This window comes from Oncorhynchus mykiss, chromosome 3, assembly GCF_057628025.1.
Source record: "Oncorhynchus mykiss isolate SJ-2025 chromosome 3, ASM5762802v1, whole genome shotgun sequence".
NCBI classification, from domain to species: domain Eukaryota; kingdom Metazoa; phylum Chordata; class Actinopteri; order Salmoniformes; family Salmonidae; genus Oncorhynchus; species Oncorhynchus mykiss.
In genome coordinates this window covers 55,927,829-55,999,917 of record NC_143024.1, presented here as the reverse complement: position 1 = coordinate 55,999,917, position 72,089 = coordinate 55,927,829, and the positions used below count along the sequence as shown (strand labels likewise).

The following is a 72,089-nucleotide window of genomic DNA, read 5'->3' as shown; positions in this document are numbered from 1 at the left end:
GGAGATTTATCGCACAATCCCCTCGTCGATGAGGTGGTAATTGGGTCGCCTTCTTTTTACAGAAGGCGATAGCCAAATCGGCATATTCTGAGGGAATGTGCACGGTGGAGACTTGGTCTGGACTCTCCACCGTTGTAGCACCGATGGAAACTCCTACACACCTGCCTGAGCACTCCTCCGACCACCCCTGTAGAGCCCTCTGTTGCCACGAAATCCTGGGGTTGTGACGGGCCAACCAGGGGATCCCCAACACCACCGGAAACGCAGGAGAATCAATGAGGAAGAGACTAATTCTCTCCTCATGACCCTCCTGCGTAACCATATCCAGTGGAGCCGTGGCCTCCCTGACTAGCCCTGACCCTAATGGTTGGCTATCTAAGGCGTGCACTGGGAAGGGTTTATCCAGCTGAACAAGGGGAATCCCTAACCTGTTCGCTAAACCGCGGTCAATAAAATTCCCCGCCGCGCCTGAATCTACTACCGCCTTATGCCGGGAAAGAGGGGAAAATTTAGGAAAAACAATCCATACATACACGTGACCAACAGGGGGCTCTGGGTGAGCCTGGTGCCGACTCACCTGAGGTGTCCGGGCAGTGCTCGGCCTGGCGTCTCGACTCCCGGGGGGACCCCCCCAGCACCGGTCAGCAGTGTGCCCTCTGCGACCACAGCTGGCACAGGAAAGGCCCCCTCCTCCGGTCGCCCTCGCTGAAGCACCTCCTAGCTCCATGGGTGTTGGAGTGGTGGAGCTGGGAGATGGAACTGACAGAGCCCGATCTGGACGTCCGCGGGTCGCCAGCAAGTTGTCCAACCGAATGGACATGTCGATCAATTGGTCCAAGGACAGGGTGGTGTCTCTACAGGCCAGCTCCCTACGGACGTCCTCACGCAAACTACACCTATAGTGATCGATCAAGGCCCTGTCGTTCCATCCCGCGCCAGCGGCCAAGGTCCGGAACTCTAGAGCAAAGTCCTGAGCACTCCTCCTCTCCTGCCTCAGATGGAACAGCCGTTCACCCGCCTCTGGGTAACTCTGGGTAGTGGTCCCTCGCCGAGTCAGGATCGTTCCACACCGCGTTGGCCCACTCCAGGGCTTTACCTGCGAGGCAGGAGACGAGGGCGTTCACGCTCTCACCCCCCGAAGGAGCCGGACGAACAGTCGCCAGGTATAGGTCCATCTGGAGTAAGAAGCCCTGGCACCCGGCCGCCGTCCCATCATACTCCCTCGGGAGGGCGAGTCGAATTCCACTGTGCTCAGGCAATGAAGGAGAGGGTAGTGGTACTGGTTGGGGTGTAGCTGATAACGGTGTGGGAAGGCCACCTCTCTCCCATCTCTCCATCGTCGCCATCACCTGATCCATGGCGGTCCCCAGTCGGTGTAACACTGCCGTGTGGTGTTGAACTCGCTCCTCCACGGACCCTGGAAGTGCGTCCGCTCCTGCTGACTCCATAATTATATTGGTGCAGGATTCTGTGATAACATGCGTCTTGGTGAGAGGTGTAGGAGTCAGGCGCAGGAGAGCAGGGATGTCTGAGGAGCGTGTTTAATAATAGTCCAGCAATGCAAATGGCACAGAACAAAAATCCCAAAACTACGCAGTCGAATAATCGTGCAAACACACGGAGGAACTAACACAGTTCCGACACTTTACATACACGTGCGTAAATGCGAAAAAAACAACAAACATCAAATACCATCGAACGCAATACACACAAGTCTAATCCTGCACGAATTACGGCAGGTAACAGCTGCCCTATATACCCACAGAAATCAAAGCAATTGAAAACCAGGTGTGAAAAGGAACACAGACAAAACAACCAGAAAAAGAAAAAGGGATCGGTAGTGGCTAGTAGACCGGCGACGCCGAGCGCCGAGCGCCGCCCGAACAGGGAGAGAAGTTACCCTCGGTAGAAGTCGTGACAACTGGGATATGTTTCGTATTGTGTCAGATTAAAACATTGCGAGTTCATTAGAACATGCTTTGAAGATGTCGTTCCCATAGCAACGATTAAAACATTCCCTAACCAGAAACCGTGGATTGATGGCAGCATTCGCGTGAAACTGAAAGCGCGAACCACTGCTTTTAATCAGGGCAAGGTGACTGGTAACATGACCGAATACAAACAGTGCAGCTATTCCCGCCGCAAGGCTATCAAACAAGCTAAGCGTCAGTATAGAGACAAAGTAGAATCTCAATTCAATGGCTCAGACACAAGAGGTATGTGGCAGGGTCTACAGTCAATCACGGACTACAAGATGAAAACCAGCCCAGTCACGGACCAGGATGTCTTGCTCCCGGCAGACTAAATAACTTTTTTGCCCGCTTTGAGGACAATACAGTGCCACTGACACGGCCTGCAACGAAAACATGCGGACTCTCCTTCACTGCAGCCGAGGTGAGTAAAACATTTAAGCGTGTTAACCCTCGCAAGGCTGCAGGCCCAGACGGCATCCCCAGCCACGCCCTCAGAGCATGCGCAGACCAGCTGACCGGTGTGTTTACGGACATATTCAATCAATCCCTATACCAGTCTGCTGTTCCCACATGCTTCAAGAGGGCCACCATTGTTCCTGTTCCCAAGAAAGCTAAGGTAACTGAGCTAAACGACTACCGCCCCGTAGCACTCACTTCCGTCATCATGAAGTGCTTTGAGAGACTAGTCAAGGACCATATCACCTCCACCCTACCTGACACCCTAGACCCACTCCAATTTGCTTACCGCCCAAATAAGTCCACAGACGATGCAATCTCAACCACACTGCACACTGCCCTAACCCATCTGGACAAGAGGAATACCTATGTGAGAATGCTGTTCATCGACTACAGCTCGGCATTCAACACCATAGTACCCTCCAAGCTCGTCATCAAGCTCGAGACCCTGGGTCTCGACCCCGCCCTGTGCAACTGGGTACTGGACTTCCTGATGGGCCGCCCCCAGGTGGTGAGGGTAGGCAAAAACATCTCCACCCCGCTGATCCTCAACACTGAGGCCCCAAAAGGGTGCGTTCTGAGCCCTCTCCTGTACTCCCTGTTCACCCACGACTGCGTGGCCACGCACGCCTCCAACTCAATCATCAAGTTTGCGGACGACACAACAGTGGTAGGCTTGATTACCAACAACGACGAGACGGCCTACAGGGAGGAGGTGAGGGCCCTCGGAGTGTGGTGTCAGGAAAATAACCTCACACTCAACGTCAACAAAACTAAGGAGATGATTGTGGACTTCAGGAAACAGCAGAGGGAACACCCCCTTATCCACATCGATGGAACAGTAGTGGAGAGGGTAGTAAGTTTTAAGTTCCTCGGCATACACATCACAGACAAACTGAATTGGTCCACTCACACAGACAACATCGTGAAGAAGGCGCAGCAGCGCCTCTTCAACCTCAGGAGGCTGAAGAAATTTGGCTTGTCACCAAAAGCACTCACAAACTTCTACAGATGCACAATCGAGAGCATCCTGGCGGGCTGTATCACCGCCTGGTACGGCAACTGCTCCGCCCACAACTGTAAGGCTCTCCAGAGGGTAGTGAGGTCTGCACAACGCATCACCGGGGGCAAACTACCTGCCCTCCAGGACACCAACACCACCCGATGTTACTGTAAGGCCATAAAGATCATCAAGGACAACAACCACCCGAGCCACTGCCTGTTCACCCCGCTATCATCCAGAAGGCGAGGTCAGTACAGGTGCATCAAAGCTGGGACCGAGAGACTGAAAAACAGCTTCTATCTCAAGGCCATCAGACTGTTAAACAGCCACCACTAACATTGAGTGGCTGCTGCCAACACACTGACTCAACTCCAGCCACTTTAATAATGGGAATTGATGGGAAATGATGTAAAATATATCACTAGCCACTTTAAACAATGCTACCTAATATAATGTTTACATACCCTACATTATTCATCTCATATGTATATGTATATACTGTACTCTATATCATCTACTGCATCCTTATGTAATGCATGTATCACTAGCCACTTTAACTATGCCACTTTGTTTACATACTCATCTCATATGTATATACTGTACTCGATACCATCTACTGTATCTTGCCTATGCTGCTCTGTACCATCACTCATTCATATATATTTATGTACATATTCTTTATACCCTTACACTGTGTATAAGACAGTAGTTTTGGAATTGTTAGTTAGATTACTTGTTGGTTATTACTGCATTGTCGGAACTAGAAGCACAAGCATTTCGCTACACTCGCATTAACATCTGCTAACCATGTGTATGTGACAAATAAAATTTGATTTGATTTGATTTGATTTTATCATAAGTCCATTTGTCTTGTCTTGTTCCATACACACCTGGTTTTCATTTCCCCAATCAATCTACTTGTATTTAACCCTCTGTTTCCCATCATGACTTTGTGTGTAATTATTCATGTTATGTGGTGTTTGATTTATGCGCTTGACTTTTATTTATGTTCCGTGTTTTGAGCGCGTTTGTTTACAGTAGTGCTCTCATTTTGGAACGGAAAATAAATGTGCGCCTGTTAACTATACTCTGCTCTCCTGCACCCGTCTTCGCCTCCAGTACGCCATAACAGCAGCTTACACAGTCACTTCAAACTGGAAAGACAAAAAACGAGTTGCATTTCATTTCGTTTGACATTTGTATATATCCATAAAATGTATGCTGATTCATGATTTCGTCTGGCTGAGAAAATGTCTCTCATTCTGACACATTAATCCTCAATGAGACAGGGGACACCAAGGTTGATACAAATATCCGCTGTTGAAAACCAAATGCTCATCTAAAAGACAAGGGAGATCATGTCTAGATGCTTTTTCACAGTGGAGATCAAGTTTATAAAGTGTCTGGATAGGTTGATGAGACAGTGGATTGCGCAGTGAGATGGAACAGTAAATAGGCATAGGTTTTAACCAATCCGCATCCAGGATTAGGTCTACTCGTTGTATAATGCGATCTAAGGGCTTAGACCTGCAGGTGCATAAGAGTGTCAGGTGTGTGTGTATGTCACATGTGGATCCATCCCCACCCAGAATCCAGACTGACCATATCACAGAGCCACAAGAGATCAGTGTGCTGTGTTATGTATCAGTGTCCCTGTGACAGAATGAATTACAATGAGAAAATAGTACATAGACAGTGCAGATGCTGCCTTTACTTCTCTTTTCTCTATAGCCTACTGTGCACCTGTTTTACTTGACTGGGGATGTAAATAAGTGATTTACACCATGGACTGTGAAAATACTTTATACAGTTGTTTACTCAATTTAAATTGAGCACCACTAATCTCGATATCAACATTAATTCATATATTTTTTATTTCACAATTTTGAAAAGTAATATTTTGGGATGTCTAATGATCTTGGAGGTATGCTATAATAAATGACCTTTCTGGCACCTTTGACTGAAATGGTATGTGACCACTACCTCCCTCTAGTGGAAACTATTGGATAAGCTTTTGACTGATCATTTGTCCATGGTAGGCATGTCAAATTAGTGAGTGGTGGGGACATGCGGGAAGTTTGCAGTAAGGGATGATTTTATCGATCAATGCTGAAAATAAAATTCACACAAACAAACAAGCCTTTTTCTTGGAGATCTATAACATCCAACTGGGATTTTATTAAATTTTTAAAGTACCACAGTACCAGTCAAAAGTTTGGACACATGCTCAGTCAAGGATAGTGAAGACATGAAAACTATGAAATAACACATGGAGTCATGTAGTCACCAATTTTTTTTTAAACATCTCCTATTTATAATTGAGATTTTTCAAAGTTGCCACCCTTTGCCTTGATGACAGCTTTGCACACTCTTGGAATTCTCTCAACCAGCTTCACCTGGAAGCTGGGTGATTGTGGAGACCAGGTCATCTGATGCAACACTCACTCAATTTCCTTCTTGGTCAAATAGCCCTTACACAGCCTGGAGGTGTGTTGGGTCATAGTCCCGGTAAGTCCCACAAACCAGATGGGATGGCGTATCACTACAGAATGTTGTGGTAGCCATTCTGGTTAAGTGTGCCTTGAATTCTAAATAAATCACAGACAGTGTCACCAGCAAAGCACCCCCACACCATCACACCTCCTCCTCCATGCTTCATGATGGGAACCACACATGTGGAGATCACAAAGACACAGTGGTTGGAACCAAAAATCTCAAATTTGGACTCATCAGACCTACAGACAGATTTCCACCAGTCTAATGTCTACTGCTTGTGTTTCTTGGCCCAAGCAGGTATCTTCTTCTTATTGGTGTCCTTTAGTAGTGGTTTTGTTGAAGCAATTTGATCATGAAGGCCTGATTCAAATAGTCTCCACTGAACAGTTGATGTTGAGACGTGTCTGTTATTTGAACTCTGTGAAGCATTTATTTGGCTGCAATTTCCAAGGCTGGTAACTCCAATGAACTTAACCACTGCAGCAGAGGTAACTCTGGTTCTTACTTTCCTGTGACGGTCCTCATGAGAGCCAGTTACATCATTGAGCTTGATGGTTTTTGCGACTGCACTTGAACTTTCAAAGTTCTTGAAATTTTCAAGATTGACTGACCTTCATATCTTAAAGTAACTGTAATTTATTTTTGCTTATTTGAGCTGTTCTTGCCATAATGTGACCCGATTCAGGTAAATAGGCATATGTCGCAAGTCACAGCTTCACAGGAGAGCCATTTGAACGTAAAAAATATTTGTTTTTATCAAAATTAGTTTTTTGGCAGAAATATCTTCTCGAACAAGTGAACTTTCATGTGCCTTAATAACAAACTTATATTCCATCTGTAAATACGAATACAATTGTTAAATTACAAGCCTTGTTGGTTAAGCCACAGAAAAAGTAAGCAACCTTCCCACTAGCCATGATTGGCTGAGATAATGAGTGGGCTGGACATGCCATATAGAAGGCTTCGGTCTATTTGAGCTGGTCAGTCTGTGTTGGTAATCTGGTCAAACACAGGTTTTTTTTAAATGTACAGTGACTTGCAAAAGTATTCACCCTCGGCATTTTTCCTATTTTGTTGCCTTACAACCTGGAATTGAAATTGCTTTTTTGGGGGGGTTTGTATCATTTGAAAAACACTACATGCATACCACTTTGAAGATGCAAAATATTTTTTATTGTGAAACAAACAAGAAATAAGAAAAAAAATAAGAAAACTTGAGCGTGCATAACTTTCTAACTATCTATTCACCCCCCCAAAGTTAATACTTTGTAGAGCCACCTTTTGCAGCAATTACAGCTGCAAATCTCTTGGGGTATGTCTCTATAAGCTTGGCACATCTAGCCACTGGGATTTTTGCCCATTCTTCAAGGCAAAACTGCTCCAGCTCCTTCAAGTTGGATGGGTTCCACTTATGTACAGCAATCTTTAAGTCATACCACAGATTCTCAGTTGGATTGAGGTCTGGGCTTTGACTAGGCCATTCCAAGGCATTTAAATGTTTCCCCTTAAACCACTTGAGTGTTGCTTTAGCAGTATGCTTAGGGTCATTGTCCTGCTGGAAGGTGAACCTCCGTCCCAGTCTCAAATCGCTGAAAGACTGAAACAGGTTTCCCTCAAGAATGTCCCTGTATTTAGCGCCATCCATCATTCCTTCAATTCTGACCAGTTTCCCAGTCCCCGCCAATGAAAAATATCCCCAGAGCATCATGCTGCCACCACCATGCTTCACTGTGGGGAAATGTGGGGATGGTGTGCTCGGGGTGATAAGAGGTGTTGGGTTTGCACCAGACATAGCATTTTCCTTGATGGCCATTTTCCTTTGTTGCCCGCGGCCCTCTCTTGGCAGGTTTGTTGTGGTGCCATATTTTTTCTTTTCTTTATTTGTTTATAACCCAACCCTGATCTGTACTTCTCCACAATTTTGTCCCTGACCTGTTTGGAAAGCTTTTTGTCTTCATGGTGCCGCTTGCTTGGTGATGCCCCTTGCTTAGTGGTGTTGTCGACTCTGGGGCCTTTCAGAACAGGTGTATATATACTGAGATCATGTGCCAGATCTGGTGACACTTAGATTGCACACAGGTGGACTTTATTTAAATAATTATGTCATTTCTTAAGGTAATTGGTTGCACCAGATCATATTTAGGGGCTTCATGGCAAAGGGGGTGAATACATACGCACGCACCACTTTCACATTTTTTTTTTAACATGTTATTTTTTGCATTTCACTTCAGCAATTTGAACTTTTACATGAAATCATGAATAAAAATCAATTTAAATTACAGATTGTATTCCACAAAATAGGAAAAACGCCAAGGAGGATAAATACTTTGCAAGGCATGGTATTGTGAGTGGAGCTGCATAAGTGTTGCTCTCCACTTTCTGGAGGATCAAGTTTTGAAACCAGTGAAATTAGAGTATGATAGCTAAAGAGATGGAAAAAACACCTGTCTCTGGATTACATCTTCAAACTAAGGGCAACTGTGACAGGGAGATGCGTCAATCATGCATCATGATTTATACAGGTAAGATAGCTAGCTACATTTTCAGATATTACACATTTCTAATTTTGACAGAAAATGGTTTGATTTCAAGCTAAAGTGTACTGTTAGCTAGCTACCTAACTGACGTCATTATTCGCATACAAGAGCCGTTTGCTTTTCTAGTTAGAGCCTAATGTTTGCTAGCTATTGAACCTGGTTGGTTAGCTCCCTGCATTTTAAATGCAGGGTAGTAATGACATGATTTGTCACTGTGTTCATTGTTGTTTAACTAGCTAACGTTAGCTGGCTGGCTGATTAGCTAACGTTATGTGACATTTGTGATCTTACACGTTGTTTACCTAGCTAGGTTCATTGTTTACCTAGCTAGCTAGCTACATGTATTAAGCTAAAGTGTACACCACCTGTTGAATATGGCCGGTGTCAGTAAAAGTCTGCAAAAAAGCGCAATGAAATTGTTGCCAGCTGGGCTGGTTCGGCTGTTTTCATGTTATCCATAGGTAAACAAATCATCGGCCAGAGCACCAAGTGTGCGCTCTGAACGCTCCTAGAGAGAAACGAGATGGGTGGGGCTAAAGCAGGTGTGAACGATGCTGAATGGGTGTAGACAAAGAAGAGCTCTACACTAGATACCAAAACATTCAAAGGCCATTTTCTTAAGCTGAGTTTACAAGTTTATCAACTTTCAAAGCATAATTACTTTCCCATTGTTCCACAAAAATGCAGTGTATGATATACCATTTTGTAGCTCCGAGTTTCTACTTTTATCCAATGTCAACATTTTAAAAATTCAGGTGGTGAGTCACATATGAACTTGGTCTTTTTTATCTTCTCTATACCACCCCTACATTGACACAACACAACTGATTAGCTCAAAAACATTAAGATGGAAAGAAAATCCACAAATGAACTTTTTCTGGGCCCGCCGGGAAAGCTGAGATTTTACCTCCAGACACACGAAATGGTTAAAAAATGGCAACATTTCGCCTATCCGAGAGGAATACAATATAAAAGGAACACAAGGCTTCATCGTTTGTTTTTACTTAAATGTTTGGTGATCAACTAGGAATTCCTTGGAGATCAACTGGTTGGTGACAACTGCTCTATGAAGTTGAGTGAAGTTCAATCTCTTGCTTCTCTCTCTGGGCTGATATATTTGCGCGTCAGTCTCTGGGCTATGCGCAGTTTAGAGGGAACATTGCATAGGACTATATATATATATATATATATATATATATATATATCCTTTAAGCAGGGCTTGTACAAACATTGGCAAGTCAAATTCAATGACATTCAGGCACTTTTTCAAAGTATTAAACATTCTAAAATGTATGAGAATAATGTGGACATCGCCTGACTAAATAGATTCGATGCATACATGGCGATTTTTTTGTAGCCTATGTGGCCAACGCAGGCACACATAATACCTTCTTATGGCTGGGGGGGCAGTATTGAGTAGCTTGGATGAATAAGGTGCCCAGAGTAAACTGCATGTCCCAGTTGCTAATATATGCATAGTATTAGTATATCTGAATAGAAAACACTCTGAAGTTTCTAAAACTGTTTGAATTATGTCTGTGAGTATATCAGAACACATATGGTACGCAAAAACCTGAGAAAACATCCAACCAGGAAGTGGGAAATCTGAGGTTGGTCGATTTTCAACTCAGCCCCTATTGAAGTTACAGTGGGATATTGGTCATGTTGCACTTCCTAAGGCTTCCACTAGATGTCAACCGTCTTTAGAAACTTGTTTGATGTTTCTACTATGAAGGGGGCTGAATGAGAGGGGAATGAATCAGAGGTCTGCCAGCAGTCACGCGCTGGTCACGCGCATTTCACATGAGAGGTATCTCCCATTCCTTTGCTTTTCTGAAGACAAAGCAATTATCCGGTTGGAATATAAGATTTACGTTAAAAACATGCTAAAGATTGATTCCATACATTGTCTGACAAGTTTCTACGGTCTGTAACGGAACTTTTTGACATTTCGTCTGCAACTAGTGAACGCGCTTCGTGAGTTTTGATTTGTTTACCAAACACGCTAACAAAAGTAGCTATTTGGACATAAATGATGGACATTATCGAACAAATCAAACATTTATTGAGGAATTGGGATTCCTGGGAGTGCATTCTGATGAAGATCATCAAAGGTTAGTGAATATTTAGAATGTTATTTCTGACTTCTTTTGACTCCAACATGGCGGATATATGTATTTGTTCTCTGAGCTCCGTACTCAGATTATTGCATGGTTTGCTTTTTCCGTAAAGCTTTTTTGAAATCAGACACAGCGGTTGCATTAAGGAGAAGTGTATCTAAAGTTCCTTGCATAACACTTGTATTTTCATCAACATTTATAATGAGTATTTCTGTAATTTGATGTGGCTCTCTGCAAAATCACCAGATGTTTTGGAAGCAAAACATTACTGAACATAACGTGCCCATGTATACTGAGATTTTTTTATATAAATATGAACTTTATCAAACAAAACATACATGTATTGTGTAACATGAAGTCCTATGAGTGTCATCTGATGAATATCATCAAAGGTGAGCGATTAATTTTATCTCTATTTCTGCTTTTTGTGTATCCTCTCTTTGGCTGGAAAAATGGCTGTGTTTTTCTGTGGCTTGGATCTGACCTAACATAATCGTATGTGGTACTTTCGCTGTAAAGCCTATTTGAAATCGGACACTGTGGAGGGATTAACAACAAGATTACCTTTACAATGGTATAAAATACTTGTATGTTTGAGGAATTTTACTTATGAGATTTCTGTTGTTTTGAATTTGGCGCCCTGCACTTTCACTGGTTGTTGTCATATCGATCCCGTTGACGGGATTTCAGCCCTAAGAAGATAAAGCGATGAATAGAGGTTGCATTAATCTCACCATCTCCGTTTTTATCATGAGAAAGTGACCAACAATTAGGTTCCTTGTTTATTGGAAGGATTTGTATGGAAAGCCAACATTAGATGTTGCCATCCTCAAGATCCGCACATGTTTTTACTATAACAGAGCAGCTGCAACACCCTTCAATTGAAGCAGCAGGATACAAAAACAGATCAAAAATTAAATCACAGATAATTCAAATGAAGCAGGAGGATTTATAAATTGGCTACAGTTATTATAATAAATTTTCAAGCACCAAATTAAGTTTCAGGTATGTGTCAGATGTTGACGTGTCGAAGAAACAAAAGTGTATGTACAATACAGGGGCATCCAAACGACAGGTCAAAGACGGGCAGTGGTCAGTAATCCAGAGAAGGTGCAAAGGGTCCAGAACGGCAGGCAGTCTCAGGGTCAGGGCAGACAGGAGTCAATAATCCAGTGAGGTGGGGCAAGGTATAGAATGGCAGGCAGCGTCAGGGCGGGCAGAAAGGTCAAAACCGGGAAGGACTAGGAAACAGGAGCAAGAAACAGACAGAAGCAGGGGTACAAACACTGGTAGGTTTCACAAACAAAATGAACAGGCAACAGACAAACAGAGAACACAGGCATAAATACACAAGGGATAATAGGCAAGATGGGTGACACAAGCACAAAGACAGGTGAAACAGATCAGGGTTAAGGACATTTTCAAGGTAGGCCTATGCCAGCTCCAAATCCAAGTTCAAGTAGGCTACTTCAAGCCCATTATATTGTTTCAAATTGCAGGTCTAACATGGAAAACTAAATTATTGTCATGTTGTTTCATTACCAGATCATATTGTGAATAAGCCCACTATGCTATGTAATGTGTCATTATATCTAGAATAATTAATAGGGATTGGTGTTGCACAATAATCCTACAAAATTGCACACAGAAGACTTGGTGACCAATCCGAGGCACAAAAACAAATGAAAACATTAACTCATTACCTTGATACTTCCTCTGTTAAATCAAGCAAGACCCTGTTGTAAATCAAGCAGACAGCAACAGATGATCAACATTGCTAAGGATATTATATTCAATGTGGATCCAGGCACAACTGTCTTCGCCGGCATAATGAATGAGACATCGAAATATGTGGACATTCCTCCCAAACATATTTTTTCCCCCAACACTTGGGCTGTTGATGCATCGCATGTGCTATCACAACAGCTGTTTGTCACTTGACTGTCATTTGGAAAATTCCTTCCTGGATCAGATGATGATGTGTGAAGATATCAAGGCATAACTAATCAGCTGGACACCAAATACCATCCACCAAGTATTATGGATAATTATTGAAGAACCACATTAATTAATGAAGCATTGTTTTAGGTTTTAAGTAGCAAGGTAAGTTGACTTTCAGTTAGACGCATTCGATTGTGCAATGCAAACATTATTTTGAATGTGTGTGCCCCCATGGAAACTGTTTTCACCCCCTAACATAAGGAGACACGAAATGTTACAGTTTTTATTTGAACCTTTATTTAACGAGGCAAGTCAGTTAAGAACAAATTCGTATTTACAGTGACAGCCTACCGGGGAACAGTGGGTTAATTGTCTTATTCAGCAGCATAACTTGTCAGCTCGGGGATTCGATCCAGCAACCTTTCGTTGCTGGCCCAACGCTCTAACCACTAGGTTAGTGGTTAGAGCGTTGCACTGCATTTCTGAATGCTCTACTGAAAAAACAGTCTAATAGCTAGATCCAGGATTCTGAAAGGGTCAAAATTAGATGTCTAATTTAACTGATTGATGCTTGATATATGATATAATGACAATTTACACTGCCATAAATGCAAGGACAGAAAAGTCATGTTTTATGTCACATGATTTTGGGGCAAATTGTTCAAGACACCAAGTATGACAAAAGGTTTTAAATCAACTCGTGAGTTTTATTGAATGTAGCTATGATCCCCTACTTATATGTTAAAGTAATGACATGAAAACAATTGGCATATTATTATCAATGATTTATCAACAGCTCTAACAAGTTGTCCAGTGCAGGAACTCCTCACTGGTACACTAGTTTATAGAAAGACCCATACATATTTTACATTCACTGAGTGTACAAAACCTCCTAAGATTGAGCTGCACCCCCTTTTTGCCGTCAGAACAGCTTCAATTCATCGGGGCATGGACTCTACAAGGTGTCAAAAGCATTCCACAGGGATGCTGGCCCATCTTGACTCCAATACTTCCCACAGTTGTGTCAAGTTGGCTGGATGTCCTTTGGATGATGGGCCATTCTTGATACACACGGGAAACTGATGAGTGTGAAAAACCCAGCAGTGTTGCAGTTCTAGACACACTCAACCCAGTGCACCTGGCACCTGTTACTATACCCCATTCAAAGGCACTTAAATCTTTACCCTCTGAATGGCACACATACACAATCCATGTCTCAATGGTCTCAAGGCTTAAAAATCCGTCTTTAACCTGTCTCCTCCCCTCCATCTACACTGATTGAAATGGATTTAACAGGTGACGTTAATAAGGGATCATAGCTTTCACCTGGATTCACCTTCTCAGTCTATGTCATGGACAGAGCAGGTGTTCCTAATGTTTTTTACACTCAGTCCATTTTACATACATGGTAGGCTACTTTTATACACAGTATAAAATATACACATTACTTTCCTTGCAAAAATGTATTTGTTGCTGCAAAGTTCCCGCAAGTTTGTGACAAAATGTTGCCAGAAGTTGTTTGCCACTAGTGGTGAATTTGCAGCAAACCTTTGGCAACAACAATATTTATTACGACTAGTGGCAAACAGTTCACCAATTTGTTTCTGGAAAACAATTCTCTCGAGATTATATTTGAATCTGTGCAAACCTGTGGCAACAATATGTACTGCCACTAGTGGCTCCCAGTTTACCAGAGGTTGTTTCTGGTGGGCACATCATTTCAAAGACCAGTAACTTTTGACGACCAGTCAAGGAGATAAGAAAAATCTGATGGAAATGGAAACCAAGAAATCTACCTACCAAAGTTGTCCGGTGAGTGTCTAACTTATTGATTTAATTTCTTAATAAACTTTAAATTGTCATAGCTAATTGATACCCGGTTAGCAATGTCATGTTTTATGGGATAGACAGAAACACGTAGTTGCTATATCAGTTTCAACCTGTCAATGCCACTGACTGGCTACAGTAGTGAACGTTCGATATTTTTGCGCTATTATTGTGATAGCTAGCTAGCTAACTAATGATTTACTGGTGTCTTTTATTACTGCTAGCATGTCAATATGCTAGCGTCACCTTCAGTAGTATTGTAATGAAACAGCAGGGAGCAGGTCTCGAACCCTCGACATTCGAGCCCGATGTCCGGCGTGCTATCGACTGTGCCGCAAAAGCATTCTCGTGCGGCAGGCTTATAAACCCAGGGTCGTTACACTACTCCCTCCTTTCAAAGAGCGCGTCCTCGCGCTAGCTTGCGACTCTACGTCTTAGGCTATACTTCTTGAATGCTCATGTAAATTCTGAAGTTGCCCCTTGAGAACTCCTGGATATTTCTCTCATGTAAATGTTGTAGTTTTTGCTCTTTTCTTCATTAACACTGCATTATGTTTTTATTGTGAGATAGTTAAGAACGTTGTATTGGATTTTATGTGTTTAGACATTGAATACATTTTGTTTAGTTGTTTAGTTCTCTGTGAGAAGCAAGTACATTTAAAGTTATTTGTGATTTGGTTGATGTCTAAAACATTTTGATGTTGTTTAATACACTAAATAACCAATTTGCATATTCATAATGATTTTGCAGCAAACAGTAGAATGTTCGCCACAAGTTTCTCAGAGTAGTTTGCCAGAAGATCACAAGTCGGCCCAAATGTGCGCAACAGTTTGCCACAAAATTAATTTGCATGTGAAAATATAAGCTTGCTGCAAATAGGCCAAAGATTTGCCACAACTCTTTGCCAGAAGCCTGTTTTTTTGGTAATGGCTAGTTCTCTGGACTTTTACTTTGATGAAGTAGGCTAGGATAGGATAGAAAATAGGTATATGATCTGAGTCATTAAATGTCAGGGGAAATGAGATGATCACTTTTAAAGGGGAACTGCACCTGCTGATTTGGCCTCGTTTTTTGGCTTGTTCCTCAAGAAATGTTGCAAATACTGTCAATTCAGAGACGTCAATCTCCATCACATCATCTTGCAAGTCTCCAAGTGCTGGCTCTGTTAGATGCATCCGTGTTCTATTGCCAATGGCAGTTGGGATAGGTGATATCTATGTTGAAGTTTGAACAGGTTCTCCCCATCGATGACTGTTGGTGAGCATTGCCATAGCAATGTAGATCAGCTTCTGGTCTATGTTGAATCTGGGTGCAGACACAAACGCAGAGCATTATCAATGGCCTGTTCAGGGGCAGAACGACAGATTTGTACCTTGTCAGCTCGGGGGTTTGAACTTGCAACCTTCCGGTTACGAGTCCAACGCTCTAACCACTAGGCTACCCTGCCACACCAGATTATCAATGGTGGTTATGATTAGCCTGGTGAAACCAACCTGATCACTACATTCACCTTTCTATTTCACTTCAGATATCATAAAGTGTAATAGAATGGGGAACACAGCGATTAGGCTGGGTCCACCAGGCTAGGTTATACTCTGGACATTATTATATGCATATAATAAATGGAAGATAAACAACAAATTCATGTCAGTTTACATAAATTATGTTTCACAATTGGTTTATCAAATATACAAAAGTAATGAAGTGGGTTTCCTTCTGTATTTGTACAAATGGTGAACCTGTGAAAGCTGTTGACGCTGACAGGTGAAGGTTACTGGCTGGATACTTGCCGACATGTGGCTGACTGTTCAATTCATTGGAATGCTCACAGAGCGGGAATGTCTGTATGATGCTGATGAGGGCCCCGTTACTGGTCTCCTCTATGCTGCATGTTTGGCTGCAAACTGGAACAACTGCAGCAGGTAATCTTATGAGGTGGTGTTGACTGGGAGGGCCTGTGACAGGGTTATATAATAGATAGTAGTGAATTAGCATTTTGTTCTAAAGAAAGGACAAAGCATTTAGCTAATGCACTTCACAACCAAAATGACTCCACTAGATGTGTAGTCTTGGCTGGGGAATTAGCTACTAGTTTATCAAGCTGGGTATTTTTTAATACAGCTTTTCACATTTCACATAGCACTAATTACATATCGTTGTTCATGAAGCCGTCCCTGCCATCAGAGCAGTAACTAGGGTCGCTATCAGAGGCCTCATGATGGTGTGTCCTTTTCATAGGAGTCGAGGGAGACCTGGCAACAATGGAGGTGTCACAAGGGTACTTGTGTCGCATGACACACTTTTAGTAGGAGGTCTTGCCTGACAAGCTGTGAAAATAGCAAGTGAACGGTGAATACAATTATTTTTGGAGGTCACTCAAACCATGTCCAGCAATCACATTGCTGGACATGTTATGATACCCGCCTTTGCTCCTTTGGGTAGTTACCAGCATCCGTTCATGACCAGGGGATCAGTCTGGCACCCAACTGTGTACTTTGTCTAACAGAAAAACAGGGTCAACGATTGTCATCATCACTCAGTTATGAAAATGGATAGAGAAATAATGTAATCTTGTTTGGAAGCTAATTCTAGCTTTACGGATGTAGACTGACTGGCACCAGATTGGATTAGATTCAGGCCGGTGACACCGTTGCACTATGCAACCAACTGTGACATGGTTTGCTATGATCCTGGGTTGGGTTGGGTTTGCTGCTGCTAGTTAGTACACTGTTGTTGTCAGACGTGAGTTAACAAATGCCACCAAAGCTGCATCCAATATTTATTTGAGCCCTAGAGATGGGATGCACCTTGGAGGCTAATGTGGCTGTTTCGTCTAAATTACACTAATTTATAGGGACATGGAAATATGATGACATCGCTAAAGTACGCTAATAATTAGTAGGAAACAACTCAAATTTACTTGAGAAAGATGTTTCCACTACTGTTACTAGCAAAGTTTGTCAAAAATAGCTAGCAGTGCTAATGTTAGCTCGCTAAAATAGGGTGGTCTCCTCCATCTTAGTTAGGTGGCTAAAGTTATACTGTGTCTAAAGTCAATCTGGCGACATCACAATCATGACAAGGGTTTCCTACGAATTATTTGGCTTCTTTTGAAATGTTATTGTTTTTACAAGCCAAATCCGAGTTGTATTGAGGTAGGCTAATGTTAGATAGCTAATTAGGTAGTTAGCTAGCTAGTTAGGTACAAATGTAAGTAGATAGCTAACATCAGCTATGCTAACGATGATAATGATTATCGAAATATACATAATCAGATACATAACCAGCAGTTTATGGTCTAGTTACCAGTATACTCACCAGTGGAGGCTGCTGAGGGGAGTACGGCTCATAATAATGGTTGTAACGGCGCGAATGGAATGGCATCAAACCATGTTACAATTGGCACATTCATCCCCCCCACCTCTCCCCTGTAACTATTCCCCAGGTCATTGCTGTAAATGAGAATGTGTTCTCAGTCAACTAACCTGTTTGATGTATTTTATACCATTCCACCTATTCCACTCCAGCCATAAGCACAAGCCCCTCCTCCCCAGTTAAGGTGCCACCAACCTCCTCTGATACTCACCACCATTGGGGACCAACAAACTCCAACCATCTATTCTGCATGGTAGGGTACTCGGGTCCTTCGGTAGGGCATGCAAACCATAGTTGGCTGTGATCATTCCATACAGAGTTTGTCAGTCTCAAATGGCCATGATCCTTTGAACATGATGAAACAACGGTGCCCCAATTCAATGAAGGGAAGCGAAGTGGGTGGAGGGGCAATTTACACGTGGAGCTTGGCAAAAGAGGACATGAATTGTTGACATAATTGTAATCCAAACCCAACTTTAATTTACTTGTTGTGACGCACTCAGTTTCCAAACTCCGTTTTAGATGAGATTAGACTTATCCTATTTACACTTTGTAGTCAATTTTGACACTAGAATATATTTTTACCCATATCGATGCCATATAGGGCATTTTCAAAGGGATAGGTTTGTTTTTAGGGACAGTTGCTCTTTAATAGTGGAATAAATTGTGATTATTGGACAGAGAGAGAGAGAGACTTTCAATGTCCATCAAGTTATCAGTGTTTTCTGTAATGAACTGAAAAATAAAGTCATCGTAAACGTCTAAGTTAAAGCTTACACTCTAAAAAGTAAAGGTTCCTGGAGTATCTTTTAGGGGTTTTTCAAATTGAAACTGTGGGGGGAACCCTAACCCTTATAAGTTCTTCAAAGAACCCCTTTTAATGGATCCTCAAATAACCTTTTGAAGAACCTTTTGGAGTACATTTTTTAAAAACTACCCCTTCCCCCCTCCCCTAATAATAATAATATTATTATTAATAATAACAATAATACGCATAAAAATAACAAAGTATTTTAGTTGTCAGCCTTTATTATGATTTTAGTGGCAAAGCAGAATTAAAAATCCAAATATGAGGTAAACTCCCAGCAGAGCCCCAAGTCCAATAGTAATATCCTCTGGCATGTTGATTTTCTCTGCATCCATAGCCAGAATAATTTTTGCAGTGAATGGTGATCAAACAGGTTTCCTGTCATATTCATGTTGTAGGGAGGGTGAAGTCTGTGAATCCAAAAGATACTAATTATACAGATGATTAACAAAACATGCACAAGACAGTATTCATACCTTGGTTTTTGTGGTTAATGTGAATGAAAATAACTGGTTTGATAATGGTTATCATACACATACCTTGTCCATAATGTAGAGGGCTATGGAATATTAATTGAAGAGGTAAGGGAGGAGGATGGTAAATATGATCTCCTTAACATACTAATAGACATACAGTTGAAGTTGGAAGTTTACATAAAAATGAGCCAAATACATTTAAACTTTTCACAATTCCTGACATTTAATCCTAGTAAAAAATCCCCTGTTTTAGGTCAGTTAGGATCACCACTTTATTTTAAGAATGTGAAATGTCAGAATAATAGTGATTTATTTCAGCTTTTATTTATTTCATCACATTCCCAGTGGGTCAATTGGTATTTTAGAGCATTGCCTTTTAAATTGTTTAACTTGGGTCAAACATTTCATGTAGCCTTCCACAAGCTTCCCACAATAAGTTGGGTGAATTATGGCCCATTCCCCCTGACAGAGCTGGTGTAACTGAGTCAGGTTTGTAGGCCTCCTTGCTCACACACGCTTTTTTAGTTCTGCCCACAAATATTCAATAGGATTGAGGTCAGGGCTTTTTTTCTTTTTTTTGCCACTCGAATACGTTGACTTTGTTGTTCTTAAGCCATTTTGCCACAACTTTGGAAGTATGCTTGGGGTCATTGTACATTTGGAAGACCCATTTGCGACCAAGCTTTAAATTCCTGACTGATGTCTTGATGTTGCTTCAATATATCCACATAATATACCATCCTCATGATGCCATCTATTTTGTGAAGTGCCCCAGTCCCTCCTGCCGCAAAGCACCCCCACAACATGATGTTGCCACCCCCGTGCTTCACGGTTGGGATGGTGTTCTTCGGGCTTGCAAGCCTCCACCTTTTTCCTCCAAACATAACGTTGGTCATTATGGCCAAACAGTTCTATTTTTGTTTAATCAGACCAGAGGACATTTCTCCAAAAAAGTACAACGTGCAGTTGCAAACCGTAGTCTGGCTTTTTTTTTTTTATGGCAGTTTTGGAGCAACGGCTTCTTCCTTGAGCAACCTTTCAGGTTATGTCAATATATGACTCGTTTTACTGTGGATATAGATACTTTTGTACCTGTTTCCTCCAGCATCTTCACAAGGGCCTTTGCAGTTGTTCTGGGATTGATTTGCACTTTCGCACCAAAGTACGTTCATCTCTAGGACACAGAAACGCGTCTCCTTCCTGAGCGTTATGACAGCTGTGTGGTCCCATGGTGTTTATACCTGCGTACTATTGTTTGTACAGATGAACGTGGTACCTTCAGGCGTTTGGAAATTGCTCCCAAGGATGAGCCAGACTTGTGGTCTACAATTTTCTTTCTGAGGTCTTGGCTGATTTATTTTGATTTTCCCATGATGTCAAGCAAAGAGGCACTGAGTTTGAAGGTAGGCATTGAAATACATCCACAGGGACACCTCCAATTGACCCAAATGATGTAAATTAGCCTATCAGAGGCTTCTAAAGCCTTGACAATTTTCTGGAATTTCCCAAGCTGTTCAAAGGCACAGTCAACTTAGTGTATGTAAACGTCTGACCCACTGGAATTGTAATAGTGAAATAATCTGTTTATAAACAATTGTTGGAAAAATGACTTGTGTCATGCACAAAGTAGATGTCCTAACCAACTTGACAAAACTATAGTTTGTTAACAAGAAATGTGTGGAGTGGTTGAAAAACAAGTTTTAATGACTTCAACCTAAGTGTATTTAAATTTCCGACTGCAACTGTACCTTTTGTATGCCTCCTCATCTGTATACCTACAGACACAAAAGTTAGTAGTTCATTCATCTGCACCCAATACAGCTAGCTTTCAACATATTCTTATAGCCTACATATTCTTAGATCTTTGTTGATTTATAGTTATTGAATTGAATTTAGATCATACAAGGGACAAACCTTACATTAAATTGAGATCTTTACATTTTTCAGTTAAGTGCCTGCATCTGCTGTCCTTTCAAATCCAAATGTTTCAGTTGGGCAGTTGGGTTCCTGCAAGAACCCCCAACAACTAAGGAGGTTCCTCAATGAATGCCACATCCCATTGGGTGGCCAAGAACCCTAAGGTTCTTCTAAGAACTTTGAGGATCTTTCGAAGAACCCTTGTTGAACCCCTCATTTTTAGAGTGTACCCTGACCCTGGCCTCAACAACATGCCTAGAATACCTTTCGGATGAGACAAGTGGTCAAAGAGATGGAAGATTCAGAGGACCATTGCAAGCATGTCTAGTCAGTCTGGGGTGTACATCATGCCTTATCCAGTTTATTTTTTGCATCAAGGCTTGTTTATTGGTTTAACATCCGGCTTACTAAAACGGACAAACTCCATGAAGTCTCGAGCACTGGGTCGCTATTCTGCCGTGGGCTGGCAGGCAGGTGTGTTCATCGGGTGCCCTCGTGAAACCCCAGACCTCAAACTTGTATAAATATAATAGCACATTGCAGGAGGACGCGGGATCCGAGGGGAGTGGAGCGAAACGTGCCTGTCAAAATGCTACAAATCTCTGGGAGAATGTAAACGAAGTTGTCAATTCATCAGTCAGCTACATTAGAGGCTTCGATAGGCCTATTGGTAAGGCTTTTTGTTCTGATATGTTTAATGTCTAAAAAATACAGTGGGGCAAAAAAGTACAGTATTTAGTCAGCCACCTATTGTGCAAGTTCTCCCACTTAAAAAGATGAGAGGCCTGTAATTTTCATCATAGATACACTTCAACTATGACAGACAAAATTAGAAAGAAAATCCAGAAAAACACATTGTAGGATTTTTAATGAATTTATTTGCAAATTACGGTGGAAAATAAGTATTTGGTCAATAACAAATGTTTCTCAATACTTTGTTATATACCCTTTGTTGGCAATGACAGAGGTCAAAGTTTTCTGTAAGTCTTCACAAGGTTTTCACACACTGTTGCTGGTATTTTGGCCCATTCCTCCATGCAGATCTCCTCTAGAGCAGTTATGTTTTGGGGCTGTTGCTGGGCAACACGGACTTTCAACTCCCTCCAAACATTTTCTATGGGGTTGAGATCTGGAGACTGTCTAGGCCACTCCAGGACATTGAAATGCTTCTTACGAAGCCACTCCTTCGTTGCCCGTGCGGTGTGTTTGGGATCATTATCATGCTGAAAGACCCAGCCACATTTCATCTTCAATGCCCTTGCTGATGGAAGGAGGTTTTCACTCAAAATCTCATGATACATGGCCCCATTCATTCTTTCCTTTACACGGATCAGTCGTCCTGGTCCCTTTGCAGAAAAACAGCCCCAAAGCATGATGTTTCTACCCCATGCTTCACAGTAAGTATGGTGTTCTTTGGATGCAACTCAGCATTCTTTGTCCTCCAAACATGACGAGTTGAGTTTTTACCAAAAAGTTATATTTTGGTTTCATCTGACCATATGACATTCTCCCAATCATCTTCTTCTGGATCATCCAAATGCTCTCTAGCAAACTTTAGACGGGCCTGGACATGTACTGGCTTAAGCAGGGGGACACGTCTGGCACTGCAGGATTTGAGTCCCTGGCGCCGTAGTGTGTTACTGATGGTAGGCTTTGTTACTTTGGTCCCAGCTCTCTGCAGGTCATTCACTAGGTCCCCCCGTGTCTTGGCGATTTAATTGTAAAAGCCCCATACAAGTAGATTTATCTGACTGGACACAGGCAGACGGCAAGATTCTACAGCCTCCCCCTGAGAAAACAAATGTAATCTGTCTAACAGGAGCTCAAGAAGGAACATAAGCGCTTGACCCCTCCCAGGAACCATACAATCAAATCAAAGTTTAATTGTCACATGCGCCCGAATACAACGGGTGTAGTAGACCTTACAGTGAAATGCTTACTTACAGGCTCTAACCAATAGTGCAAAAAATGTATTGAGTGAACAATAGGTAAGTAAAGAAATTAAAACAACAGTAAAAAGACAGTGAAAAACAGTAGCGAGGCCATATACAGTAGCGAGGCTATACAAGTAGCGAGGCTACATGCAGACACCGGTTAGTCAGTCTGATTGAGGTAGTATGTAGATATGGTTAAAGTGACTGCAGATATATGATCAGAGTAGCGGTAGCGTAGAACCAATAAACCGGTTCTACAATGTAAAATACCATTTCCACATCCATTGTTACATTGGTACACTTGTCTGACTCAGACTTAATGATTATTAATGATATTCCATCACCATTCATACATGGAACAATACTTTTCTCTTACTCAACACACTTGACTCCAAACCGTGGTGCGCAGGCCACCTAGCCTATTTCTATGCGCACCGAAGCGCAAATGCTGCTATTACGCACAGCCAGAATGACAGACATAAGACACGGAACTCCGAACTAACCTGGGAAATATCAACAAAGGAAACCATACATTGAATTAAATAAAATAAAAAACTTCTACATGAGTGTTGTGGACGTTCATGTGCACGCTAAACATCGCGCCCACTCAGAGGGTGGGGCGGCAGGGTAGCCTAGTGGGGTAACCGGAAGGTTGCAAGTTCAAATCCCCGAGCTGACTAATCTGTCGTTCTGCCCCTGAAATAAGAATTTGTTCTTTACTGACTTGCCTACCTGTTGCAATAAACGGTACGTGTATAGAATGATGAAATGCTAGCAATTATTTTATGATTAGATGGAATGTAGAATTATACATTTAAATGTGTGAAAGCAACAGCAAACATTTCAACAAGAGAACAAAGCGCTCTCTGCTGGCGGGAGTTTGGAGGTCGCAAGTGGAGAGAGGCACCTATGTTGCGTCCTCGCCACAGTAATTCATTTGAACGAAAAATTCCAAATCTTAAGTAAATGATGAACTTCAAGTAATTTTGATGTACAAATTATCAAGTCGCGTCTCATGCCATCAAATTGGTGACTTGGAGTCAGACTTGATTCCAAGTCATGTGACTGCTGTAGGCCCAAAACTCACTCCTGGACCATCAGTGACAGACAATCTTAGACTGTGGCTTTAATAGGAAACCAAGGAAGTGTGTGCCTAGGAAATGAAATGCATAAAAGCTTTTACATTTTTTAAAATTAAAACTCTTTCTAAACTAACTATATTACACATGGAAAACATTTCATGAGCAACTCATAAGTTAAGTTAAATACATTTGATTTAAAATAATTTAATTCATAAACAACGGTCCCAAATACCTCATAACTTTAAGAGGTGAGAAATAAAGGGCCATTTGATGAAGCAGAAGCTGACTCCCCACCTGACCTACCCGGTACCAAGTCTCTCTACGTCTCTTCAATAGCTGTGAAACGTTAGTTAAATACCTCACGTGCTTTTGTCATTATCATTCCCCTTCACAGGGCTGCCACACTGCTTTAGCCTGGGAGCTAATAACTCAGAGTGGTATGTGGGGAAAGTATGCTTTACAATATGACTCGGGCCCTTTGCTGACGGGGCCGAACGGCGGGGGGCCCATTTGAAGCATTTTCAGATGAGCATTGGGACCTTCAATAATTTCCTCTTCAGATTGAACAGCTCTCCTGGTGCCCAGCACAAACACGCTAAGCAGAGAGTCTAGATAAACAGAGACGCTTTAAGTATTTTCTAGGTGTTAAGCGCTAAGGGGGCTGTAGGTAATTGTAGCCGTCGTGGCTAATCTCGACTGGATAGAGAAATGTCAAATTAGCATGTATATACATCCATACCTTTTACTCAGTGTTATTTTATTGGTGTGTTAATTGAGCTCCACAAAAGTTACTTTCATTGTGCTTTAGACAATGCACAAGCACACTCAACTCCTTATAGCAGACCTAAGGATTTGGGCCTGGGGTGTAAGCTAGGTGAGATGCAGGGATGGACAGTTTACTGTAAGTGTCGCCTCAGTGTTGACATCTGCTGATGACAACCCCATCGTCACCCCCTCGTTTTAGCCAATCAGCTAAGCAAACAGGTCCCATGTTTGCCTTTGGTTTTTGGTTTGGTCATCTCCCCTCCAACCCAATCCAGGCCAGCCTTAGCCTTTCAGGCCACCTGGGTACTGTGAACATAAACAGGACGCTGTGAACCTGGGCCCAGCAGCTAGGCTTACCTTGCTAACCTTGGCACCACGGTCACAAGTGCAATGCTAATCACGCTAGCTGTGTTTGTGCAGGAGGCAGTGGAGTGACCTTACCCTTGTCAGCACCCTACTGACAGTTCCTTCTCCATTCCCTCTCTCACCTGTTTACTTAATCAGTCTTTGACTCTCCATCTCATCAACAAGAAACCCTCTATTCCAGATGGGGTTTGTAGTTGGGGGTGGGGTTGTGTTTTAGGTTCAGATCCTGGAAGTTGTACATATAATTGTGTTTTCGCCAACATAATGGCTCTGGCAACACTGTTTGCTGTAACTGTCAAGTTAATGAAATGTGCTTGAGTTGAATGTGAGGGGGGAAAGGGGAGAAAGTTCATGACTACTTTCAGTGGAGAGAAATACCAGTCCGATTTTTATTTTATTTTTTCCCCCCCAAACCAATATGCACCGATAATATGTATCAAAAGCGAAAAGGTCGAAAAAGCTGAAGGCTCGATTCAATCCATATGGCAGAAGTTTCATGTTATAGCTCAATTGAAATGTAATGTTCCCACGTTGGCGGAGACTGCATTCACGGTGCACGCTGCATTATTCATACCTTTACATTTAAATTGCGCTATAACGTGGAACTTCTACGAAACGGATTGAATTGAGCCCTTGGCTTTAGTTTTTTTTTTTACATATATGGCTCAAATATTGTTACCATGGCCAATTCATGTGCAAGTCAGGCATTTTGAACTCCACACTGAGGATAGACCTTTTCCTCTCTATAGCCCTGAATATCAAAGTGAAGAGAGCGGCACTGCAGGGCCTCTGGGGACCTCTGGCACCCCGGGCCCCTGTCCACACTCGAGAACGCCTATGAGAAACCTGCATCATATTAAACCAACCTAAACGCTTCAAGCTGTTACACACTCCCCTATGAAACCTTTATGAAGGGCCCCTAATGCAATTTGAGAAACACGTTGTCAATCGCCGTTGCAGTGGAGGAGGTGTGGATATATGAATGGATGGCCACAGAGAGGCATATGACAGTGAAGAATGGCTCTTTGAGTTTTAGTGCCTATGGTTTCTATGCCCCCCCCCCAACAACATATACTCACTGAAATTGTCTCTTGCTTCATTCACCAAAGGGGCTTACCATAAGTATAGAGTCTGGATATCAACACTATATTGTGTAATAACCTAAGTGGCCAATTCTGCACCGCCTCATTGGTCTCCCGGTCGCAACAGGCTGCCTGGGATTGAACACGGTTCTGTAGTGAAGCCTCAAGCACTACGATGCAGTGCCTTAGACCGCTGCGCCACTCGGGAGGCGTCGTTTTGAACTTCTAACGTGGTAGGGATAATAAAGAAGGGAGTGGTTTGTGACACACAAGAGCAGCAGCTCACCTATTTATCAGCTCATACTTCAGTTACACCTCCAATACTGCCAAAGTATCCACTATGATTGAATAGTGGCCTAGGTATTGAGCCTGGTTTCCTGGATACTCTCCATTGAGAATTCTCTAGGACTAGGCTTAAGCTAAATCCAAGAAACCAGCCCCACCTGTATATGAAACAGGGAGAGCTTGTCATACAAATCAGTTTGTCTATGAGTGGGGTCCTTCTTTCTCTACATTTTATTTTACAGTAATCAGAGTAGTCTATGCGCTATACTTTTGTCAGAACTTGTGTAACCAATACATTTGAGGACATTTCCCTCTATAATGCTGCAGATTACAAGTCACTCCTCCTTACTGGAAAAAAAGTGACTTAATATTGGGAAATCTCCCCGTTTCGTTGAAAAGACCAAAACTAACTTCCTCCATTACTGGGTCATGGTTGGCGGTAGTGGTGGTGTTGGTGATAGTCAGAGATGGACTGTCAATAGGAAAGTTATCGCAAATGCCAGATGGGGTGGTCCATCTTTAGCCAATTGGGGCTGTCTAAAATTTAGGAAAATAATGGGCTGGTGTGTTAACATTGCCCGGGACGATTTCTGGTCCCAGTCCCTCCCTGGAAATGCTAACATTACAGCCAATAGTATATTTTTACGTCACATAAGGAGGGACTACTGCTACTGTTAAAGGTCCAATAGCCATTTTTATCTCAATATCAAATATTTTCTGGGTAACAATTAGGTACCTTACTTATCAGGTTTTCTTCCAACCTTTTTACGTGAGTATAGTACATTTCTAATACAATATGTAATTATAGGCTTGATGGAAACAGAAAATGCGTCAGTAAACGTTCCCAAATGTCGACAAAACAAAATACGTCACCCATGGTGGGATCTTTTTGTGTTTGTAAAAATTAATTATAGAAGAAATGGCATTTGAAACGCCATTTTATTCTGGTGACATTATCATCAGTGCTTGGCTGCCTTTTGTCAAATAAAAATAATCTCGCTCTTTTGTCCGTAATAATCTTGTGTAGGCTATACCCGCACTATGTCTGTGAGCTGTTGGCTAGAGCACACATGCCAATACCAGTGGGAACACTCACTATATAACGCAAACAAATGTGAGAAAAAGATCGGTAGAGTTGAAAATGTGCTGGATATCCATTTAACTTGACATTTTTATTCAGTACATTGGAATTTTACCGCAAAAGGTATTTTTACGTGCACTAAATAATCGCACACAAGAAGTACATTTGTTTTAGAATATTCGCATGAAAATCCGTCGCAAATTGGATGGAAATCTAGCTAGAGTGATTTCAATTAAAATGGTCAAAAAGAAACAAAATTAGCTTTTATGCAAAGGACAATTTCTCAAGCAAGAATGTTTGTAGGACTGTCTGGGAGTGGTCTGAGTGGGGAGGGGGAAATTAAGCATTTGTTTTGGAACTTTCTTATTGGTCTATTAACTAATTCACCTCGTGTTGATTTTGGCAGAGAATTTAAAACTCCATTCCACCAAAACAGGCTGAAATTTCAGGTGGTCTTTTCAAACAGCTCTTACACTAAAAGGGCATTATCATAATTTTCACAATTTCACAGTATTATTCCAGCCTCATAGTGTGGAAATATACACTGAAACATATAAATGCAACATGCAAAGTGTTGGTCCCATGTTTCATGAGCTGAAATAAAAGATCACAGAAATGTTCCATATGCACAAAAAGCTTATTTCTCTCAAATGTTGTGCACAGATGTGTTTACATCCCTGTTAGTGAGGACATTTCCCTCTGTAATGCTGCAGAACATGAGTCACTCCTCTTTACTGGAAAAGAGTGGCTTAATATTGTGAAATCTCCCAGTTTCATTGAAAAGCCAACAACTAACTTCCTCCATTACTGGGTCATGGTTGGTGGTAGTGGTGGTGTTGGTGATAGTCAGAGATGGACTGTCAATAGGAAAGGTCTCGCAAATGCCAGATGGGGTGGTCCATCTTTAGCCAATTGGGCCTGTTGGACAAATAATGTGCTGGTGTGGTGGCCTAGAGGGAAAAAAAATGGCCTGTGTGTTTAAATTGCCCGGGCCAATATCTTTTCCTAGTCCATTCCTGGTGTTAGTGCCTGAACAGGTGATGTTTACAGACTGTAGTTTTTGTGGGGGCATGTTTGTTCTCCTGATTCCCTTCAGTGTGTCACTCAGTGTGACCATGGTGGCTAACAGAGCAAAGTTTGCCCACAGCTGCTTGTCAAAACGACAGGGGAGAGAAATGCTTGGCTGCCGTTTGACAAATAAAAATAATCTCGCCGGTTATCTTTTGTCGGTTATAATCTCATGTAGGCTATACCCGCACTATGTCTGTGAGCTGTTGGCTAGAGCACACATGCCAATACCAGTGGGGACACTCGCTATATAATGCACAAAAAAGTGTAAGAAAAAGATCAGCAGGGTTGAAAATGTGTTTGAAACCCATTTAACTTATTCGCATGAAAATCTGTCGCCAATTGGATGGAAACCTAGCTAGAGTGCTTTCAATTAAAATGGTCAAAAATAAACCATTTCTCAAGCAAGAATGTTGGTAGGACTGTCTGGGACTGGTCTGAGTGGGGAGGGGTACAACATGCAACATGCAAAGTGTTGGTCCCATGTTTCATGAGCTGAAATACAAGGTCCTAGAAATGTTTCAAATGCACAAAAGCTTATTTCTCTCAAATGTTGTGCACAAATGTGTTTACACCCCTGTTAGTGAGCATTTCTCCTTTGCCAAGATAAACCATCCACCTGACAGGTGTGGCATACCAAGAAGCTGAATAAACAGCATGATCATTACACAGGTCCACCTTGTGCTGGGAACCACTTTCAAATATGCAGTTTTGTCACAACAGAATGCCACAGATGTCTGAAGTTGAGGGAACGTGCAATTGGTGTGCTGACTGCAGGAATATCCACCAGAGCTGTTGCCAGGAAATGTAATGTTAATTTCTCTACCACAAGCCTCCTCCAATTTCATTTTAGAGAATTTGGTAGTATGTCCAACCGGCCTCAAAACCGCAGACCACGTGTGGGCGAGCGGTTTGCTGAAGTGAATGTTGTGTACAGAGTACCTCATGGTGGGGTTATGGTATGGGCAGGTATAAGCTAAGAAAAAAACACAACTGCAATTTATAGATTTTAATGCACAGAGAAACCATGACGTGTCCTGAGGTCACGTCATGGTTTGTCATTCATCTGCCGCCATCACCTCATGTTTCAGCATGATAATGCACAGCCTCATGTCGCAAGGATCTTTGCACAATTCCTGAAAGATGAAAATGTCCCACTTCTTCCATGGCCTGCATACTCACCAGACATGTCACCCATTGACCATGTTTGGGATGCTCTGGATAGACGTGCAAGACAGTGTGTTCCGGTTCCCGCCAATATCCAGCAACTTCGCTCAGCTATTGAAGAGGAGTGGGACAGCATTCCACAGGCCGCAATCATTGCATATCTGTATTCCCAGTCATGTGAAATCCGTAATTTATTTATTTCAATTTACTGATTTTCTTATATGACTGTAACTCAGTAAAATCTTTGAAACTGCTTCTTGTTGCGTTTTATATTTTTGTTCAGCATATATAAAACACGGGACATCACGTTTTTTGACTCCACTGGAAGTTTAAATTAAAGAGTTGACATAAGGTTAGCAATTCTGTGTGCAATGTAGAAATGGCGTTTAAGAGCTAAAGCAGTGGCATCTGTGTGTTTCAGGGCAATGGTGGTACTAGGAATTACAGGTTTGAAAATACAAGCAATATCAATTTCAATTGCAGAGCAATGGGTATTGGTATGTTAACGGTCATTTGTTCATGGAAGCAGCAACACTAGTAGTAACAGGGATTGCACTGTTAGCAATAGACACAGGCAGTGCTGCTAATGAAAACCAGCTGGAGCTGTTTCTCTGCTGAAGACCTTTTGTTCATCTTGGTATGAAACACATGCTCTCCTTTGCTCTCTCTCACACACCGTGACACTTACACACTCGTGCATGCACCCGCGTGCACACACACACACACACATAAACACACACGAGGCCCTCATCTGACTACACTTTAGATCCACTTGCCTAGATCCTTTGGGGGTATGCCTTGCAAGGTTTGCGGTCCAAACCCAGAGTTAACCATTTCTGGCATGCACATGGACAGTAAAATTCAACTCATCACAGAACGAGCGCCCCAAAACAACTAATCTAATTCTTAACCTTTCGTAACAGTTCCCTAACCTTTGTCAGATCTGCAGGGGCTGGACCGGCGCCCATCGATTTGCCTTTTTAGGCAGACGTTTCATAAAAGCATTGACTGATGCCGCACATATGCCGGGTCATATTTTTCTTTTCTCTTTCCCACCTCTCCCCCGGCCACTCGTTCTCTATTTATTACCCTGATCTGAAGTCAGCATGCTGCATGCGGAGGATGTGTGTCGATTGATGTGACAGGCCTCTGTAGAAAGGATCTGGGCTTTTTAAGGGAAGGCCGGGCCCATGTGGAGGTGGTTTGGAGGTGTCAGGGAGATATTAATGCGTCATCCTGCCTGGGTGAAATACGGCCCCGAGCTCATCTTTGATCTGATGCGGGTCATCTCACACACACACAAACATGCATGCAGACAAGCACATGCAGACACAGACACACTCTCTCTCTCCCTCGCTGACGTGCTGTGGCTTCTATGCTTCGTGCCAGGGCGCTGGGGCCAGAAGTATCCTAAATGACCCCTTCTCCTCTGGTTGGGCCCTGCATGGAATGCATGTGCAGGATGCTCTACCTGTTAATCCCCTGGGATTCTGAAGGAAGGCATGGCTCAGGCCATATGGATTCTGTCTGGGACTCGCTCAGATTTTTTTTCCACAACTGCTATTTTTATTGAAAATTGTACATTTTCTTTTATTCATCAGATCTGAAACAACCATCAGTGGTGGGTTCAAAGGGTGTAATCTGGGAAAATCTATGTAAATCTTCATAATCTGAGAAATGAAAATGTTTGTTAGTTAATCGTGAGAGGGATATGTCTGAAAACTGAGATACCATGCTTGCAGGGATACAATTGCATGTTGTACTTACAGGTGAACAGGAGATAATCACCCCTCAAGCTCAGCAGGATAGGCATCAATCTAATAAGTGTTTTACAACATGAAGTATAAGCAAATTAAACAGTGCATAATAATGTACTTTAATAACCTATTTGTCTGGAAATGTGTGTTTATATGTTGACTTGGGTCATAATAGAGACAAAATGCCCACATTAGATGAGTATTTGTTGTACTAGTAGCCTAAACTGTGCTTGAATTGAGTGAAACGTCGTATTATTCTTACTGGAAAGGTTGCACGGTCAAGAAAATGAGATTTTGCCCAGGACCATATTGCATAGCACAGTCCCTGTGGAAGATCAACCTCTTACCTCCATCTCTGACCCCACTCCCCTGGCCAAAACCGCCCTCCAGCATTAACCTGCAGACGTGGTGCAAAGGGTCTTGGGGGTATAATCAGGGGGAAGTGTGTGTGTGTGCGCGTGTGTGTTTGTTGGTCTTTTTAAGTGCTGCTATGTCTATTGATGGTTTATTCATTTTTCTAGACTGTTAAGAAAGTGGATTACACATGTAAAATATGACATATTTCTTTAAACCCAAGCTATCCTCAGCTTCAATTACTGGTGACCGAACTTCTACCTTTTCTGAGACTTTCCAGAGCCGCTTTTGGGGACTCTGGATGCGGGTAAAAGCTGTGTGACATGCAATATTACCATCCCAGTCAAAGAGATACACCAGACCTGGCACTGAAATGGCTGTACAGGCAGGAATCTGTGAGGGGCTGACAGAATATGTCCTCACACCAGGAGGTGTACATTATTTGTACATGTGTTCAAATAATTGTGCAACTTCTAAAATTGCTCTCTGCAAACAAACAAACTGAGTTCCGCTTATTTTCAGTAAGCTAAAGTAACAAATGAGCCTACAGTAAATGCATTAGGCCTACATATTTGTAGGTTAAAATATATGTAAACATGTGTAAACCTAAATACAGTGCCTTTAGAAAGTATTCAAACCCCTTGATTCTTTCCGCATTTTTTTTGCGTTACAGCCTGAATTTCAAATGGATTAAATTGAGATTTTGTGTCACTAGTGGAATTATGTTTTTAGAAATGTTTACAAATGAATTAAAAATGAAAAGCTGAAATGTCTTGAGTCAATAAATATTCAACCCCTTTATTATGGCAAGCCTAAATAAGTTCATGAGTAAATGTTTGCTTAACAAGTCACATGATAAGTTGCATGGACTCACGCTGTGAAATAATGGGGTTTGACACGACTTTTGAATGACTACCTCATCTCCGTATCTCACAGATATAATTATGTGTAAGGTCCCTCAGTTGAGCAGTGAATTTCAAACAGATTCAACCACAAAGAACAATGCCTCGCAAAGAAGAGCACATAATTGGTACAGTAGATGGGTTAAAAAAAACGAGGCAGACACTGAATATCCCGTTGAGCATGGTGAAGTTAATTACACTTTGGATGGTGTATCAATACACCCAGTCACTACAAAGATACAGGTGTCCTTCCTAACTCAGAAGGCCAGAGAGGAAGGAAACCGCTCAGGGATTTCACAATGAGGCCAATGGTGACTTTAAAACAGTTAGAGTTTAATGGCTGTGATTAGAGAAAACTGAGGATGGATCAACAACATTGTAGTTACTCCACAAATACTAACCTAATTGGTCAGAGTGAAAGGAAGGAAGCATGTACAGAATAAACATATTCCAAAACATGCATCCTGTTTGCAATAAGGCACTAAAGTAAAACTGCAAAAAAAATGTGGCAAAGAAATTAACTTTGTGTCCTGAATACAAAGCATTATGTTAGGGGTAAATCCAACACAACACATCAATGAGTACCACTTCATATTTTCAAGCATGGTGGTAGCTGCATCCTGTTATGGGTATGTTTGTCATCCGCAAGGACTAGGGAGTTTTTTAGGATGAAAAGAAACGTAATAGAGCTAGGCACAGGCAAAATTCTAGAGGGAAACCTTTTATTTTATTTTTATTTCACCTTTATTTAACCAGGTAGGCAAGTTGAGAACAAGTTCTCATTTACAATTGCGACCTGACCAAGATAAAGCAAAGCAGTTCGACACATAAAACGACACAGAGTTACACATAAAGTAAAACAAACATACAGTCAATAATACAGTATAAACAAGTCAAATCAAATTTTATTTGTCACATACACATGGTTAGCAGATGTTAATGCAAGTGTAGCGAAATGCTTGTGCTTCTAGTTCCGACAATGCAGTAATAACCAACAAGTAATCTAGCTAACAATTCCAAAACTACTACCTTATAGACACAAGTGTAAGGGGATAAAGAATATGTACATAAAGATATATGAATGAGTGATGGTACAGAGCGGCATAGGCAAGATACAGTAGATGGTATTGAGTGCAGTATATACATATGAGATGAGTATGTAAACAAAGTGGCATAGTTAAAGTGGCTAGTGATACATGTATTACATAAAGATGCAGTAGATCATATAGAGTACAGTATATACATATACATATGAGATGAATAATGTAGGGTATGTAAACATTATATTAGGTAGCATTGTTTAAAGTGGCTAGTGATATATTTTACATCATTTCCCATCAATTCCCATTATTAAAGTGGCTGGAGTTGAGTCAGTGTGTTGGCAGCAGCCACTCAATGTTAGTGGTGGCTGTTTAACAGTCTGATGGCCTTGAGATAGAAGCTGTTTTTCAGTCTCTCGGTCCCAGCTTTGATGCACCTGTACTGACCTCGCCTTCTGGATGATAGCGGGGTTAACAGGCAGTGGCTCGGGTGGTTGTTGTCCTTGATGATCTTTATGGCCTTACAGTAACATCGGGTGGTGTAGGTGTCCTGGAGAGCAGGTAGTTTGCCCCCGGTGATGTGTTGTGCAGACCTCACTACCCTCTGGAGAGCCTTACGGTTGTGGGCGGAGCAGTTGCTGTACCAGGCGGTGATACAGCCCGACAGGATGCTCTCGATTGTGCATCTGTAGAAGTTTGAGTGCTTTTGGTGACAAGCCGAATTTCTTCAGCCTCCTGAGGTTGAAGAGGCGCTGCTGCGCCTTCTTCACGATGCTGTCTGTGTGGGTGGACCAATTCAGTTTGTCTGTGATGTGTAGTCGTTTAGCTCAGTTACCTTAGCTTTCTTGGGAACAGGAACAATGGTGGCCCTCTTGAAGCATGTGGGAACAACAGACTGGGATAGGGATTGATTGAATATGTCCGTAAACACACCAGCCAGCTGGTCTGCACATGCTCTGAGGGCGCGGCTGGGGATGCCGTCTGGGCCTGCAGCCTTGCGAGGGTTGACACGTTTAAATGTTTTCCTCACGTCGGCTGCAGTGAAGGAGAGTCCGCATGTTTTAGTTGCGGGCCCTGTCAGTGGCACTGTATTGTCCTCAAAGCGGGCAAAAAAGTTATTTAGTCTGCCTGGGAGCAAGACATCCTGGTCCGTGACGGGGCCGGTTTTCTTTTTGTAATCCGTGATTGACTGTAGACCCTGCCACATACCTCTTGTGTCTGAGCCGTTGAATTGAGATTCTACTTTGTCTCTATACTGACGCTTAGCTTGTTTGATTGCCTTGCGGAGGGAATAGTTACACTGTTTGTATTCGGTCATGTTTCCGGTCACCTTGCCCTGATTAAAAGCAGTGGTTCGAGCTTTCAGTTTCACGCGAATGCTGCCATCAATCCACAGTTTCTGGGTTGGGAATGTTTTATACGATCTATATACGATGTGAGGAAATGAGGTGAGTTAAGGGAGGTAAAGGCAAAAAAAGGTAATGGTGGCAAAGTAAATACAATATAGCAAGTAAAACACTGGAATGGTAGAATTGCAGTGGAAGAATGTGCAAAGTAGAAATAAAAATAATGGGGTGCAAAGGAGCTAAATAAATACAGTAGGGAAAGAGGTAGTTGTTTGGGCTAAATTATAGGTGGGCTATGTACAGGTGCAGTAATCTGTGAGCTGCTCTGACAATTGGTGCTTAAAGCTAGTGAGGGAGATAAGTGTTCCCAGTTTCAGAGATTTTTGTAGTTTGTTCCAGTCATTGGCAGCAGAGAACTGGAAGGAGAGGTGGCCAAAGAAAGAATTGGTTTTGGGGGTGACCAGAGAGATAAACCTGCTGGAGCGCGTGCTACAGGTGGGTGATGCTATGGTGACCAGCGAGCTGAGATAAGGGGGGACTTTACCTAGCAGGGTCTTGTAGATGACATGGAGCCAGTGGGTTTGGCGACGAGTATGAAGCGAGGGCCAGCCAACGAGAGCGTACAGGTCGCAATGGTGGGTAGTATATGGGGCTTTGGTGACAAAACGGATTGCACTGTGATAGACTGCATCCAATTTGTTGAGTAGGGTATTGGAGGCTATTTTGTAAATTACATCGCCGAAGTCGAGGAGTGGTAGGATGGTCAGTTTTACAAGGGTATGTTTGGCAGCATGAGTGAAGGCCTTTGTTGCTGGTTCAGTCTGCTTTCCAACAGACACTGGGAGATGAATTCACCTTTCAGCAGGACAATAAAGGAAAGCACAAGGCCAAATCTACGCTGGAGTTGTGAAAAGTTGAATTCGGGCTGTAACACATCAACATGTGAAATAAGTCAAGGGATATGAATACTTTCTGAAGGCACTGTAACTATTTTGACAGTAGGCTTATATTGGTCTACCCAGATGCTGTAAAACGCATTTTCAAGTGTTGTTTATAAAGTTAATTCAAAACAGATATCGAGGTACAGTATTTGAGTTCATAGAATTTATAAAAAATAAAATTGCAAAACATAAAATCTTCCATCTGGGTGAAGTTTCTCACCTGTTATTTTTTACATTCCTTCACATAGTCTTCCAAGGAATTTAACCCATGACAGTATTTAATTGTGAGGAATGATTTCCATTAATTCTATCTAAATACTACAGATTATTTTAGATAAAGGTAAAACACATACACAGTGGGATTTTACTCCAATGTTAAAAGTAGGCGTCAGCTGACTCGGAAAAATTGAGCATTTTGGCAGCAGATAATTCGAGAGATCACACACTGTTGGAGAATGGGGCCGTTAATACGAGCCAACTGCGCACTGTTATGTGTAGAAAACATGACATCACACATCAAGAGGTGGAACTTTGACAAAACGCATGCTGGAGGCATCCAGAGAAACATGAGAACTTTTCGGTTAGTTTAAGCTTTCTTCCTGTTTGACTTCCACATTTATGAAAACTGGGAAAGCATACCGACTTTTGATTAGATTAGGGAACAAGAGTATATATATATCCCCCTGTCTGCATAGGGTATGTGTTTTTTTTAAATGTATTACAATACGATGACATATAGGCCCAGCCTATGTATATTTTGGTTATTATAATGTATTATATTCATCATGAAGATGTCGCTATTGTACTAAAATAGTCAATACGGGATTAAATGGGTATTGTTTCTGATTATCAAATTATAAAACAACACACTTTTCATAATATGAATCATGCATTTATCAAAGGCCTAATAACCATGCTACATTTGTTGATGTTTTTTAAGGGTATATTAGTTATAATCTATTTCATACCAATTATGGACGAGATAGGCCAGAACATGAATTATTACAAATAAAGATAATAGGTCTATTGTTGCTTTTGTCATTGATATTTGATTGTTTTGACATGATTCTGTTCTGAGGTCCTGGGCTGCTGTAATATCACTACGGAGTGTAACATAAGACTGTTCCCTCCTGTTTATTAGCTGGCCAATCAGAGCCCGATACTGCCTCCCTCTTCACTAGACTACTATTTAGCATCTGAAACTGGGATAAAGTTTTCCCCAAAAAATTGGGGAAAAACTTCCTGCGAGAGAAGGACTACCTCAAGCGTAGGTTTGAAAGTATCCTACTCCCAAAACGTTTAGAACATAATAGTCGTAGAGTAAGACATTCTTTAAAACCACTTTCTGTCGGTGTCTGCATATTCTGATATATTTTGTAACCACAGCTTCAAAAGTGGAGACCGTTTTTTCTTTGCTATCCTTGCATTTCTTTAAACGAGAAATGGAAGAGGGCTCAAGTTCTCCCGTCTCCCCAATGGATAGCCTACTGACCAGTGAGGATGAGTTGGACAGGCAACAGAAAAGATTTGGAAGGAAGAGGAGACACAGTAAAAAGTCGAGCGAGGACAGCTGTCCGGGTAACGTGAAACGGGGCAAAAAACCGAGTCCGAGCAGCAGCACTCAGTCCTACGAGGAGTTGCAGAACCAGCGGTGCCTGGCCAACGTCAGGGAGAGGCAAAGGACACAGTCGCTCAACGAAGCCTTCTCGTCTTTACGCAAAATCATCCCCACGCTACCCTCGGATAAACTGAGCAAGATCCAGACACTAAAACTGGCCTCCAGATACATAGACTTCCTCTATCAGGTGCTGCAAAGCGACGAGATGGACAACAAGATGTCGAGCTGCAGCTATGTTGCGCACGAGAGACTCAGTTACGCTTTCTCCGTGTGGCGGATGGAGGGCGCGTGGTCAATGTCTGCATCTCATTAGCATCCAAAGCCCTTCACTCAATGCCAAAGCGGTAGGTGGTACATTCAGCGTTACCTCTCATGCGAAAATACGAAACAAAACATTTTGCTAGTCCGAAATGATTAGTGGTATTAGTAGGCTATTATGCATAATAGCCGTGAAAACAAGAGTAGGTTGTCTTAGGGCGAACATAAGAACCTGACATAGTTTGTAGGTTGTTAATGATCCTGATAAAATATGTTGTGGCTTGAGCTAAAAGTCAGCGTCAGGTCAACTATTGCACAAATGATCTGAAAGCGAAACTATTTCCCCTTTACTATAGTGCATTATGAATGAAATAAGTGTAGTTTATCCAATTACCCAGTGAATGTTCATGATAGTCATCTGGGTAGCCTTATACAAATAACATTCTTTAACATCCATGCCATGGCATCTGCATCTTGCAAACATTTCACCAGCACGCGCGCAGAAGCGCATGTGGATGACCTGAGCACGAGCCAGGTTAATACACAGTTAGACAAGTTCTCCATCAGCATTGCCTGACAACACCACTGCTATTTTAGAAGAAGAAAATAGGCCTTCTGAAATGTTAGTGAGGGTCGTTGAACGCTTCATTTACAATGAGAATACGGCTGCTGTTTGATTATAGACATGGGAACTTGGTGTTCTGAATGTAGCCAAAATAATGTTTTTTGGAACATGTTTTACTTGCCAAACACTGGGGTAGCAACCAAAGACGACTTTAAAAAATGCCTAACTGACACTGGGTGAGTGAAATGGTTGAAACGTCAGGTTTTTTTCTTGCTGTGAGTGCGTGACAGCTCGAAAACACGTTCAACTCTGCAGTGAAATGTCAGTCTTGCATTTAATCCTTGTCCGTTCTAAACGACTTTTTAAGATGCGAGGCCTCTGAGGCCTATGGCAGATAGAGGGGTAGGCCGCATCAAAACGCAGCAGCCTTGAACAGCCTACCACGGGCAATTCACATTCACAATGGAGCGCTTTCCTGTATGGGGACCGCAGGAATAGCAACGCTCGACTTGGGCCGGAGAGTTCAAAACCAGCAGTTTTATTAAAGATGCGAGCGCATTGAGCGTAGTGGGTATACTGGCGGCAAGTCAAAAATGGCTACGGTCATTTAAGAGTTTCTAGTCCCCTTATCATTGCACAGCGTTACCCAACCGTTGTGCGTCTTTGAGCTGTGAAGCAAGCCATTAAAACTAATTTATGCATGCCACAAAACCATCTGATAGTGCATTTGTTTTCTTGTCTTGTGCCATTGGTTTAGGCCTAATTTAATTGTAGTAGCCTAGTCTAATTCTAATGTACAGAGAGCCTTGCAATTTGCATAGGCCAAAATGTTAAAACAAATGTAGGCTGCTGTAAAAAAAAAAATGGGGGGAAATTCTTAATATGCCTACATCTTTTTAACAGATTAGCTATACGACTATTTAACAGATTAGCTATAGGCCAAAATAGTATTTATGCTCTGAATAGTAGCCCACCCATTTTAAGTAGGTTACTGATGTCTTGGAACAGGAGTTAAACATTTTATTCCGTCAAAGAAACATTTCCAGTTAAATAAAGCCTGATTTTGGTTTGTTTAGTTTCCATGGACTGGTACCAGGAAGTTTACAGACCGCCCACTCGTATAAGACAGATCTTCTGTAAAGAGGACAAATAAACTACACTATGGTGATTTAAAGGTGGCCTTTCTCGAACTTAACCGGACGTCTTTTCCGTATCCAATTCTGCTGTCAATGCTGTTTTGGGTTTCATTCGTCTGTGTGGAATGGCAAAGAAAAGCAAGTGAGAAAGCTCGTCTTAAAATGAATTTGTAATCGTTAAACGACATTTATAAAATAAACTTCGACAATGTATGCGGCAGAAATCACGAGGCCTATATTAGTCTACTCGAATTGATACTAGTGACACGTGCATTGTGCTATTTGATAATGTAATCAGCATAGCTGGTTTTTCTTAAACTAAATCAAACAAATCCAAATGTATTTAACCCCAAAATATCTGAATATCAAATTGTAGTCTACTAATATTTACTAAACGAATTCAAGAAACAAAACGGCCATCTAAAATCTAATAGGCCTACAAACATAATTGCTGCATTTTAAGCTTTGCCTCGTAAATTACAGAAAGAAAATGCAATAGCCTACTATGAATTTGGAAATGTGCATTTACATAGGCCACATTATGAATATTACCGCATAAATATTTCAATATTTACTCATCCATATAAATGAAAACATCCTAAAACAGACAGGTGCTCATATCCCCTGAAGTCTGTTTGGCCTGCTCATATATTTTCCAGTGATGCAATTACATAGGCCACTGTGGTTTATGCATCACATTTAAAATGAAATCCCTTTCCGTTGTTGACATATGGTTTCACTCAGGTCCAAATCATTGTTTAATTAAGGACTTCCCATGCCAGTGATCGTGTGCCACCCTTCAGGCCAATAGGCAACGCACTGTGTCATGGCTAGCCTATAAAATCTCTTTCAGGAATTAAGTGCAATAAAGCTATGCATGCAGTGTATTAATAATATTGCTATTGCTTGATAACGTATATGCATTGTAATCTGTAATATTGGTAATTGCCGCTAACATTTTGATGTTTTCATTCTTCCCCCGATAGACTGTTTACTTCTACAAAGTATGAAGACACCAAAGGATCTATTGAAGAACCCACGAACCTCAGAAACGTGGTCAATAGGCATAATGTGGTGCACAACTCTCCTGGAGTGCTTTGAGTGCAATTACCTAACACTTGGAAGAGTGTGAGAAGGAGTGAAGATAACCCGAAAAGTTGCATACTCAGACAGTGTTGTAAGACGCTTCTCGTGTCTACTGCTGGCGCATTATAATGTTGTTTTAATGTCGGAATGGTGATGGGAGTAGGAAAAACCATCTTTTATCTTTTTGGGGAAATTATATTTCGTTCTGTTTGTAAAATCTCAAAATAGAAGTATATATAAATGTTTCGTATTGTACATAGGCCTACCTGTATGTATATTCAGCTTGTAAAGGGACCAATGCAATTTAGAATACGTTCTTGAAGTACGCTGCATGGATTTATCCAGATTTGACTTATAAGCAAGTCTTTCAACTCTGTCCAATGTACATTTAAAAAAAAACTTATTTATTAAAACACATATTTTTGAACAATGTAGTTGAGCCTTTTGATTTATGTTTCCATAGAATACCATAGCATACCCATTTCAGACAGAATATGTGGTATATTATACAACCTGTAAAAAATATATATAAGGCATATATATAAGGCAATGTTTATATGACTCCCTTTCAAACAGCCCCTTATTTACCACTTTCTTGTATGGTATATCCCTTTTATACATATCAGTGGGTAATAGGCAAATTGGTAGGGGAGGTGGGTGTTGTTTATCCATGGAGGCTGTTTCATTTCAAATCAGGGAGGTATTAAACAATGGAAGTGTTAATGAATTTACCTGCAACAAAGTGTAGAATCGTTCACACAGACCTGATACCTGGTATTTCGGTTACAGGTTCTGTGAAAATGCAGGAATCAATTAGGTGTTTTTGTATCCGTACCCATTTCAGATATACAAAAAACAGGTATTTAAACGCAGGCATGGGTAAAATAGTGGGATTTCGGTCTGCATGGAAAGGTTTTAATAATATAGGCTACATCCCCTCTATTTCGATGTAAATAATTCCAGTTTGGCACGCAGCAAAGGAATAATCTAAGATTAAATAAACTGATGAAAAAACATAGGCCTACCTTTTTTTCTCTTGATATTTTTCCATTTTGTTTGAGCTTTAATTTAGAAAATAATTTCATAATTCATTTGTTATTCGCTGGCAGTGTTTAAGTAAGCGTCTCTTCCACGTTTTCTCCAGATAATCTCACAGACTAGGCAAAAAACAAACACCCCTTTCAGTGCTTATTGTAAGATTTTATTTAGGTTTTCTTTCCCCGCTCTTGTTGTGGAAAGAAATCACCAGCTAAAAGCCGTCATAAAACCGCAGGGCTTCATTAACAGTGGGGGAAATTCGAGCCATTTTCAAACCAAAGGCATATAAAAGGCTTATCCGCCTTAATAACAACGAAATAATTTAAATAGCGATGCCGTGAGGGGAATTCTTTAATGAGCAAAGGACCCCGAACAACCGCAGAAATAACGACAATAACTATGGCGCAGCTTTTAACTACCGGGGCTAGTTAACTTTTCGTTTCAATCTAACAACCACACCATCAAAGCATAACATTTTTGCATTACATTTTTCCAGACTTGGTGAAGATATACATCTCAAAAAAGTGAAAGGACCTTATTGTCAAATATGAACACAATGCGCACACATTGGGGTCACTCATTGTTGAGGGTGTTGGAATTCACTCCATTTTGAGAAACCTTTGTTACAATGTGGCTGCTGTTAATGTGTTGACTATTTTTGGCTTGCTTGCCTTTTGTGAGTATGTAGGCCTATGGTCATTTTGAGAAAGGTGACTTCCAAAAACGTTCCATTTCACTGCAAGCGTCTTCAGCAAATATCATGAAAAATAATTGGAAAATAGAAAACTCACCTATTGTGGTTAAGGATGTTTAGGCATGTGTAAGACAAATTCCTATTTTGAAGCCTAGAAGCCGGACTGTAAGCTACTGGCAGAAACATGCTCCAAAAACCTGGATAAACTTGATTAAGATGAGTGTTCAAATCCTTGTGGAGGAAATCTGGCAGCGTGTTTGAAGTGGAAGCACCTGCGATGGACTGCAATATATATCATCCAGTTGTGATGCTCTTGGAGGCTGCAGTAGGCTAGCCTATAGTCTACTCAAATAGGAAGCTGTGGCGTGAAGTCACACAGGCCTAGGCTATTCCCCATACTCGCACCTGCACAATATCCAATAGCCCTAGGCCTATATTCATTGCATGCACCTGTTCTGATTCATTAAAGCACCAGTAAGAAACAAGCTTTTTACTATTTTTAACATGTATTTTATAAAAATGTATATTTATCCATTTGTAAATTAACAATAGCACAGATGTTTAGCCTTCTTCTAAATCATGTTTTCTATCTTACCGAAAAGGGGTGCAACTTTCACTGGGGACAGGAGGGACATGACCCCACATTCTGAAATTGTATTTTTAGTTTTTTCATTGCTCTGTGATACAAAACTAGCTATATGTCAGGCAGCATATGGAAATGTTTTGTAGCCTTTGTTTTGTCCCATTTCAACAGAAGTACGTTTGATGATGTACCATTGAACCATTAGCTAGCAAAGCTAGCCAACAGTTGGCTAAAGTTAGCTAGTGCACTAACTTTAGCTATTCTTTTTGCCTCAATCCCACTAGACCTAAATCAAACGATGAAACCAGCGACCAAACAATTGAAGATCGATATTCGGACGTTTTATTTTAGCTCAATGTGAGTTTTCATTAGTCAGTAAAGCAATGCAACATTATTGATCTGTCAGTTTCCCTAGCCAATTCCCTACTTTTCACACTGACATGGTATAAACAGCTCAACAGGCTTCACTGTCATGGGGCACAGTCAGTACACAACAATATGCTCATCATGTCTTAGCAGGATCAGATGGTGACAGGTGTCCCCCCAGGGTCAGACAGCCAGGGAAGACAAGTCTCCAGAGCTCAGGTGAACTTTTAAGTGTATTATAACAATCAGTGAATGGACACAAAGTTCCATCTTGAGTTGGGTAGGCTACAGTCTGGGGTCTGGGAATAATTGTAATTTCAATTGTTGAGCCATTGATTCTATTCATGGTTAATATAATGTAATGTACACCAATGTAATTCTTTGTCATGCCTTATCTGAGCAGGATCAGATGGTGACAGGGGCCTTATCAGTGTCAGGCAGCCAGGGAAGACCAGTCTGTGATGGAGCTTAGGTGAATTCTTGCAGCAACAACACTATTTTCTCTGTGCAACAAACAGTGGACAAGCAAGAAAGCTTCAACAATTTAAACTATTTTAAGGCAGTCTGACAAGTCGAAAGTTCATTTCCAAACTGTCTTTTCCTGATGACACAAAACATGTAAAACTAAAATTTGAGGAAGACATGGGAGACGCTATTGATGATGACGAATGGATACAGATGCAGTTTAAGACCATCCATAGATAGTTCTGTATGCCAGTGAAATGGAATATCATCCACACAGAAATGTAATGTCTCTGCTGGAGGAGAAAAACACAAAAGGGGACATATTGGTATATGGTATACAAGGCTTGTGTCTTGTGAAGGCTGGCTGAATTCTACCAAAGAGTATGTTCTTCTATTTTAGGATGTCTACAGATTGTCCCTTCAACCTTTTTTGTTTGCTTGGAAATGTTGATACTGGAGACTGTTATCAGAGGAAACGGTGTAACCTAGCATTTACAGTGGCTAAGAAATGCATTGCCATTAATTTGAAGGTTGGTTATCCTCCCACAATGGGTGGAAGAAATGTCAAGTTATGTATCACTAGATTTGATTTAATACAAGAATAAGGCTATACTGTGCAACTTTCATAAGGTCTGAATGCTTTATATGGAATGCAGTACGACAAAAAATGAGTCTGTATTGAAAACAAGCCCATGTCAGGGGAGATAACTATTTAGGCAATCCCTAGCTGCTGGGCTGCTCAGTCCTGGCCCTGTGTTTCTGAAATACGCTGGTTATCACTCTGGCCTTGGCCTAACACCTGAAACCAATAGTGAATGTTTCACTAAGATCCAAAAGATGAGTGGGGTGTGTTGGGTTGGGCTGCTGCAGGGCCATGGACCACTAGGGGCAGGACGGGCTGAGCCAGCTATGTTGTGTGCAAGTAAAAAGAGCTCTACAGTACTATTAAGCCTATGATATTAATTATATGGAGGATGTACTGTTTCTGTGTGTTAATGTGTAGGTGTATGTGTGTTTTTATAACACTTTTGTTTTCCAAACCATTCCTTGAGAAATAAAAATAAAGATGGGAAGGAAGTTGAGAGAGTTGAGTTATTGACTAGACTGTTGGGGGTTGGGCGTGCAGGCGGCTCAGTCTGGGTCGGCGGTCTGGCTGAAATTTGATATAAAGGATGTCTTAATAAAGACAATCAAAAGTCTTTGTACTTTATTTGCAAGAGTTGTTCCATTTTTAGGCTATTGGTTAAAGGTGCAACACAATATTGATGATTGAATTATCATTGACCCAGTTCAGTCTTATTAATCACTTAAACATATTTAATAATGATCTCCTACCTAGCTTTATGACTGGGCATTTTTGCTTACTTTATGTAGTTATAAATATAATGGCCATGGGTCATATTAGATTGAGTAGAAATGCAGGAAATTAGCTTTAGATGCCACCCAAAATGGGAGTACCCCCAGAACCCCACCAAGTTATACCCCCCCACTTCTAAAACTAAAGTTGCACCCCTGCTTACCAATGATGAAGGCTACATTTCAGCAATGGATGGGCGAATAGATTTGCAATCTCTATGACGAATTTCAATCTACTTGTTTCAGGGTCACTCTCAGATATAAAGTGGCAATGAAATTATACATTTAATATGGTAGCAAGTGACATTGATTAAACTCTAGAACAAGTCAGGCATGGGAGTTTATGGAATGGAAGAGTTTATAGATGGATAACCTATATCCAAGTAGCCTCTATGCACTTTATATCTTGCAAGTGTGGAACTAATCTTGGCATAGGCCTACGTGTAGGAAGGCTATAACTGGGCCTATTAGTTTGTCACAAAATTATTTTTCAACATTACATTAGATTAAATTCAATTAAAAAAATTGAGATCATTTATTCAATTATTATGGCTATTTCCTTGCACTAAAAAGTTGAACTAATCAAATTCAGGAAAGTTAGGCATTGATGTAAATGAGAGCAATAGGACAAGGCAGTCTTGTTGGTAGGCCATGCATTGTAGTTGTGGGTGTAATGGAAGACGTCCAGGTGGCGATATGAGTAGGCCTATGAGGACCATTTTCGACCTAGTTCGGCCATCGGCAGTGACAACGGGCTCATTGTCCCACGCTCGCACAGTATGGTAAATCGTAAGTGTTTCCCATAAAATCTGTGGGGTTGATGCTGTATGACTTAAAGGTCCAATGCAGCCGTTTTTATCTCAATATCAAATCATTTCTAGGTAACATTTAAGTACCTCACTGTGATTATTTTCAGTTAAAATTATCAACAAGTAACAACAATTTCTTAAGAGCAATTTCTCGAGCAAGAATTTTGCTAGGACTGTCTGGGAGTGGTCTGAGGGGGGAGGGGGAAACTGAAAATGAACTGCTATTATTGGCAGAGGTTTGGAACTCTCTTTCTTAAATGGGGGGGGGGGTGGGGGGGGGGGGCGGTTCTACTAAACTAAAATATGAAATTGTTTAAAGATGTTCATACCAAGAATTATTTAGCTATTTGATTTAGAATTTTAGGACCCCTTTAGGGATAAAAATATATATATAAACAAATGATTTTATCAGATATTGAATTTGCCCATAGAAACACATTGAATAATAGATTCATACATTGAAAAAAAACAAAAGGAAGTTGTTTTAAAGTGTCTGTCCTGTATCTGAGAGATTTTTTTAACCTATATTTAACCAAAACATTTTTGCACAAAACACTTCCATACACTCTCTTGGCCTTCTCTCAACCAGCTTCATGAGGTAGTCACCTGGAAATAATTTCAATTAACAGGTGAGCCTTGTTAAAAAGTTAATTTGTGGAATTTCTTTCCTTCTTAATGCATTTGAGCCAATCAGTTGTGTTGTGACAAGGTATGGGAGGTATACAGAAGATAGGCATATTTGGTAAAAGACCATGTCCATATTATGGCAAGAACAGCTCAAATAAGCAAAGAGAAATGACAGTCCATCATTACTTTAAGACATGAAGGACAGTCAATGCGGAAAATTTCAAGAACTTTGAAAGTTTCTTCAAGTGCAGTCGCAAAAACCGTCAAGCAGCATGATGAAACTGGCTCTCATGAGGACCGCCACAGGAAAGGAAGTCCCAGATTTACCTCTGCTGCAGAGGATACGTTCATTAGAGTTACCAGCCTCAGAAATTGCAGCCCAAATAAATGCTTCACAGAGTTCAAGTAACAGACACATCTCAACATCATCTGTTCAGAGGAGACTATGTGAATCAGGCCTTCATGGTCGAATTGCTACAAAGAAACCACTACTAAAGGACACCAATAATAAGAAGAGACTTGTTTGGGCCAAGAAACACAAGCAAGGGACATCAGACCGGTGGAAATCTGTCCTCTGGTCTGATGAGTCCAAATTTGAGATTTTTGGTTCCTTCCTCCGTATTTGTATTCCCACCGTGAAGCATGGAGAAGGAGGTGTGATGGTGTGGGGGTGCTTTGCTGGTGACACTGCCAGTGATTTATTTAGAATTCAAGGGACACCAAACTATTATGGCTACCACTTAGTGGGACTATCATTTGTTTTTCAACAGGACGATGACTCAACACACCTCCAGGTTGTGTAAGGGCTACTTGACCAAGGAGAGTGATGGAGTGCTGCATCAGATGACCTGGCCTCCACAATCACCCAACCTCAACCCAATTGAGATGGTTTGGGATTAGTTGGACCGCAGAGGGAAGGAAAAGCAGCAAACAAGTGCTCAGCATATGTGGGAAGTCCTTCAGGACTGTTGGAAAAGCATTCCAGGTGAAGCTGGTTGAGAGAATGCCAAGAGTGTGCAAAGCTTTCATCAAGGCAAAGGGTGGCTACTTTGAAGAATATCAACTATAAAATATATTTAGATTGTTTAATACTTTTTTGCTTACTACATGATTCCATATGTGCTTTTTCATAGTTTTGATGTTTTCACTATTATTCTACAATGTTGAAAATAAAGAAAAATCCTTGAATGAGTAGGTGTGTCCAAACCTTTGACTAGTACTGTAAGTGTCTAGCCCAAGCTGTTCTGACGCTCCAGACAGAAGTTGGCAGATCGGCAGAACCGACTTCAGACGAGTCCCATGACACTTGTGGGGGACATAGAGCAACACGGAGAACACCATCATGTTCGTGAGATTCTCATCTTTCCATAGAGTCATTTTAGTTTCTATGCCAAACCGTTTGGACGCTACAGGCGTTTTCGTGAGAAGCAGGGAGCTGTGCTCGCATTAGTCTCCCACTTCTATTTTCTATTAGTTTACAATTCTAAACTTGGCAAAAAGGGAATGGGAACAATATCAAAGAAGGAACATGGCATTCTCTCGCCCTCGTTTCACAGGCCTGCTCCTGCCCATATCAGATACGTAGGTGTTGACCGACTAGCTCACTAAACAACACAGTGCTGGGCGTGGCCCAGCGAGTGGTGCTTTCCAACCCACTGGTTCTGGATGGAGGTGAGCTCTTTTCTCCACGATGGCTTGCATAGCTGTCCATTTGTGCTCCGTTTTAATAGGCACACTATTCGTTACAACACCCCTCTCATTATTTCTATCTCTCTCACACACACCGTTTTCTAATGAAGCAGTGCAAAGACACGTGCTCTCTGTTCACAGCAGTTTATTCCTGGGCGGAGTGTGAGTTTTAAGTTTGGGGAAGCTTACAATGTATCTTACTGCCGTTTCTACCGATCTGCGTGTCGGTTATGATTTTTGTATTTTCATCTTCATTTCAATAATAACGTTTAGTTTCTCAAAATCATAGTCGTAGTCAAGTGGAACCATTATCATTCACAATGGATTTAAATGAAAAAACGGACTTACTTTTTTTTTTACTGTTGACTTACTGTGTGAGGTGAAGAAAAAAAATACTGAGAAGATCTTATTAGTGGTGGTGAGACATCAGACTCCCCCAAATGGGCACTTTCCTACATTTGTAAGCAGCAGGCCAGTTAGACGACTTATATGCGTGCTCAGGCGCACGTTCTGTCAACATTAAGAGGACGGAGAAACCAGACACACCCTCAGTGCTCACATGGAGTGCTCCAAACAAAATACAATGACATTTTTTACAAAACTCATAAATGATGGTATGAAATAAATAATGAATGTGTTAGAATTGCAGGGAGACAGCTCAGCACATTCTGGAGAGAGACACGTCTATATCTTCGCCACACACCCCTCCCCTGCTTCTTGTCTCAACGTTTCAAATTATACTCAAGACACATTATCTTCACACATTTTAGATGCATTAATTTTCACTGACAGCCTCATCTCAGTAATCAGCTAGGCTTATTGCAACGTATGCTGCCCAAATTGCGGGCTTCCCAACTAGGCCTACACATTTGTGATTTGAAACAATCCACAGCTTTAAAAGAAGCGAATCATCCTCTGTGGTTAAGTCATTCTATGTCTTTTATTTATCTTTGTATAGACATGAGTAAATTATATAATTTTGGCAAATTTATTTCAATTGACTTCAGGCTATAATGACTACTGTTACCAAATCTTGTCCTATGCTTAGGCTACTCATTACATTAGGACTTTTATTTCATTTTTAAGCCAATGCAATCAGCACCCAATACTCTAAACATCGTCCCATGGTTATGCAACTAGGGCTCTAAAGTGCAACAAAGTATTTTGTTGTGTGACCAGGAGTTTTATTTTGGGAGCACTGTGTGCATAGGATTTTTTGTTGTTGCAGCGTTGCAAAATAAATTTAGAAATGTATATTATTAAATTATTGCACGCACACTGCTCGTGCACGCCAAAGAGCGTCTGCGTTTCCAAGCTCGAAAATAGAACTCAGCTCTATTTGTGATGTGGATCGTGCTGCAAGTTCTGCCTCTCCCATCTCCTCTTTGGTTTATAGAAGCAGGTACCCACGTGCCAGCTCCTCATTGGTTATACCCACGTGGGTGACTGAAAGACGAACGAGGTCGGTGGCGGTAATGAAAGTTGCCAATCGCAATATAAAGTCCAGAGAAGAAAAAGCCTAGGAGAGGAGATGACTAGAAACGATTCGGTTTTATTTGTGGATTAATTGTCGGAGTAGAGGACCTTGTGCATTTCAGGTAAAATAACAACTCCATGTTTATATCCCAGGACAAATTAGCTAGAAATAGAAAGCTAGCTAAATAGGACAAATTAGCTAGCTAGTGGAAATTAGCTAGGTAAATTGCCATAAATGTTTAATGCTTTTTGACCTGTCCCCAAATGAATGTAGTTGGTTCAGCGTTTGTTTTGATATTTTAACTTGCGTGTCGTGATTGCGTTTTGTGTGGGGGGGACAAAATAAATGTATGCACGATGGCGCACGACGACGCAGCCGGTTTGGGTTCCATGTTAGGAATGTGTACCTGATGCCACCCATCATCTCTGATTCTCCACTGGGGCAATATCAAGTGTGCCTATACACTATTTAGTGTGGTCTCAATCAAATGATCCATAGCCTACAGGCTACGAAGAGCATGCTCGGAGAAGCATAGAGCAAAGTTATATTTCTATGATAGCTGCTGGGATGATGTAACTACAACTAGGCTGCATTACACACTGCGAGGGATATTCCAACCCTGAGCCCCGACCTGCTCTGCTCTTGCTGATCAAAAACATTTAGTGTGCTACCTTAACCAATGGATGTGCTGTGTAGGCCTACGGTGGCAGTTCAGGAGAAGTCAAAGGCATCTTCCGCATTTTTGTTTTTAGATTAGGCCTAGTCCAGAAAATGCATTATCTTGCGAGCGGACGAGCCTATAGTCTATGTTCTGTTCAGTTTCAGAAGGAGAGCGCGAAGATGAGGAGGACCGGAGATCAACTTTGATAGCTTGCTACTACTATAATGGATTTTATTAAATGAAGAATGTTTCTTGACCATGATGCAGGCCCATTTATCAGTTATTGACCTCACAATAAGCCAGATTCTAGTAATTTACATTGTGGTGCTGAGACTTGAATCAGCAGCCCTGGCACAATCAATAGGAAATGGACAGCTCATGGTGCTGAAAGGATGCAAATTTGAGTAGGCATAATTCATTTCAATGACTTTAAGAGGGCTTTGTGGTAGAGCCTATTTCTTCCTATTTAAGAAATAAGAGGTAGATCTACCTGTTTGACAAACAAAATCAGGCTATAGGCTGCCATATCCATAGATTTTGTCTGTCAATTCCTCCACCCACCATGCACTCTTTAAATAGCCTAAAATTGAGGGGTAGGAGAGAGTATGCCATAGGTCTACTTTCATGAAAGGAAATGGTAAATAGCACAGGCCTGCCTACCCCTTGTTAGCTTAAGATTTTGAAGAAAATAAAACGGATCTGATTAAATAAAGTGATCTATAACAGCGCTTTGGTCCGCAATTCTTTATGCTAGAAACAAGCTGTGAAATACCTGGGAAAGGCGTGACTCCGATGCATATGGGGAGATCATTGCTTCTTTTGTTTGACAGTCAGAAGCTGAGCTACATACAACCTTCTCTATTCAAGGATAAATAAATTACTTTGCCCGGGAGTAATCTAGTTCGGTCACTATCAATTGATTAAGCTATTCACTTTCTGTACAATAGGTGTTCCAACCCAGACAGCTTTTAGGGAAGCACTTTTGACCTTCGGTCATTGGGTTTAGCCATAGATGAGTAGCCAGCAGTTCAAGTTTAACGTTTTCTGCTTCGGTAGGCCTACTCTGTCTGGGGTGGAAAGGTAGGCCTACCTCTTTAAAGTGCTCAGATTCCTAATGACATCTCAGATGTATTTATTTGCAAACAGAGACAGTTTCTCTACAAACAATACACACTGATTTGGCATTGGAAAAATATGATAAGATGAACACATAGGCCTCTCTCGTCCATCCATACTTAGCGTTTTACTATAAAGGAGATCTTTCCACCCATACTCTTGTCCACGGTGGTCTGTGAAACCACAACCTTCAGGTCAAAATGTATACTTTACCATGTAATGCTTACAGGAAGAAGAACAACAATCTTCTCTGTCCAAGAAGACGAGAAGAGCTTTCATGTAAGGTAAAACATATTTTTCTGAAAGGAGGGCCATCCATTTTCATTTCAGAGAGGTCCAATTTCCTCCATGTAACCCTTATTATAAATAACGTTCACTCCCTAACGATAAGGTTTCGCTGTACCGTTGTTTCCGAGTACCCTAGAGAGCAAAGCAAGTGCAGATTCGTTAAGTGTCATGGTTGCACCCTCACTACAGCGAAAACAGCTAGCTAGCTTCTAGTCCAACCAGGCGCAACATCTTCATCCTCCTATTGCGGACCGCTGGCACCGCATTTTACATTCATAAACCATGTCGGGGGGCAGAAAGAAAGGAAAAGGGATAGCTTCTGCGGGAGATCAATGACCCTAGCAATGAATGACACGTCATCATCACAAAACTGCCCTGTCCAACTTTTCAATGTGATGAATCTCAATAGGGAACGTGCTTTCACAGTTTACAGAAACCCAATGTTCCACAAATGACTTTGTAATTTCACCGAGAGGTATTCCTATCAACATTTTAGCTTTTATAATACACACATGTTTTTACAGCATTGCTAATTTGTTTCTCGGGCACAACAGTAAGTAGTTAGAATTCATAGAGGCCCAATATAGGCTGTATCACAATCAATTAAATTGGGAGCACCAGTGCTATGGTGTCGACCTCACATGCTGTGGAAGAAGTCAAGAGGACCGTAGAGTGTGCGAGAGTCAGAATGCAAATGACCATACACTATTATTATTATTGGAGGAGATTGGGAAACCATTTGGCTCAACCAAAGGCCTGACTTTGTCAAATTGGCTTCAGCTTTGACAAACAAAACAAGTGGCGTGTAAAGTTATGCTCTGGCGACGGTGTTGAGGATTGCTATTAGAATTGTCATTATTAGTAAAAGTATTTAGTTGTAGTCCTTTTGTGTGTGTGCATTTCATTAATACGTGAGTGGAAAGTACAGCACTTGGTGCACCTGCTACAAGGTTGGGCCTACAGTCCACTGACTAGCCCTACCAGGTACCATTCGACATGTGGGCACCCACACAGCCTAGAAGTCGACTGTTTATTATTTCTACTTAAGTAGATCCTGATTAGTGTGACTAATATCAACACCATTTGAAATCACTACATCATTGGCGTTTTTCGACCTCTTAATTCGATGCCGTGCTGAGCAGGTGCCAAATATTCCTGCCAGCCACAATGTTTACCAGAGCCTTCCAGGAATCAGTCCCGCCACACACTCCAGACTCCAGCCCACCTCATGGAATTCCAGAATTCCAGGGACGCTGCTCAAAAAACAGAACGCAATGCCCGGCCCCACCAAACCTTCTCTCCAAGCTCCCGGACAAAAGTGAATAGGCAGAGTTTCTGTCCTCCACCCTCCCTTCTCCTCTTCCTTATCCCTGTCTCCTCTCCTCCCCCTCCGTCTTTAATCAGGATCTGTAATACTTTGATCCCCTACAAAGAGGGCCCTCATCATCCGACCAGGGAGAGTGTGTGTGTGGGGGGGGGGGGGGGGGGGGGCTGGCGGGCCAAGATCCAGCCCAGGAACGTCTCCTCGTGTATGGGGAGCGGTGGTTTGGCAACCCCCTCGGAAATCTACTCTGGAGTCCCGGAGAGCTAGAGGACCGGATGACGTGGCGGAGGCACATACATGACCTGGATGAAGCCAGCGAATGATATGCGTTGTGGCCATGTTTATAGTCTAGTGTGCACTCTGCATTGCAGATGGCCCTTAGCATGAGGAGCTTCTATCCTTCATTTTGATATTAGCACTTTACCATGTGATAACGGTGTCATGAGAATGTTATTACATGACCTAAAATGAGTAATAACATTGGCAGCTGAGTTGAGGTGATACCATCATGTCTTGTCTGTGTGATCTGTTACGATAGTGTTGTGTATCATGACAGGTGATTGTCTCTACCATGGTGGTATGTTGTGACAACTGTTATGTCATTAAGGCGATGCATCAGTGCTTTGACAGTAGTGCTCATGTAGAAGGCAGGCTTACAAAGTATGTGTGAGGTCAGTGTCACCTCACCCGTTGTAAGACAGATCAAAAAGCCAGTTTCCAGTGTGTGAATGCACATGCTTATAGGACTTTTCACTCTAATGATCCGAACTGAGCTGGTTACGCATCCACCATTGTTGCTGGAACTGTGCAGAAAAGGACCATGTGAGAATTAGTTGTCTGAGTTTTGATTTGGTCGGCACGATAGTGTGAAAGGCTCTGTGTGTGTGTGTGTGTGTGTGTGTGTGTGTGTGTGTGTGTGTGTGTGTGTGTGTGTGTGTGTGTGTGTGTGTGTGTGTGTGTGTGTGTGTGTGTGTGTGTGTGTGTGTGTGTGTGTGTGTGTGTGTGTGTATCCCAGTGTTTTAGCCAGGTGGGGCTTGCTTACGTTGTACATAAACAGCCCAACAGAAAAGAGTCTTCAGCAGCTAAATCCCTCTCTTATCCTGTCAGTTGGCAGAGCAGCGGATAAGTGATGAGGTACTGGAAACTGGGCTTTGGGCACAGAGGAGTCCGTAGAGATGGCTGGATGAGATGACCAGGTAGGGAGCTCCAAACACTGGATCACTAACCATCCTCCATCTTCCCCCCATTCCTCTCTCTTTCTTGCACCATACTCTGCAGTGGAGGAGCCGATATAGCACTACAGGTGTGTTTATGTATGTGTCTGTTTGTGCGTGTGCACACGTGTGACATGTGTGTCCCATCCCATTCTGTCCCTGTCTCCCCAAAGCCATGTCTCCCCTTCATCCTTTGGAGTGCCAAACCTCCCCCTCTTCACCCCTCCCTCTCCCTTCCCCTCACTCCACCACAGGGAGATTTCCGCTGACTCTCCGAGCGGAGAAATTAAACTGGACAACAAAATGGGTTAAGAACACTAAAGTGGTTGTAAAGATGGCTGTAAAAAGGCAGTGGTGGAGGAATGCCAGGACAAGCCAGGCAGCCATGGGGGAAATAACCCACCGAACTGAAGTGACCTTCCAATTCAAGGCCCCTGCCTGGTAGCTTGGTGTGTGTGTGTGTCGGTCTTTGAAGTGGTTTTAATAGTGTGGTTTCTTTTAGACACCTGGTCCATCTGGTTACTCTCACACAATTTAATAAAAAAATTAGAGAAAGTTAAGAGAAAAACATAAAATGGTGGCGAACATATCCCATCCCCTGAATTCCACCCAGAGTGAGCACTAAAAGTGTTGGGACAGTGACAATTTGTTTGTTGTTTTTGCTCTGATACAATGACTCAGAGGTTGAAGTGCAGACTGTCAGCTTTAATTAGAGGGTATTTTCATCCATATTGGGTGAATCGTTTAGAAATTACAGCACTTTTTGTACATAGTAACCCCCCATTTTAGGGGAGAATGTCTTGTCATTTTGACACAATACATTATACATTATTAACCATTCATTTCTATTGGGCACAAAATTATCTGAAACACATCCAAAACAAACAGCAAATACATCCAACAAGATTAGGAAGGTGTTCCTAATGTTTTGTATACTCAGTGTACAGTACATACTCCACCTTTGGTGTTGTGCCTCACTGCAGTCTCTGTCAATGGTCAGAGCTGGACTTGTCTGTCCAGCCCATGTGATTTGAAACAGATTAAACAGAAGACGCTGATCCCGGTCACCTATATGGCCGAAACGTGATCTGGTCCCGGGCCCAGCCCCAAACTGTGACAGGTTCCTCAGGTTCCTCTCCATTAGCACAGGGGCCAACCCTGGGGTCAGCACAGTTCAGGCTACCACAGGAGCCCACGCAATCAGTCACTATTACCTTTTCTCCTGCCTCTCTCTCTGTTTAAACCAACTCCCTCTCTCCTTACATGCTTTCACCAGTTACGTCCATCACAGTGACTACTCATCTCGTACAGTGTTTGTTCTCCGATTCAGGATCACACTACTAAATGGTTAAGGAAGAATGCAGTCTAAATCATTAATGTGTGTGTCCTCCCCTGGTGGTAACTGGTTAAAATAATGAAATAAGCAACTAAAAGTATTCTACTAGAGATTATGTCAAACAGGGATATATACGTATTGATATAATATCATCCAAAAATAATAGAACGATATGTAACTGTATTGATTCCTGTATCGATTTCAACTAGGAACATTTTTGAGGTGCAGCTGGCCCATGGAATAATTACCGACCTGGGTTATCAGTTATCATTAAAAATGGTAAATATTTGCCTGCACTTTTTGGCAAAATATGTAGAATAGCAGGAAATTAGCTGTAAAACTGCAAATGTTTCTCTCTGCCACTGTCATGCCCTGATCTGTTTCACCTGTCCTTGTGCTTGTTTCCACCCCCCTCCAGGTGTTTCCCATCTTCCCTATTATCCCCTGTGTATTTATACCTGTGTTCTCTGTCTGTTTGTTGCCAGTTAGTCTTGTTTGTTCAAGCTAACCAGCGTTTACCTATCAGCTCCTATTGTTTTCTTTTCTCGTCCTCCTGGTTTTTGACCTTTGCCTGTCCTGACCATGTACCCGCCCACCTGACCTCTCTGCCTGACCCTGAGTCCACCTGCCATCCTGTACCTTTTCCTTACCCTGGATTTTCAACCCCTGCCTGCCTTGACTTGTCTTTGCCTGCCCCTGTTGCCACAATTAACATTGTTACTTTGAGAGTGCATCTGGGTCTCACCTTGATTCCTGAGAATACGAACTGGCCATGACTGACCCAGCAGACTTGGACCAGCTCCGCTACGCCATCTCCTCCCAAGGAGACACCATTGGTAGGCACGAGGAGTTTCTTCGCGGTATGATGGAGGGGTTCCAGTCCAAGGCCGAAGGTCACAACCAAGCATTGGACATTTTGCGGGAGCAAGTCCTTGGGTTGCCTTTTAGGCAGCCAACCACGACAGTAACAGCCAACCCTCTGTAACTCGGCTGGTAGCAGTGCCATCACCCCGGTTTCCCGGGAACCCCATTTACCTACCCCGGAGCGCTATGATAGAGATTCCAGAACCTGCCAGGCCTTTTTCTCCCAGTGCTCCCTCGTTTTCAAGATGCAGCCTTCTTTGTTCCCCTCAGACAGCTCGAAGATAGTGTATATTATTACGCTGATGTCCGGGAGGGCACTCGCCTGGGACATGGCGGTGTGGGAGCAACAATCTACCGTCTGCCTCAGTCTGGAGGTATTCGTGGCGGAGGTGAGAAAGGTGTTCAAGGCTCCAGTGTCCGGGAAAGAGGCTGCCCAGAAGTTACTCCAGCTTTGGCAGGACACCCTCAGTGTGGCAGACTATACGGTGGAGTTCCGCATGCTAGCAGTGGAGGGGTATCTGGAACCCGGAAGCACTGTTCGACACATTCCTGCATGGATTATCGGAGGAGGTAAAGGATGAGCTGGCAGCCTGAGAACTACTGATGGATCTCGACTCACTCATCGCTTTAACAATCCGGATCGATGGTCGGCTACGGGAACGTAGGAGGGAGAAGAGGTTTGATTGCGGTCCCAATTGCTCACTCAGGGATCCCACCTTGCAGCTGAAACTCTGGACGTCCCCGAAAGGATCCGTGCTTACCCGAGTCCCTCCAAGAGCCCCCGGAGACTGCCAATTCACCTCTTCCCGAGCCGATGCAGCTCGGCAGGGCTAGGCTGTCTCCAGGCGAACGCGTACGCTGACTTGAGACCTAGAGTTGTTTTTTATTGCGGTATTGCTGGTCATTTTGTGTCTACTTGTCCCTTCAAGAGAGCTAGCTCATTCATTGGAGTGAGTACACTGGTGGGTCTGAAAGATAATTGCTCTTCTCCCCTTACTCGCCCCCTCTCCATGCCACCCTGCTGTGGGGCGATCAGTCCAAGTCTCTCCAGGGACTCATCGACTCGGGGGCTGATGTGAGTCTCATGGACGTTACCCTGGTGTCCGAGCTGGACCCCCACTCAACCCCTCTCCATTCCCATGGTTGTTAGAGCACTGGACTGGCGCTCTATAGGCCGGGTCACCCACCAGACCACCCCCGTCAGCCTATGAGTGTCGGGGAACCACAGCGAGGCTATCCAATTGCTACTGGTTGAGTCTTCGCAGGTTCCCGTGGTATTGGGATTATTATGGCTCCAGCGACATAATCCCTCCATTGACTGGGCTACTGGTGCCATCGTGGGCTGGAGCCCATCCGGTCACACTCATTGCCTGAAGTCAGCTCTGCCTGCCCCGGGACGTCTTCCTGGGGGCTTGGTAATGGCCACAGACCTCTCTGCCAGCTCCGCAGATTACCAGGACCTACCGGGAGGGGTTCAGTAAGGCCTGGGCCACTTCACTTCTGCAGCACAGACCGGTATCCAAGAGGGTCAAGTCTGAGGCACTGGCAAGTCGCTATAGGGCCATGGCCACACCCCCGGATGCTGAGACCTGTCCCCCCCGCTCCAAGATCATTAGCCCATCTGCTGTTCATCCTCTGTTGCCCTGTACCTTCTGTATTTTCCCTACCTTTTCTGTGTCTTGAGTCAAAACCATGTCTGACTGCCCCTTGTCTTCTGTTTCTAGGCCCATCCCTCCCCCCGTGTCATTGATGGCCAGCCACCGTACACGTTGAGACGCTTCTTGAGAGTTCAACCACGGAGTACCTGGTTGACTGGGAGGGTTATTGCCCGGAGGAGAGGTGCTGGGTTCCCACTAAAGACATTGTGTACCCGGCCCTCATCACCGACTTTCACTGCCGGCACCCCAGTCAACCAGGTATCCGCCCAGGTGGAACGCCAGGTGGCGTCCCTAGAGGGGGGATACTGTCACGCCCTGATCTGTTTCACATGTGCTTGTCTCCACCCCCCTCCAGGTGTTTCCCATCTTCCCTATTATCCCCTGTGTATTTATACCTGTGTTCTCTGTCTGTTTGTTGCCGGTTCGTCTTGTTCGTTCAAGCTAACCAGCGTTTTCCTGTCAGCTCCTATCGTTTCCCAGCCTCTCTTTTCTCGTCCTCCTGGTTTTTGACTTTTGCCTGTTGACCATGTACCTGCCCGTCTGACCTCTCTGCCTGACTGCCGCCCTGTACCTTTTCTCCACCTCTGGATTACTGAACTCTGCCTGTCCCTGACCCTGAGTCCGCCTGCCATCCTGTACCTTTGCCTTACCCTGGATTTTAGACCCCTGCCTGCCTTGACCTGTCTTTGCCTGCCCCTGTTAACATTGTTACTTCGACAGTCTGCATATGCGTCTTATCTTGATTCATGATAGCCCCATAGCAAAATTAGTAGAATTGCATGAAATTAGTTAGAAAATTGCTAAATCTTCACTCCGCCCCATAGCGACGTGTAGAATTGCAGAAAAGGTGCTTTAAAACTGCAACATTTTCTCTACGCCTCATGGCAAAATGTGCAGAATTGTAGGAAATAAACTTTTCAACTTAATGTTCCGCTTTGCTGTCACGAGGGGGGCCGCTAAAATGTTTTGCTCGTAGACCTATGAGTCACTGTGGCCCCTCATGATGAGCTCCGTTTTTTTGTGGCCCCCACTCCCATCAAAGTTGTTCCCTCAAGATGTAAAGATATGTTATAATTCTTATATCATCATTCCAAGCGAGAATGAAACCATTGATATTCCGATCTTCAGTCCTTTCACAGTTCTGCACATAAAGTAAATCTACTAGATCTTGTATTTCCTACGATGCACTGACATCGTTCTTATTAGGAAAGATGAATAGCACCCTTTTGAGATTACATCTAGTGCAATAAAAATAGAGAAGAAGAAACACACCCAATGCTCCTTTTTGATTAATTAAATAATAGCCAGTTTATCTTGGCCTGAGCTTGCATTGTGTCATCATACCCTTAAAGGTACAATCTGCAATAACAATGTAGAATCTGCAATATGTGCAGAAGCTCAATGGTCAACTGGGAAAAACCTGCGAATGAATAGTTTGAATAGTTTGGAGTCAACTTTCAAAGGTTTGTCATTATAATAACAAAAGTCGGATGGCTTTAACATAGTAAATGTTACCTTTAAAAGCAATGGGAGACACTTCCTTACAGATCATCATTATAGCTATTGTTAAAGCAAACAATAACTTTGTCTAGTTTGGGAGGTGTGTGTGGTGTGGGGGTGTTGGATGTGTGTGTGTGTGTGTAACAGAATGCATGTGGTAATATTTTCCTTTTCCAAGGTTACTTCAGACTGCGGGAATTGCAGCATCAATGATGTGAGCCATTTTAAAATAACAATTTTAAAATTACAACTACTCTGAGGGGGTAAAAAATCCTCTCCTCCTTTCTTTCGCTCTCACCATTTTTTTGGGGGACTCATCGAGGATGAAGGTGGTGTTTCCTGTATAATTTGGGCTAACACAACAGGCATAAATTGAGGTAGGCTTGGCTCCTCAATGTGTGCCTTTAGAAGGTGTGTGTGGAGAGTTAATATGAAAAATAAGGCTTTAGAGCTGTGGGCTACTTCTGAAGTCTCTCGAACAGGAAGATTGAGGGAAAACAAGTGAAACCTTTTTTTTTGTGACATTTTATGACTGGCATATAATGGCATTATTGAATATGCATTTTTTACATGCATACATAGTGGAGAGAGGTTAAAACAATGGAATTTGGGTGAAACCTTCGAGTTTAATAATTTAGGGAGTGCAACCATGTTTGCTTCTCTTGCTGTGTGTTTAGTCTAGTGGTAAATGCCAACACCGGTAGAAATCACTTTTTTTCGAGCTGAAAGACAATGGCCAGATCTTACCCATGATGTTGCACCACGATTTAAGTAAATAAGTCATAGTTTTTGTAAAAGTATGATATATTTGGGTTTGAAGTGAAAAATACGAACAGTCCACTTCGTGCAATTCCTTGTGAATGTGGTGTCATTTCCTATGATATTACATTATTTTGTAACCTACTTTTAATTTCAGTGCTGAAAATGAAACTCACCAGAAAATGTGTACATTTTCACATATTTTGGAGCTAGTCTGTAAAAAAAAAATATATATATATATATATATGTATATATATATAAATATATATCTGACCATTTTATAAATGGTATAATTGTGTGAAACGATAGCATTTTTGCAAACCCGCTCCCCCCTTCACCCCCCAAGATGAATGGTTTTGACCACAAAAGTCTTGCTTTACTATGCGCTCCACTGCTTCGGTTGGTGTAACGTCAGCTAGAAACCACAAGTGACTATCCAGATATTGAAAAGGCACCTGCAAAAGAAAATTCAAGACACTTTATTTAATTTGTAGCATGCATTTCACATCCCCTGTGCAAACCATGAGCAGGGCTGACTTTGCTGTACCGCAGTCGAAGACTGTCAGCAGCCTACCTTTCAAATGTTGCACCGTGTCTATTACAATGTAAAAGAAACGCATATCAGCTATCTTTCAATAGCTTTCCATATTACCGGAGCTTCATCTTATTCTTTCTATTTCTATTTATAAAAATAGACGGTGAAGTCAAAGATAGGCCAGTGGTTTCCATTTGTGGGAAAATTATTCCTAAATCAATGCTTATAACAAATCCAACTCCAGAACCAGCTGGCTAATCTTTAATTTGCGCTGTTCTGTGAAGGGAGTAGTAGACAGCGTTGTACCAGATCTTCAGTTTCTTGGCAATTTCTCGCATGGAATAGCCTTAATTTCTCAGAACAAGAATAGACTGACGAGTTTCAGAAGACAGTTCTTTGTTTTGGTCATTTTGAGCCTGTAATCAAACCCACAAATGCTGATGCTCCAGATACTTAACTAATTTTAAGAAGGCCAGTTTTATTGCTTCTTTAATCAGGACAACAACTTTCAGCTGTGCAAACATAATTCAGCTGTGCAAACATAATTCCAAAAGGGGTTTCTATTAGCCTTTTTTCAATTAGCCTTTTAAAATGATAAGTTGGATTACAAACACAACGTGCCATTGGAACACAGGAGTGATGGTTGCTGATAATATCCACCTATGTAGATATTCCATTAAAAATCAGCCGTTTCCAGCTCCAATAATCATTTACAACATTAACAATGTCTACACTGTATTTCTGATACATTTTAAATGTTATTTTAATGGACAAAAAAATGGCTTTTCTTTAAAAAACAAGGACATTTCTAAGTGGCCCCAAACCTCACTTTGTCAGGAAATTACGTTGAATTAGTGGTGGCAACTCCCTCTGTGTGGGTCCTTTTAAACCGCCCCTGAGAGGAAGCATGAGGACACGCACAAAGACAGGTATGCGCTCGCAATCACACACACACACAAGCCGGTTTTCTGCTCACAGACTAAGAATCACTTTCAATGCAGAATCTCTGATATTGCCATTGTTCACTCATCCTAAAACAGGAAACAAGCATGGCTTCATCCGGTTATGGGAATGAACAACATGTCACATGACTTTTTCACATTTTAGTGACTTACAGTATTGGGTGCATACATTTTTGTACTCGTCCCACGCGGGAATCAAACCCACAACCCAAGCGCCATGCTCTACCAACTGATCTACACGGGACACCATCAATCCCTGTTCGATCCAAAAGTAGAAGAGCAATGTGTGTGTGAGAGAGTGCTGCAATAGTAGGTCCATCTTCCCACAGTCACTGTGACCTGGAGGCCCATCTCTTCTGTGCCTCTGGCCTGACGCACCATATAACTTATATAACAAATCCTTCCTCATTGTCCCATGGGGAGCAGTGTGTGTGTGCGCGTGTGTGCAGGACAAGTTACAAAAATGTCTCTATCGGGGCCCCGTCATAAATATGGGATCCTCATTGCCTGTAGGTCTCATGGTTAGGGTTTCCAATAAGTGGGATCTGTAATTTTCGGTGCTTGTCATCCTCCAGCTGTCCTCGTCCTTATCCATAGCCACCACGGCCACTCAGGCCTGCAATTAAAAAAAATACTGGAGGATGAGCTACGTTCAGGGACGAGGCCTTTTCTAATATGGAAGATGGTATTGACAGCGCCAACTGATGCTGGGAGGCAGGAGGACGGGTGAAAGAGAGAGCGAGACATAGAGAGGAACAGGGAGTGATAACCGCAGACCGAACTGTCATTGTGGGATTAGAGAGAAAATAGCCGGCGGAGTTTTCTGCAAAACCAGCAGCCCTGCCTGTTTTGTTGTAGGATAGAAGCGGACATTTTGGATTTTGTGGGCTGGCCATATTAGGTTCCAAGACGTGTCCTAACTCAAAGGGGAAAGCCCCGGCCCTTCTTTGACCTTCAGGGCTCGCAGAGGTTTGCTGCCTGCGGTGTGGGATGAAACGGAGTCGTCGACGGGTTCGCAGTGAGACGGTTGGTCTACGTGCTGGGTGTGCAGCCAGTCGTTACTTTGTCCCAGGGCTCCAGGACCCCTAAAAAGGAGTGCATTCTTCCGATTTAATGTCGTCTTTCTTAGTCTCATGGTGTCGCGGAGCCTCCTGACAGGTCTCTTTCACATCTCGTGAGACAGTCAATATTGGCACTCGTGTCTCAGTTTTCTCTGCTCCTATAGAGGTGCTCGAGATGTGTCCAGGTCTCTTTGCCTTAGCCACAGCACCGTGCTCCAACTCCATTGATTTATGAATATTGAAACACCACCTCCACAGTGACGACACCAGCGACACTGTTTGTGTATAGGCAGGGGACGACTGAAGAAGACCGCTCAGCATTGAGACTTTTACTCTCTCCCTGTGTTTATTTGACTGACCAGCGGCAGGCCTGGTTCTGTTTTTAGTTTGGAGTGTTTTTTTTTATGTCCCCCCCCAACTTCCTCCAAACACAGACTCACTTGTGTTTATTTGGACACTGGGGTTGACCTTTGGCCCTTCCAAATGGGTGGCTAAGCCTGCTTGTGGCTACTGTGAAGCCTAGGACCTAAAGGTGTCCGCATGCTTAAGGTCGGCTGGCGCCTAGGACCTTCACTTGAAAAATTAGAAAAAAGTGGCAGTTGTAGTTTTTCCATTTTGAGACGTCGTAGCAAGTATACACTTCCTCAATATAGTCAGAATTAATTGAGAATACCTCAAGAAATCTGTCATTAATTTAGCAGTTTTTGCCGAGGAGATCTTCGTCGTGCAATTTTACATCTAGGTTGTTTAGTGCAGCATTTCATAATAAACAAATTTGCATGAAAACGAGTTGCCTCCATTGAATGACAACAAAGACTTCATTGAAGAATCCCTACTGTTGACCAATCACCAATGAAGGGGTGTAGACTTTGGCTAATAACTTCAGCTTGCCTCAGCAAAAAATGTTGTGTCGGAACAGCTGAAAAAAAAAAAGTCTCAAAATGTAATCATAATATATGCGCAAACTCTTCCGAACTGTTTTGTCTGGGAAGCATGCAGAGGCCTTAAGCCTCTACTGCTACCGTACATGGCAGTACGGTCAAGGCAGCTTCTCTCTTCGGAATACTAAAAACTTACTGTACAGGTCTGAGGACCGTTCCAATAGCTTAGATTCATCCTTCCTTCTGACCTTAGTCACTGATCTGTAAGGGATTAGGTAAGTGAAAAAGAGATGATTGGCTTCTTGTTTCATTAATCCTTCCCTCCCGGATCTGGGATTAAGGGCGAAGGAAGGTATACCTTTATTCAAACATCAATGTTTAGTTCCGTTTGCAGAACAATTTTGTAAATACTCACAGGTTGTCGACTAGTTTTCATCTTTCGGTTGAAGTGTGGATTGGGATGAGAGCGCTGGGCCAGTAACCAAAAGGTCGCCGGCTCGAATCCCTGAGCTGACTTGGTGAAAGACCTGCTGATGTGCCCTTGCGCAAGGCACTTAACCCTAATTGCTCCAGGGTTGCCGTCAATAATGGCTGATCCCTGGCCGTGAGGGTGTCTTAGGGGAGAGTGGGATATGCAAAAAAACAATTGTATGATATACACTTGTACATGTGTGAAATATAACAAATGTTAGCAAGCATATAATTACTATAATTTACAAAAAGCTGACCGTAACATCAGAGCGGCTAAGACATGCTAAATGCCAAGCACTCAGCGACACAGATGCTTCATGCCTTTTATGAAAGGCACTTTGTGTTAACTCATTTAACGCATTCCGTTTCTGAAACAATGCATGGTCCTGAAGTTTGTCAGTATCTGGGTGTATGATTCATGTATGATTCAAGATGGGCATCGAGTTTGCATCATATCCTTTTCCCTTTTTAGTTCAACCACTCATCTGACCATAAGCCCCCAGTGGGGGAAAAAACAACAACAAGGCATCGTGGTTTTTCCAAAACGTTATACTTTATAGTGTAGATGTCAAAAGAGAAAATGTTAGAGCTAAGGTCCCGAGGGGGGGAAAAGTACTATTCTGTAACAATGGAGAGAACAAGAGTCAAAAGAAAACAATATAAAAACAGATGCATTTCGTAACAGATGCATTTTGTAAACCTATAACTGTTCTTTTTTTTACCACAGTGGTCACAGATATTACTGGCTGAAGTGGAATGGACAACCCTGACGACGATATAGACCATTCATCGGGTACAGAGCCCTTTGATATCTCCAGATGCCTCGGAAACAAAACGTCTCCCCGTCCCAACTTCAAATGATACAATGAGTTGGTCTCTCCTGTTGCCTCCGCAGTTTAGTTTCCCTAAAACGTTTTTTTTGTGTGTGTTTGTTGTTGTGCACAAATACGATAAAATCTATTGTCTGTATGTCACAAGCGCTAGATAAAGATGTTGTAAAATGTTAAAAGTCGTTCTGTTTGCTGTTGATATTTATTTTTTTTACGTGTAAAAAGCACATCTGTCAGACCGACATGGAGCGCCGTTCTTCCTCATCGTCAATTGTGGGAGAGGGAAAAAAAAGAGGTTGCAAAAAAACAAGTTCTCGTGTCATGCTGAGCTCCCGAATCCTGATGCTGTAGTAAAAACGTACTTCTGTCCATTCAGTGCTTTTTTTCCTTGTGCAGATAAGTTACAGGGACAGAGACAGGCATGCAGACACACAAACCATGCAGAGAAAGTTAGAGGTGGTGGAAGAGGAATGGTGCAGAAAAAAAAACTACAGACAATCCTCAGGCCTTTTTGTGAGAACAGAAGAAAAAAAAGAAGAAAAAAAAACACAGACGATAAAACAAATAAAAAAACAAAAACAAATGGAATGTCTGTAGAGCACGAGAATATTCAAATGACTATCTGGACACTATGATAACCAGATAGTATAAAGTCCCTTTGAGAAAGATTGCTTGAATACAAGTGACGAAACCACAACTACCAATTGCTCAGGCTGGTGCATTCTGGGAGAGCTCTGGATGATCGGTTACTATTGTGCCCCAATACAATAACAACCACCACAACTGTGACGCACACTTGACTATTAATTCATACTCCACCCCCTTGGCTGGGACTGGATCCATTGAGATGACCCTTGACCTCACTAGTCATCTGCTACAGCCGTCAGAGGGGAGCAGTTTGGGCTGGATGAGGTCAAAGGGTGAGGGGGGGACTTTTGATGGGTTAACTACGACTCCTGGGCTTATAGTGATTAATCATTATAGGGAAACCCTTGTGTAATTATCATGTCATTCCAAGACAGGCCCTTCGGAAACAGTGGCGTGTATTCGTGAATGCAAAGGGAAGCCAGGCTTCCCCCAAAATTGAAGAAAAATAACATATAAAATCATTTATCTTTCGTCTCTCTGTGTTTCATCATTTTCCTTCAATTCGCAAGAGGCTAAATGTATCTCACCGGAAAAAGCATCCAAGCGAGCGAAACAGTGCCGTTCTGTCTCTGTATGTGTAGGCCACCTATCCAATGCTGTCTGGTCAAAAATAGTATGATATTGTTGCTGCCCATTGCATTGAATTCAAGGGAAGCCAGTGAGCATATACCTTCCTTGATTTTTTTTTACACAATAACAGCCAATCAGCCTTGAGCTAAACTGAGTGAGCTCAACTGTGAATGGTCCTGGCATACCCCAAAAAAAGTGTTAAGGAAGTCAGTTTGGATTTTGCTTCACACTAATCACATCAAATAAAGCCAAATGTCATTGACAGAAAAAAACTTGAATTGTTGCATCTCGTTGTGTTGTTGTCCTCTGGTGGCTAGCTAGCTAGCTAAAATTGTCCCTTTCCTAAATGTGTCATGGACGGAGATAGGGATTTGGACTTGTGGTTTTACCTAATTATCCATACTGGCCAATGATTATAACGGCAATTCGGTTCTAACCATACATTGTGCCTCTGGCCTGAGAGGATGGAAGTTCAATATATAGCTAGATGTAGTTGGTGAATGTTAATTAGCTGGCTAATTGATGCCCATGAAAGGAAGTTAGGCTAGCGACAAAGCATTTTAGCCAGGCAGCCTAGGACAACCAAAACTAAAAACGTGTACTGTATGACAGAGTCATAAACCGTTTCGGCAAGAGAGGGGGATGGCATTGACGTTTCTCTACAAGTAGGGTGAGTCAACATATTTTTTCTACTTCATTGCACACGCACACACACACGCGCGCGCACACACACACACACACACAGAGAGAAATCAGTACTATGGACAGACACATCATATCTAGCTTACGTTGATTGGACTGAATGGTTTTTGGAATATTTTAGTTGTCACTTTATTAGACTAAGCAGAGGTGATTTGATGATTTTTAAATGTTGAAGTTGAAATGGTGCTAGAATAGTGGAGGCAGCTCCTGTTTTCTTTGCAACTTGGGTAACTCTCCGGTGTCCTAAATCAAGTTGTTTAGTAGTCCAAAAATGTCAGAAACATCAACTTGATTGACCATGCTGTAGGTCATGTTTGTCACAATACACTTGGTGGATAGATGTTCCACTGGATAGATGTTGCTCCCCGGTTTTGTGGTGAAACAAAGCTGTGGTTGAATTTATTCTGCCACTTTGTCTCCTTATTGTCTCGGCCATAGGCATATATATATATATATATATATATCACGGTGGCAAGGCCTATGAACTAACAGGTTATAGAGCAAACCATGCAATTATCACAACACATAAGTTGTAATATGGCATTTTGTTTACTGGTTTGGCTTCCCCGGTGATTTTATCCACGCACCGCTACTGCTTCTGAATTACACATCCTTAGATAGTACACAGAAGGTCTTGACAAAACACAGCTAGAGTGTTTGGTTGCAGGTCAGAAAGTGTTAGCGACGTAAGAGTGTGAAATTCCACTGTAACCCCATGTTTACATGGGTGGGTTGTCACAATGTCTTAAAGGAGAAGGAAATTAAATATAAGAGACAAGGGACTTGTCATTTCCCTAAGCCCTTGTTTGGGGACAGCCTTTCTACTCCTCTATGTAGTGTCAGGAAGTATTACTAGAGCCCAGGTCAGTGGTGTACACTGTAGAGAAACTGACACCAAATGGGATGCTACTGTACTGAACCCTCAGCCAATGGCAGCCAGGAATAATGAACAGTGCCCTCAGCGACACCAGGAAGGGCCAAACCAGACCAGGGAATGAAACATGAGCATATCACTTTGCAATTCAAATGTTCTTTTCCCAAAACAAGATTGCAATTTCTTATAATATACTTATAGATTTGTTGTCATATATAAATCTACCATGAACAGCCAGCATAGTAAATACACAATTGTTGGAATCATTATACAAAGTAGAAATATTTGCATACCCCATCCCACCCCTCACAACCCCAGAACCTTTCACCATGAAAAGGAACTGCACAAAGTGTAAGAGAGAGAAAGAACTCAAACGAATACAAAATGACAGGAAAACAACTGAAAAGTACAAAAACCAAAGAGTCCACTTCTAAAGACAACAAGGACATAAACAGAAAGAGAGAAAAAAGAGACAACGATGGGTAAAAACAACACGAATGGAGTAGTCATCAAAACAATCGTGGTGGAAACATCTCAAGGAAAGATCAATGCAGAATCTTCTCATTTCTTCCTCGTTTACCAACAGTAGGAAAAAGTGATTATGATGTCAATGGAACAATGTCGAAGGTAGTTGCCAGGAGGTGAAACATTAGTTGGGGGGGGGGGGTTTCAAAAAAACTTATTCAGATCACTACTTTCATTCATTCTCTGCATTCTGAGCTATAGGTGTTTGTGAACTAAGTCAAATGTATGTAGTTAGAGACAGTTATTTAATGCGTCTCACACACACAAGGTTAAAAACACTTTCCTGTACCTAAAAACACACACCTAGCAGTAGCTATGATGACTGTGTCAATGTATAAAGGGTTTGTTTACTGGATTGTGACATGTGACACACACACACACACACACACACACACACACACACACACACACACACACACACACACACACACACACACACACACACACACACACACACACACACACAAACATACACACACACACACACACACACACACACACACACACACACACACACACACACACACACACACACACACACACAAAGTAGCACCTGACACTTGGTGAGCAGCTGTGCCTAACAAGGAGCGTGGATCAAATGTCAGAGAATATGGGTGCCACTTGCTCCCCTCTGTAAACTCACAAAGGTGGTACACGTCTGTCTAACTGCTCTGTCACCATGGTAACACAAAGACTCATGAGATTTGATTGTTTATCTTTGTTCTGTCTAACCGGTCTGTCACCATGGTAACAAAGACTCGTGAGTTGTTTATCTCTGTGAACAAAGCCAAATGAACGGCTAATTGTGGGTAGAGCCCCTAAATGAAGGTAAGAGCGCCTGAACGTTTTGAAGGGTGAGGTGTGTGAGATAGAAATTGGTCAACTGCTATAATTCCCTCACAGAGAACAATTTTGAACGTAAAGTCATGATAGCAATATCTGTCCTATATGGCTACAATACTACTACGCGGCAACAGACTATTGAGCTGATAGCAACGTCACGCTTTGGCATCATTTCTTGTCTTACTACTACTATTTTTGAACAGCATTCTAGTTTAAAATGGCAAATCTCTCTAGAACAGACTACAGTGCATGCTAGCTAACTCTTTCTTAGAGGTGGCGTGTATTTGGTAAAGGGTTTATATACCAGAAGAAAGCCACATCATTGGCTGACGTTTCAAACATTGAAGGCTCTCGTTCCACTGAAAAAGACTCAACCATGTCAGTCCCTGTGTAGCACGGCAACTACCTTCTAAACGAGAGTAAAGGGGTTACGACAAGTAGTGTTTGACATGGATTTTGTGTGCCGGTAGTCAGCTGCGGGGAGCTCCTGCCCAAGTCAAGCACTGACAACAAGGTCAAACGGGACAGTAGGCTCCAGGGAAGTCAGGGTAAACATGCCAAGGGCCTCCAGTCTATGTGCCATCGTTTTGGCATCGCCAGTCTCGCTACCACAAAAGGAGATGAGACGTGAGAGCGATAGGAGGGCACACCTCTCTCCCTCCAAAACAAATTTAAGGCAAAGCTCTTGGTCTTGAGTTCGTCGTGAAATCCACCAGGCAGGAACTGAAAAAGGCACAAACTCACCGTCTTTTTACAGTCTGTCATCTCAAACCAGAAGACCCGGGGCCTCATTTATCAACCATTGCGTACATTTCTTACTCAATCCTACCGTACGTGGACATTCTAGGATTTGTGTGCAGAACAAAATGATTGGGATTTATCAAACTGTTGCACGCAACATATACACATGTTTTCATTGATTAATCAGAGCCATACTATATTTGCGCGCTGCTGAACGAGCGTTACAACCCTGCCTGGCAAAATGCCCTCCATTCACCTTCATTGGTAACAAAAACACCATCATCTGCTGTATGATGTTGAGACATTGGAACTGGGCCGTGATAGTCTAAAAGAAAGTGCAATGGTAAATGTGATCACATTTCTGTTAGAGGTGTGGGCCGAATGTTTTCATCTTTTGCTGTGACTTTTTTTTAAACTATAGAGCGTGCCAAACACCGGCCATGTATTCGGCAAGATGGATTGTCTATTGAACAATTGAAAAGTAAATGCTGCTCAGAGCCCAGACTTAAGAGTTGTTGTTCAATATTTCCTTCATCAATACATGATTGTGTTTATGTTTCCTGCTTTGGCATCGTCTCTGAGATTAAATGGGCTGCGATGTCGCGCTCCTGTCGCACAAGAATACTTTAGCCTAGCTATACTGTCATAGGCTACCGGACTATTTACTTTCAAGCATGCTTGGCTATTGAATGAGAGATGGCTAAATGGTAGCGTAATATTTGTTGTGTAGCAGAAATAAACCAGTCATGTCAGAAAAGGAGACATGTCCCGCAATATGATTATGATTTAGACCTATATAATAAAAGTAAAATAAATATATTAGGGAACATGCTGCTATGTAATCTCCTTACCAATGGCAAATGTATCTGTTTTATCATTAGGCCTTTGTTTTAATGTTTTTATTAGCCTACCATTATTATAAATTCCCGTGCCTCAAACACCTCAATTTCCCCCCAAAATAATCATATTTGCTTGCAATACAGTTGCTGAACCACTAGAAGTTGTGAGTGCGCATGGTCTGAGATTTCAGTGGATATACGCACACTTTCCCATCGAGTTCAAAATGGATAAACACCAACCTTTGCGTGAAAACTGGCGCCCGCAAGGTTCAGACTATTTCTTGTGCGCACGCACCTTTGATAAATGAGGCCCCGGATCACCTGTCCATCGTGTTCCCCTTCTCTTTTCCTCGCTCCATACCTTTCCTCTTCTGCAACAAACAAAAGAAAACGCCTGATTTTTGCCAATCGAGAAACGTGCCAAGAAATATCAGCAAACCCTGCGACATCTCTCCTTTCTCAAAGTCTTTCATGAATGGTAACAATCAAACATTCGTAAAACAAAGTAGTAATGACATCACAGGGCTCGGTTGCGGTGAACGAAAAGGAACAAACGACAGAAAGAAAAAAAATGAAAGGAGAGAAATTCTGCGTCTGGAGCAGTACTTCGAACGTAGCGAGTGTACTGCTGAGTGTTCCAAAGAAGCACAGACACTCAATGTTGCCAGCGTGGGATGATTCAAAGTCACCTTAGATCCCACCGGTCCTGGAGTAAAGACCTGACAAAACGGCGCTCCTTGTGTTCTGCCTCCCCACGTAGAGAAGGAACCACACATCGGGGGCGTTTTAGTCCGAACACTCGGGGCGAGTGAGATCGTGACGTCTTCCATTTCCGTTTCATACCGAGTCGTTTTATACGTTGCCCCCTGCCCCCCCGGGGCTGGTGCGCCTCCTGGACAGGGTGCGAGTGGGGCCAAGGGGTGGGGTCAAATTGAAATGGAGGTTGGCTGAGTACTAAATGGGAGTCCTAAATTGGAGACCTTTGAGGGTCTCTGAATGGTGAAGGGGGCTTGGTCAGCC

General features: G+C 42.3%; 2 protein-coding genes across 7 annotated transcripts in view; one reads left to right on the top strand and one right to left on the bottom strand.

Moving 5' to 3' along the window:
- Window positions 1-36,553: 36,553 nt before the first annotated feature.
- On the top strand, window positions 36,554-41,190 carry LOC110519998 (twist-related protein 2). The gene is made up of 2 exons (XM_021596939.3): window positions 36,554-38,062; window positions 40,664-41,190. The coding sequence occupies exon 1, from the start codon at window positions 37,543-37,545 to the stop codon at window positions 38,029-38,031; it is 489 nt and encodes a 162-aa protein (XP_021452614.1). The 5' UTR covers window positions 36,554-37,542; the 3' UTR covers window positions 38,032-38,062; window positions 40,664-41,190.
- Window positions 41,191-71,114: 29,924 nt separating this feature from the next.
- LOC110504116 (histone deacetylase 4) overlaps window positions 71,115-72,089 on the bottom strand; it is a 254,688-nt gene continuing 253,713 nt past the window's right edge. For all 6 annotated transcript variants that reach the window (XM_090229569.1, XM_090229570.1, XM_090229567.1 and 3 more), the window contains one exon: window positions 71,115-72,089. This exon is cut by the window's right edge and continues 22 nt beyond it. In XM_090229569.1, the coding sequence (XP_090085695.1) occupies window positions 72,084-72,089 (6 nt within the window). In that variant the 3' untranslated portion in view covers window positions 71,115-72,083.

Excerpts from the sequence above, each read along its gene's own strand:
- LOC110519998 (XM_021596939.3), top strand. The coding sequence starts at position 37,543 with ATGGAAGAGGGCTCAAGTTCTCCCGTCTCCCCAATGGATAGCCTACTG.